Raw genomic sequence first — 72,089 nt, forward strand, 5'->3', positions numbered from 1 at the left:
TCTGTGAAATTCTGCTACGGAAAAAAATACTGGCGTCGGCCAATCAGAGAGCGTCTCCGCGAAATGCGGCTACAGATATTCTTGACGCTACTGGCTAGACCGCTTCAAATCGCGCCCAGATTCCAACATAATAGTCATATTTCAACGCACAACGCGTTATGCACTGATTGGCTGTGACGGATACAGCGATCAAACTGTGACGCGCACTCAGAGCGCTATCGCGTATAGCCCGGGCCGAGAAATACGAAAAAATAAAAAAAATAAAAAAAACGTGATGTCACTTCCTGCTCTGGAAAACGAGTGTTTTTTAATTGCGATAATAACGTTATATTGTGCATTGGAAATACAAACATACTTAAAATGAGTAAATATTATTCATTTTAAACATGTTTATATTATTTATAGGGCTATAAAACAAAAAACAAAAAGATACATATTCTTGTTCTACTCTCATATAACCAGGCAGGGCCTGAAGGGGGGGCGGCGCCCTAGCGCCCCCCAGTGGCGGCCGCCACTGACAGAGGGGATTTTGGATATCTCTTTTTATCACTCCATAAATCAGAAAATACTCCATTCAGTCCATTTTTATGGTAAAATTCCATATTTCGCCATGTTTTTAGGAATAAAATGTGATATAAATCAGGGTATGAATGCGATATCAACAAACCCTTCTGTAAATACCTTCAGAACATAGATATGAATAGAACTTTGTTTCGTTTCTTTAATAGTTGTCATACAGAAGTACAGAATACTTTCATACAAAATGCTTCTTACTGTTACGCTCCAGAGACTGTGCTAGACAAGATAGTATCAACTGGAACTGGAAGGTTTGGTGTATGTGAGTGCTACTGAAGTGGAGATTTCTGGCTCAGAGTATGAGGAAAAACTCGTAAAACTCATTTTTGGGAAAACGCCTTCAAAGTTCGGTATTGTAAAATGCCATACTTTTTTTTTTTAAACAGATATTTACAAACACAATACCTAATCAAACCATTAGTAATAGACAACCTAAACACATGCCTGATAACTGAATAATAATAATAATGATGTTATTGAACTGAACAGAACTACACACAGGCTACAAATAGTGTAGTACAGTGTAGTACCCCCTAATAGGCAAAACATATTTGAATAGATATCACTATGAAACTTTCCCAGTTTGTTATGTACATATAAACTAAGAAAAAATATATTGTAAGTTTTCTGAAATGTATGTTTATATATGCAAATGAGGCACTTCCCCATTTAATATGTGCACATTTATGGATGCAATAAGGCAAAATGAAGTAAAATAAACAACTAAATGTGTGTTATTGACGTTTTATTGTCACTAGTTTCATAGAAGACATGTTTAGGAAGCAAAATATAAAAAAATCTCAAAATCAACAAAAAAAGTATATTTGACTATTCACCTGCAGTGTCTCGCCTTAAAAATAATCTTAAATTGTTTTTAAATTGTGTTTAACACTGTAAAGTAATTTTTTGTTTTTGTTTTACACTAATGTAATTTTAGCTATATTAATTGTTACAGTAGGTTCATTATGCATTGTGTGTACTGACTTTTAATTATTTTGTTTTTTGCAATAGTGATTGTTTTTGTGTGTTTTTTTGTGTGTGGACCCCAGGAAGACTAGCTGGTTGCTATCGCACCAGCTAATGGGGATCCCTAATAAAATCAAATCAAATCAAAATCTATCGCCATGCAAGCTGGGAACGAGGTTATGCTCTAACTTGACAAACTCTAACCTTAACCAACTTCGAAAGAGTGCCTATGCTCTAACAGTCTAACTTGACAAACTCTAACCTTAACCAACTTCGAGCCTAAGCTTAACCAGTGTAGAAACAGGCGTCGGCCAATCAGAGAGCGTCTTGCCAGAAATGCGGCTACGGAAAGAAATAACGCATGTGAACCAATGATATTGCAGGAACGACTCATGGGACTGAGGGAGGGGACTCCAGATTCACAACATTTCATAATGCCCGCTTACTGGGTGAAGATATTAGATCCCCATCCCCTGAGAGACACGACACTGCGATGACCGAAGATCCCCTGAGACACGACACTGCGATGACCGAACACTGTACTGGCAACAATGTTGCGGAGCGAATTGGATACATCACAAGAGTTCAATGTTTCAGCGCGTGCCACCGACTGCACAGGTTCGATTTATTACTCGGCCAGTATTGCTAGCACTACTTCGATGTAATTAAGATTAAGTTGTAGTTCTGATACAAATAAATGTTGTCTGCAATTGGAATCACCGCCATTTAAGTAGACAGAATAAAAAGAGACGCGCGGAGGACCAATTCGGCGATATGTTCGATAAATAGCATGCCGTGTTTTCGGTCCGCTAGGCATATTGATGAAAGAAGAAAGAAGCCTGTTGCGTCGGCTCCCAGTGTCTCATGGGAGTTGTAGTTCATGATTGATTGATTGATTGAAAACTTTATTAACAGATTGCAAATGGGTACAATACAGTACAGCTCAATACACACAATTGTTAAGGGGGATGCAGACCAGAGAAAGACTTTCGTCTTGTTTACATCAGGGTCCCCCATTTTCAATTCATCATAACATATCGTGCCTTCGACACTGTCAATCACACCATTCTGATTGACAAGCTAAAAGCAATTGGTTTTGATAGTCTATCAGTGAGCTGGATGCAATCCTACCTGGAGGGGAGAGAGCAGATGGTGGAGGTAAACGGTACCCTATCCCCCCCCCCTCACAGTAAACTGTGGTGTTCCACAAGGAAGCATACTAGGTCCGCTACTGTTCCTAATTTATGCAAATGACATGTCGTCAGCTTGTGACTGCAACTTGTTCCTGTTTGCGGACGACTCAGCCCTGCTGGTCTCTGACAAGAACAAGTTACAGGTTGAAAAAACCCTCAGCTCAGAACTAAGCAAAATCTGCATATGCCTCGCTGATAACAAACTATCATTACACATGGGCAAAACAGAGTCCATTCTCTTCGGTTCAAATAACAAACTCAGCAAGACCGACGGCTTCTCAGTTACAGTGGGTGACAATATTGTCACAAGGAAAGAAGATATTACCTACCTGGGTTCCATCCTAGAGGCAAATCTTTCCTGTGACAAAATGGCATCCAATGTAATAAAAAAAGTCAACCAACGAACTCGTTTCTTGTACCGGATCTCCTCACTGGTAAACAAGAATACCCTGAAGACTCTAGCAGGAGCACTCATTCAAGGGTACTACGACTATGCTTGCACCTCATGGTACCAAAGCACCTCAAAGGCGCTAAAAACAAAATTACAAACATCTCAAAACAAACTGGTCAGACTACTGCTTGACCTTACTCCTAGAACCCACCTCACCCCTGCCCACTTTGACAACCTAGGATGGCTTAGAGTAGACGACAGAGTACAGCAACTTGCAATGGGCCTGGTCTACAAGATACACTACACGACCAAGGTACCCATGTACATGACTAAATACTTCCCAAAGGTCAGTGAATACCACGATCACAACACCAGAGGGAGCTCCACAAATCATGTTAAACCCAGATTCGGCTCAAACAAGGGACTAAACACGTTTCGCAATTATGCCACATCAATGTGGAACACCCTACCCAAAGCTGTAAAGGAATGTGAATCACTACCCACTTTCAAAAACACTCTCAAAAAACACCTAAGGGAGACTGCAACTCGAAACTGGCCCCTGTAAATGTCCGAACACAACCCCCTCCAATGTACAGTAAATTACCAAGTATGGTCTTGTCAATAATCCAATGTACAGTGTTGTTTGTACAGTTGTACAGTGTCCCCCACCCACCCCTCCTACCCAACCCCCCCCCCCCCCACTCCTACCCAACCCCCCCCCCACCCAACCACCTCCAATGTACAGCCCCCACCCACCCCTCCTACCCAGCCCCCCCCCCCACCCACCCCTCCTACCCAACCCCCCCCGCCCCCCCACTCCTACCCAACCCCCCCCCCCCCCACACTCCTACCCAACCCCCCCCCCCACCCCCCACCTCCAATGTACAGTCCCCACCTACCCAATCCAATGTACAGTTTCTACGCCTAATGTATATACTCTTTTCTTTCTGGACTCTTTTTGTATCACAAACAGTACTGTAATTGCAAATCTGGTATGTCATAAATGTAGAGATGTAGCAGTACTGTCTATCTGTATGTCATGTATGTCATATATGTTACGATGAATTGAAAATGGGGGACCCTGATGTAAACAAGACGAAAGTCTTTCTCTGGTCTGCATCCCCTTAACAATTGTATGTATTGAGCTGTACTGTACTGTACCCATTCTGCAATCTGTTAATAAAGTTTTCATTCATTCATTCATTCATTCATTCATTCATTCATTCATATGACATACACTACATTAGGGCTGCACGATTAATCGATTTTTTATCAAAATCGCGATTTGGAATGATGCAATTATCAAATCGCCAGGCCTGCAATTAAAAAAAGAAATTTAATTTATTTTCTTTTTACATTATTTAACCAGGAAGTCCCATTGAGATACAAGATCAGTTTGGGAGAGGGAGGTAAGGGGTTTTAGATTGTGTGTTGTGAAGTTTAGACTTCAGAGAGGGAGAGTAAAGTACAGAAAAAAAAGGTACCGTTGGGTACCGGTATCGATTCCCAGGTAAAAAGAAACATTTTCAGGCTCGGTGTCCTGAAAAGACCCACCGCGTAGGCCAGATGCAAGCCGCATTTTACAATAAACCTCTGTGGGGCTGCTTTTATTTTTATTTTTTTATAATCGCAAAATTAATCGCAATCGCAATATCTGTGAGAAAAATCGCAATTAGATTATTTCCCAAAATCGTGCAGCCCTACACTACATTGATTGAAAGCTTTATTAACAGATTGCAGAATGGGTACAGTACAGTACAGCTCAAAACATACAAGGGGATGCAGACCAGAGAAAGACTTTCGTCTTGTTTACATCAGGGTCCCCCATTTTCAATTCATCATAACATATATGACACATGACATACAGATAGACAGTACTGCTACATCTATACATTTATGACATACCAGATTTGCAAATACAGTACTGTTTGTGATACGAAAAGAGTCCAGAAAAGAGAGTATATACATTTGACGTAGAAACTGTACATTGGATGAGGTTGGGTAGGTGGGGTGGGGGGGACTGTACATTGGAGGTGGTTGGGTGGGGGGGGGGGGGGGGTTGGGTAGGAGGGGTGGGTGGGTGGGTGGGGGCGACTGTACAACTGTACATTGGAGGTGGTTGGGTGGGTGGGGGGGGGGGGTGGGTAGTAGGGGTGGGTGGGTAGTGGACACTGTACAACTGTACAATAGACATACAGATAGACAGTACTGCTACATCTATACATTTATGACATACCAGATTTACAAATACAGTACTGTTTGTGATACAAAAATAGTCTAAAAAAGAGAGTATATACATTTGACGTAGAAACTGTACATTGGAGGAGGTGGGGGAAACTGTACAACTGTACAAGCAAAACTGTACAGAGCGGGGGGAGACAATTAATTAATGTGGATGAGAGCCTTGCCATTAAGGGGGCTTTCTCACTCACCCATTCTAGTCCGTTCCGATCCGTTCTGGTCCGTGGTTGTAGCTACGGCTGTGGGGGTGCTGGAGACATTATCCAATATACTTGTATACGCCTGAGTCTCCTGAACATGGAGCGACCAATCCCAAGTAGATCGGCACTTTCTCGGCCGAGCTATAGTCACTTTTCCGCACCATTCCTTTTTGTAGGACTGTAAATGGTAGGCTAGGTTATTTAGTTATTTATTTGGTTGTAATAGTGTACAGTATACTGCCCATCAACAGTTCTCACTTGTCTCCTCTAGCAAACACTTGAGTGATGAGGAGAATAAAAGTGTGTTTGGAAAATGCAACAACCCCAATGGCCATGGACACAACTATAAAGGTTTGTCATCTTCTGTAATTTTTAGCTTTCAAATGTATTTTTTCCCCATATCAAATATATCCGTTTTTCTTTAGTAACGACTCATTTCGCAAAGCTCCACATATCAGTCACATCTGATCTGATCTGATCTGAATGCACTGTATGCACCGGGCTAAATTTGTTTGCACTGGTGCATCAATTGTATCTCCTGCCTGATGTTACACAGAATTGTTTGGCTTAGCCTACTTGTCCTTTACTATATCTATCTATATCTACATATCCTACTCATACTAGTTAACACTGCTGGCCAGTACGACTACTACCATACTGTCTTTAAACCTGTATCACTACATATTACTATTAAAACTATGATTTTGTTGACACCCAGTAGTACTAATTTATATATGTTATACCCAGTTTAATCAGCTGTACATTGTATATTGCTGTTGCACTTTACTGTTACATTTGCACACTGGTTGGATGCAAAACTTATTTTCGTTGTACTGTACTTGTTGCTGTATAATGACAATACATTTGAATCTAACATAATATGCTGGGCAACTGAACCGTACATGTACATATTCTATATTTTCACTGTACAAATAATTTTTGTATGTGTTGTGTAATAATGGTTTATGGTGCCTGTAAGTCTTGCTTGTCTTAACAAACTATTAACAAATATTGCAACAGGAAATACAAAGGGGCCTGTTTAGAATGTTTATGTTGTCAAGTTAGAAACGGTCTATAATGAACTATCTTGTATCATTATTATACACGTCTTCTCTGAATTTTACTCCATGCTCTTGTTTCTGTCTACAGTGGAGGTGACAGTTCGAGGAAAAGTATGTTTCCTGTCCAGTTCTCTCACATGCTTTGCAGCAACTTAGCAGAGCATGCATAAGAAGTCACATGATCACACACACACACACACACACACACACACACACACACACACACACACACACACACACACACACACACACACACACACACACACACACACACACACACACACACACACACCAGAGTTATATTTGTTATTGTTACAGGTAGAATCTGCAATGTTGTCAAACAGCAACCTCTAGGCAAAAGATGACAACATGGTACTGCACTTTGTTTACAGTTTTAGTTTTTGTCTGATAGTGTAGGTTGGATTGCAGTGGGTATAGGCGGAGGGGTTCCTACTGCTGACCACACGCAGTCTCTACCAAGAGAAGTCTGGAGAAATTCATTGAATAATAAGTTACTAAACTCCAACTCACACGTCAGACCAAAACTAAAAAGTAAACAATGCCAATAATACAGGGCTCTTTTGCCTAGAGGTCGCTGTTTGACGGCATTACAGATTATACCTTTAACATTGTATTGTAACATGTACCTTATATGTGACAAATAAAACAAAACTTGAACTTGTATTCTGTCTATCTCCAGATTGACCAGGTGACCGGCATGGTGATGAACCTTACAGACCTGAAAATGTGCATTGAGGTAAGTTCATCTCAGCTGAACTAGGAGACAAAGCATTTTTTGAAATGATGTCCACATCATACCTTTTGCCTTGAGCAACAACAAACAACAAAATAACTTGAAAATTATTACTATCAACTTCAACTTCTAGCACCCGGCGACCTTTGCCGAATGTCTTCCCCCATATCTCTCTCCCATCCTTCCTCTCTGCCGGACTTGTCCAATAAACAAATGAAAAATCTACCAAAACATATAAAAAAAAATTATGATTTTCAGTTTTTGAGAAATGGTCAAACTTATCCAAATGTGGTATTTTCATGGAAAACAGTGCAGCTGCAACAGATAGCACTTTAGTGATCATTTTCTTTAATCATATTAAAAAAAAAAATATATATATATATATATATATATATATATATATATATATATATATATATATATATATATATATATATATATATATTTTTTTTTTTGTGGAGAAATCTCAAGGCACCCCTGGCGGCTCTCTGAGGCACCACTGTTGAGAACCGACTAGTAGACACCAGAGGGAGCTCCACAAACCATGTTAAACCCAGATAGACAGTACTGCTACATCTATACATTTATGACATACCAGATTTACAAATACAGTACTGTTTTTGTAGGGTGATTATGGTTTATTTACATTGAGGTTCTGGGATCACGTGGAGTGTGTTATACGAAATAACCCCCCCCCATCCACCCCACCTACCAATCTCCTACCTACCAACCTCCTCCAATGTACAGTTTCTTCGTCAAATGTATATACTCTCTTTTTTAGACTCTTTTAGACTCTGTTATTAGCTTAGCGCCTTGTAACTCGCGTTCCAGGAAATACCCCAGAACATTCTGCTATAACGTTCATATTCACGACGCTATAAAATGGGAACGTATTGATGAAAAAAATATTTATTTAAAGGTGACATGTACTATAAATGTCATTTTTCAGTCTCTAGCATTGTATTATAGTAATAGGAGTTCGTATCAATGTGTTTTAGTGTCTAAATACCATATTGGCGGATTGCTTTGATTCAGCTCAGCCCCTTTCCTCCTCCAGTAAATCAGGCCATTTTGATTTGAACGGCTGATATACGTCATACGGCCACTGGGTGATGCGATTGGCTCTGTGGTTGGAGCTAATGCCCGCCCCCATTCTACCTAGACTAGACAGCGAGTGGAAGTAAGCCACTTCCTCAGCTGCGAGGCGGAGTGGGGCCCGTGCGCTCTGGAGGGAGAGAGGGAGAGAGAGATGGAGAGAGAGGGGGCACTTGGGGGGGGGGGGGGGGGACACACACACACACCTGCTGCGCGACACACACCTCTCCGGAGTGTGTCCACTGCAGAGGTGTCGGGTTTCGCTCTGGAAGAAGCTCTCTCTCTCTCTCTCCCACCCCCCCCCCCCTCTCTCTCTCTCTCTCCCTCCGACTCTCCGAGTGTGCGCACTGCAGAGGTGTCGGGTTTCGCTCTGGAAGAAGCTCTCTCTCTCTCTCTCTCTCTCTCTCTCTCTCTCTCCCACCCCCCTCTCTCTCTCTCTCTCTCTCTCTCTCCCACCCCCCCTATCTCTCTCTCTCTATCTCTCTCAGTCCAAGCATGGCTTTGTTAGTATTCCAATGTACCCAACCCCCCCCCACCTCCAATGTACAGCCCCACCCAACCCCACCCCACCTACCCAACCTCCTCCAATGTACAGTTTCTATGTCAAATGTATGTCAGTATTCCAAAGTACAGTGTGTGTCCCCCTACCCAACCCCCCCCCCATGTACAGCCCCACCCCACCTACCCAACCTCCTCCAATGCACAGTTTCTATGTCAAATGTATATACACTCTTTTTCTGGATTTTTTTAGTATCACAAACAGTACTGTATTTGAAAATCTGGTATGTCATAAATGTATAGATGTAGCAGTACTGTCTATCTGTATGTCGTGTGTGTCATATGATGAATTGAAAATGGGGGACCCTGATGGAAACAAGACAAAAGTCTTTCTCAGGTCTGCATCCTCTTAACAATTGTATGTATTGAGCTGTACTGTACTATACCCATTCTGCAATCTGTTAATAAACTTTTCAATCAATCAATCAATCTACCAGTAGCAGACTGTGTGGGCTGACTGTCACTCAAAGTGCTTATGGGCGGAGCCAGGCCATAACAGCCTGAAATCTTGAAGCTGGAAAATGATGGTTTTAAGTACTTGATTAGAAATATAAAACAATGCATTTTTTTGAAAAAAACCTTACAGATGTCTTCAATAGACTAACAGGAATTGTGTAAAGTTGCCCAAATAGTGCTAGGAATAGCAGTACATAGCCCCTTTAAGGCATATTGAAGGGACGGTTTATAGTGTCAATTGACAATGAGAATGGACAGATAGCAATAAGCAATAATATAAAGTATAGATTTAGCTCTACAAACAGCCTCACGCACAATGAACGTTTGTTTTGATATGCTGGCCGTATAGAGTGGGATTATACGGATCCCAATGGCCCCGAATGTGTTAACAATTGTGATTTGAGCCGTACTGTATTGTACCCATTCTGCAATCTGGTAATACAATTTTCAATCAATCAATCAATCAAATCTGACAACAACAAAAAAATTGCGATTTTCCTTTTGTTTCACAATGAGTCATGACAAATTTATTACATAATCCATGTGTATATTACAAACTAACATATTCCAGTTGACTGTATCTTTTTTGGAGGATTCGTTCAAAAGCTATTCATACTTCCATTTTTCTATCTATGGCGGATTGATTCAGAAAAGAAAAAAAAGTAAGTCTGTTGTGGGAGGGATCTGGGGTCACGAGGAGTGTGTTATATTAAATAACAACCGGCAACTTCACTGTTTCAGCCAATCAGAATCAAGAAATGTGCATGCCATTGTATAATATAGGAATATTAGCATAGTACAAAATATAAAGTTTAAATCATATTTTTTATTAATATGATAGATTTGTTCAGTTATTGATTGAAGAGGTGTGTTTATAGTCAACTGTGGACAATTGGGTGGATTTCAGCTCTCCTGACTGGTGGGAAGTTTGTTCCACCACCGTGGAACCAGGACAGAGAATAGTCTGCTTTGTTTCAATGACCCCACAGGGGCCCAGAGAGGAGTAGGTGTCAGGCGGCTGCAAGAGGCAGAGCGTAGGGGTCTTGAGGGTGTGTACAGTAGTTAAGAGACCATTGACAGGAGGTAGGAGGGAGCCGCAGGTCAAGGCTAGTTAGCTTAGCCTGTCCAGCAGCTAACATTATCCCATCGTTCGTGGTAATTATATTACATGTCATTGATCTACTGGTCGACCACGGCCGACTGGTTGGGCACCACTGGTCTAATAGAAATATGCATTCAAACAAGGAACTAATGTATAGAAAATAGCATGGCAAACAAAAATTGCCAGGCCTAATGCGAGCCAGGGAAGTGCTGTGCGTTTGTAACGTGGCTTCATGTTTCATCCACTTGTTTTTGGTTGAGGTCTGAACTCTCAAATTGCCCATAAATATCGTTTTTGAGGGTATTCTCCAGTTGTTGTTGTGTGGTGTTATCTGCCCAAAATTCAAGCAAGCATGACAGTAACGACGATTCCGAGACCACCTAATCCAACTGATCCCGTTCAGCGGGGGGTAAAACGAATCAGCGCCGTTTCGCACCCCAAAAGGGGTGAGTGAGAACACTCCCCCCCCCGTTCCCGGGAGCAGTGATTCGATCCCCAAACGTAAGTGAGAAAGGGCCCTAAGAGGATTCACGCGGCAATGGGAAGCCAGTGCAGCTCTCTGAGAAGTGGGGTGACATTTGCTGACTTTAGTAGGTTGGAAATCGGTGTAAGTGTTCTGTTTAAGTTGAAGTGCTTTGGTGGCACAAACCGGTAAACCAGCTAGCAGTACATCGCATTGAGCAATTGAGCTTGAAAGGGGGGGGGGGGGGCTGTCCCAGGAACATTTTACATTGTTTAATTTCACCATTTCTTAGAGCTTATAGGCCAATGAGAGAGACTATCTGATCATAGCTTCCATTTTCTCCAGTGGTATCGAAGCTGTAGAATAATCATATATAACAATAAAATCTATCTTATCAAATAGGGGGTCTGCAGCATAATGTGTAACGATTCGGGGGTTCTTGACACAAAGATGTTTGTCAGAACAGAAGTCAGAACTTGTAAGTCGCTTTGGATAAAAGCATCAGCTAAATCAGGGGTTCCAAAACTTTTCAGGCCGCGACCCCCAAATAACGGTGTCAGAGAGCCACGACGCCCACTATTATATTAGGTAAAATAATTATTGTTGTGAAGGATCAGATTAAACCGAATATGTATATTTATTTATATATATATATCTAATTGTATTTGTATATCGTTTGATATCCCCTGTATATTCCTTGTACAATATGCATTGAATATCCCCGTTTCTACTAAACAGCCCATAATAGTTTCATTCTACCATTGGACTAGAACCTGGCGCCAGGTTGCCATACCCCTAGGTTCAAGTTCAATCGTGCCGCCTAACATGTCGAGGCAGCCCCCGGTTCCGCGCAGTAATATGCCGGGCGAAATACGTGTGGTACTATTTGTTCATAGCGCATATATATATGACGCTCGTAAAGTAGAACTTTCTTTTAGTCCAGTTCTTTACCCTCCAACAGAGTGACAGACGCAAAAGCCTCCCCACGAAGCACGTGCGGTGTAGTAGGGCCTACTTGGCCCAGAATAGGCATTGAGACATCGTGTAGATTAATAGTTGAATGGTCATAGTTTGGCACCATACCGTCGAGTTGGACGTATTCTATTAAGCTAATAATAGTCTATTTATGTATGGTGCATCGTTCGGTTCGAGTTCTACAGTTATCAGTACCCCCATCGTTCCTGACGTTATCTGGACGCTTATCCAGGCTGGTCAGACCCCTAGTGGTGATTGCATCCGAGGAGCTCCGGGTCAAGAGCGACTGGACCTGTATATTGGATTACTCTACCCGACGACGGCGAGCCTTCCACGGCTCTTGGATTATGCTTTATGTGCTTTGATTATTCCATGGATAAAGGCCAACACTGTCGAGTGTTGGAATTACCCCCCGGAGAGGACTACAGGTGAGGCGGCGCTCTACACGTGAGGTCGCACCACGTCTCTCCGTTGTGGACCGGCAGATACCGTTCCACAGAGGGTCCAGCTGTGTTCGTCTACGGCCCGAAGTTCTGTGGGCACTGGGTCTAAGACTTTGGATTCTCCCAAGACACCGTCGGCCAGATGGGATACCGCCAGCGACTTCTCTAACCCCCCCCTCCTACTGTCTTACAACCAGCGGGACCCCCCCCCCCCCTTAGTGTATCCAGCTATAATTATTTAAGTACTATCGCTATCGTTTCCTAAATATTCCAGGTTGTATACTTACTCCCTGCGCAACCAGAGATTGGACATTCAATGTTGATTTACCTACGAATACTCATTTGCCATAAAAGTGCATACTTAACATTTCAAACCATAAATGTAATTAAGTGAATATTGTGTACACCCTTTGCTGTATTAAATATTCGATTTGGTCCATTTGTGTTGGTTCGTTTCATCAGGTGGGAAAGTGTTCATCATACTTATATCTTGTACTGGGTGGCCAGAAGTTAAAGTACATGAGGTAGTGGTATTAAATATCATATCTAACAATACAGTCAGGGAATTGTACCCCTCAGCTACAATTGGTCCTTCGAGCCGGATGGTAACTAGTGTAATATTAATATAGTGTTATTAATATCGAAATGGCCTATGATGAACACTCCACGAAACGATCCTCCTAACCTAGAACGCCCGCGGCGCAGACGACAGACACCTCAGTACTTAGAGGCTTACACTGTCAGTCAACTACCTAGCCTTCGACAAACGGTAAACGTAGTAAAAGTAGAAAGTAAAATTATGTCTGACCTTAACGACCAGGTTTCCCCGACCACAGAGGCCCTAGTAGGTCCTAATGTAACTGACCAAGCCCACGGTGGAGACCAGGAGGGAATTGACATGCCTTTACCCCCCGCCACTACTAAAGAAGTAGTCCCCGACACGCCCCGGGAGGAAGACAACCCTACAGAGAGAGAACTCTGCACGGAAGAAGAAGAGGAGAGCGCCGAGGAACTAGAGCTCCAGGACTCCCCAACGAGTACCCCCAGGAGCGGTTCACGCAAGAGCGGCTCACCTCCACTACCGCCTTCCCCCAGCGAAGCGGAGAGGATACTACAACAGGCGTTCCTTGTCAGCCTGACAGCCTCTACCGAACGCGATCGGCTCCAAGCACAGACGCTTAGCGAGCGCGAACGTCTCCAAGCCCAGGCGACCAGCGAGCGCGAACACCTCCAAGCACAGCAACGGAGCGAAGAACAGCGCACAAGTCTGGAGATGAGACGCTTCCAGATGGAAGAGAATATGGCAAGAGACCGCGCCGACGCCCAGCGCACCGCTGCCGGTGCCCAAAGAGACGCAGAGCGCGACAGACTACAAGCGCAACTAATAGAGCAGCTGATCAAAAGGACAACTCCCTCTCCCTCCGCCAGGGGCTCAAGGAACTCGTCGAGACAGCAGTCAAGAGCAGCGTCACCGCAACGAGCAAGCGACCCTGAACTTGACCAACAGACCGAGTCTAGACCCCCCGCAGACCCCCTTCCCATACCGGTCCAAGCGAGACCCAGCTACAAGGAAGGAGCGGCCTACACTGCGGAGAAGCTAAATAAACGATTACAAGATCTGGAAGATTTGATAGAAGAAGAAGAGGGAGAAGAGGAGAACCAAGCCCGACGACAGCACAGTACTCCACCGGACCAGGAGGTCCCATACAGGCTATACCCCCGCGGCGCTGCGCTACAGACCCCCGACTCTATTTACGGGTGAGCACGACGCACGACCAGCCCCGAGGAACAGTACCTGGACCAGCGGGCCATGGTACCCTGCCAGTACCGGCCCACAGCGAGGCGCAAGAGGGGACTCGCCCAGGAGGTCTCTCCCCCAACGCTCGCCGATGTATTCGCCATCCACGGCGTCATACAACGCCACGCCATCAATCCCAGACTTCGTCTATGAGAGTCGAGCACAGTACACGGAGCTCCGGATGTGCTTAGAGACAATGCTGGCGGATGTCATTGATGAACACCACAAGTATGCAATATTATTGAAGCACCTGAAAGTACAGCGAGCACACAATATAGCGCTAGCCCATGCTACCTCCTCGACCCCATACACAGCGGCCCTTGCAGCGCTGGATCAAAGATATGGACGTATATGGGATTACGTAATCCAGGAGATAAGGCATATTGACCGCCTACCCCCAGCCACAGACAATCGCTCACTAGATGACCTGTCAATCAAAGTGCAGTCCCTGGTGGGGATGCTGAGAGCTCAACGGGAGAAGGGCAGGCATGAGCTGTACGCCAACTCTAACGTTGAGAGGATTTTGGAGAAGCTGCCACCCGCAAGACAGGAGCGCTTTCGGCGGCAGAGGGACTACCGAGATCCCGACGGCCCCGAGCCATCCCTCCTTGATCTGGCCGACTTCCTGGCGAGAGAGGTCAGCAGCTTACGACTGGACACCTTCGGGCGGAGCACGCCAAGCTCCAGAGAGGGACCCAGGAGAATAAATGATGGAAGAAGATCGGTGACTGTCATGCACCAATCAGAGTCAGTACCGAGCAGTAAGAGTCACAGCACCCCCTCGAGGAAGGAGAAGTGGAAGATAGCGTGTCCCTACTGTGAGAAAGAACACTGGCTGTCACAATGTGACACATTCACAAAGATGAATGCAGAAGAAGTGAGCCAATGGATAAAGTCCAACCGGCGCTGTTATCGATGTGCGCGGCCCCACATGGCAGCCGAATGCCGCCTAAAGAAAATGTGCAGCCGGTGCGATGGAGCCCATCTAGATATACTACACGATAGTAACGGAAGACGGCCTACACCTGCACCACGGAGCGGCACCAAGGCAAGTGTCATGTACATTGACCCCGCCAGCAGCAACGGAGCTCAAGTGCTCTTAAAGGTAGTCCGTGTGACATTGAGCTACCAGGATAAAGTCATGGACACTTACGCCGTCCTTGATGACGGGTCAGAGAAGACCCTTCTGCTCGCCTCCGCTGCGACCCAACTGGGACTGCGGGGGAGCAAGAACGAAATGACGATTCGGACAATAAGAAGAGATTCAAAGACGATAAAGGGCGAGAATGTCTCCTTCACTATCGCAGCCAACGGGCAGCCAGAGCGACGGTACAAGATCACAAATGCTTTCACCAGCCAAGAAATAGGACTCTCGCAGTACACCTACCCTGTCACCAAGTTGATGGATAAATATGTGCACCTGCGCCAATTACCTATCCCGCTCATAAACGGCGCTACCCCGACCCTGTTGATAGGCTCCGACCATGCAGAACTCATAGTCCCGATTGACCGGGTCCATACAGGTCCCCGGGGCTGTCCTGCCGCAGTCGAGACCCGCCTAGGATGGACATTGCAAGGCCCCCTCGCTAAATCTCTCAACCGTACAGCAGCCACTAGCTGCTTCCACTCCAGAGTGACTGAAGGAGACACCACACTCCTGCAGCATGAGAAGAAAATAGACTGGCGACGCTGTGCGCTGCTCCGCGCCTCCCTGATCAAAGACGGCTTTGATCTCCGGCAGCAGGCCAGCAGCGACCCACCAGTATTATTTGCACTACAGAAACACGTCACAGAGGACCCAGCAGCAAATGAAGAGGTCCAACACAGTGTGAAGAACAGTTTCTACGTAGACAACTGTCTACAAAGCGTCTCGACTCAAGAAGAAGCCGAGGCTCTCCTAATCAAGTTACGCGCCTCCCTAATCAAAGGAGGCTTTGATCTCAGGCAGTGGGCCAGCAGTGACCCGCACGTATTGCGCAGCCTCTCCTCCGCAGACAAGGCTGCCAGCAGCGAGACCTGGATGGCGACAATCCCAGGAGAAGCCCAAGAAATGACACTAGGATTAGTCTGGCGCTTCAAAACAGACTCGCTCCACTATAGACACAAACCCTTGGCTCCAGAGCAAGGAAGGTCGGCGGCGATACCGACCACCAGACGGAGTGTGTACAGAACACTCGCCAGACAATATGACCCGCTGGGATGTATTCTACCTTACACCACCAGGGCAAAGATGATTGTACGAGCACTATGGGACAAGGACCAGGGCTGGGACGACCCAATACCCGCACACCTTGCCTCAACATGGAGAGAGTGGGAGACGGAACTCCGCTCACTCCCAGGTGTTAATATACGCCGCAGCTACTTCCCATCCACAGTGAGGCCAGAGACATGCGAGATTGAGCTACACGTCTTCAGCGATGCCTCCGAAGTAGCCTACGGATCGGTTGCTTATTTGCGTGCCCAAGAGATGGGAGGAGAGATACACACTGCTTTCATACTGGCCCGCTCAAGGATAGCCCCACGTAAGCAACAATCTATCCCACGTCTAGAGCTCTGCGCAGCCCTCGCAGGAGCGCATCTAGCCACGTTAATCCAACGTGAACTCACCATTCCGGTGCATAGAACAATCTTGTGGTCAGATTCCACGACAGTACTCACATGGATTAAGTCTGATTCATGCAGATACAAAGTCTTCGTGGGAGTCAGAGTCACCGAGATTCAGGAACTAACAGAAGAAGCAAGCTGGAGATATGTGGATACCAAACACAACCCAGCTGACGTCATCACCCGGGGAATGTCCCTGGATGACCTAACCCGTCACAACATCTACAGTGACGGACCAGCATTCCTCCAGCTCCCGGAAGGAGATTGGCCTACGCCCACCCCGAGGGAAGCAAGTAGAGAGGAGGCTGAGAACAAGAAGCCTATGTTCTGTGGACTGAGCACTGTCGCCTCCACAGACCCGAACATAGATGACTGCATTACCCTAGAGAGTGCGCAACAAAGGACATTCCTGCGGCACCACCCAGAGATTCAGTCCACCACTGACATGTCAGCAGCTGACTACGAAGAAGCAGAACTTCTTCTACTACAACGAGCCCAGAGAGACTCGTTCCCCGATGAGCTAGACTGTCTACAGGGAGGAAACCCCGTCCCATCAGACAGCAGACTGATTCACCTGGCACCAGAGAGTGACGCACATAATCTCATCAGAGTGGGTGGTCGCCTGCGGAGAGCCCCCGATCTACCAGATGACATTAAGCACCCGATCGTCTTGAACAGCCGACACAAGGTCACAGAGCTGATCATAAAGAAATACGACGAGGATGTGCACCACGCCGGAGCAGAGAGAGTCTTCGCGGAGATCAGACGTCGTTATTGGATATTACAAGGGAGAGAAGCGGTACGGCGCTTCCAGCGAACCTGTCTAGACTGCCGTAAGTGGCGCGCGCAGCCCAGCATACCACGGATGGCTGACCTACCCCCCTGTCGCCTCCGAATCGGCGACAAGCCATTCCACTCCACAGGCATGGACTGTTTTGGCCCGTTGTATATAAAAAGAGGAAGAGGCACCGAGAAGCGGTGGGGTATTGTATTCAAATGCATGACCACCAGAGCGATACATATCGAGCTCCTTCCGACCATGAGCACAGACTCATTCCTTATGGCCTTCCGGAGATTCATATCACGGAAAGGACAACCGTCTACATTGTTGTCTGATCACGGGACCAACTTCAAAGGCGGAGAAAGAGAGCCGAGAGAGAGCTTCCAAGCTATGGGCCCAGAACTTAAGACCCACCTCGCTCCAGCCCAGGTTGACTTCCAGTTTAATCCCCCGAACGCACCCCACTTCGGTGGAACCTGGGAACGAGAAGTACGTTCTATAAAGACAGCCCTGTATGCCGTACTCGGAGCCCAGACTGTGGCAGAGGAAGTCCTAATGACAGTCCTCACGGAGATCGAGGGAGTATTGAACTCCAAACCCCTCGGTTACGTCTCCAGTGATGTAGCAGATGTCGACCCAGTCACCCCCAACACACTCCTAATGGGGCGGCTGGACCCCGCGCTACCCCAGACAATGTACAGGCCCGAAGAAGCGAACGGCCGAAGAATGTGGAGGTACAGCCAAGTACTAGCTGACAAGTTTTGGAGCAGCTTCCTACTTCACTACCTACCGTCTCTACAGACCCGCCAGAAGTGGGTAAAAGAGAGAGACAATTTGACAGAAGGCACAGTCGTCATGATAGTTGACCAGTCACTCCCCAGAGCTATGTGGCTGGCTGGCCGCGTAAGCAAAGTGATCACCGGTGCCGATGGCAAGGTCCGAGCAGCTGAAGTACTCGTCCAAGGGCGCACCTACACACGGCCCGTGGCGAGGCTCATAGAACTGCCCCGACTCCCAGATACTATCGATGATGACCATGACCCTATGACTTTGTGAGTTGACTGACCTTACAGCGGACCTTGAGTGGAAGACAGTGCGGTTAATCTGTCTCTGCTTAGCTAATTAGGTGGGACTAATTAGGGGGCGGCTGTTGTGAAGGATCAGATTAAACCGAATATGTATATTTATTTATATATATATATCTAATTGTATTTGTATATCGTTTGATATCCCCTGTATATTCCTTGTACAATATGCATTGAATATCCCCGTTTCTACTAAACAGCCCATAATAGTTTCATTCTACCATTGGACTAGAACCTGGCGCCAGGTTGCCATACCCCTAGGTTCAAGTTCAATCGTGCCGCCTAACATGTCGAGGCAGCCCCCGGTTCCGCGCAGTAATATGCCGGGCGAAATACGTGTGGTACTATTTGTTCATAGCGCATATATATATGACGCTCGTAAAGTAGAACTTTCTTTTAGTCCAGTTCTTTACCCTCCAACAGAGTGACAGACGCAAAAGCCTCCCCACGAAGCACGTGCGGTGTAGTAGGGCCTACTTGGCCCAGAATAGGCATTGAGACATCGTGTAGATTAATAGTTGAATGGTCATAGTTTGGCACCATACCGTCGAGTTGGACGTATTCTATTAAGCTAATAATAGTCTATTTATGTATGGTGCATCGTTCGGTTCGAGTTCTACAGTTATCAGTACCCCCATCGTTCCTGACGTTATCTGGACGCTTATCCAGGCTGGTCAGACCCCTAGTGGTGATTGCATCCGAGGAGCTCCGGGTCAAGAGCGACTGGACCTGTATATTGGATTACTCTACCCGACGACGGCGAGCCTTCCACGGCTCTTGGATTATGCTTTATGTGCTTTGATTATTCCATGGATAAAGGCCAACACTGTCGAGTGTTGGAATTACCCCCCGGAGAGGACTACAGGTGAGGCGGCGCTCTACACGTGAGGTCGCACCACGTCTCTCCGTTGTGGACCGGCAGATACCGTTCCACAGAGGGTCCAGCTGTGTTCGTCTACGGCCCGAAGTTCTGTGGGCACTGGGTCTAAGACTTTGGATTCTCCCAAGACACCGTCGGCCAGATGGGATACCGCCAGCGACTTCTCTAACCCCCCCCTCCTACTGTCTTACAACCAGCGGGACCCCCCCCCCCCCCTTAGTGTATCCAGCTATAATTATTTAAGTACTATCGCTATCGTTTCCTAAATATTCCAGGTTTTATACTTACTCCCTGCGCAACCAGAGATTGGACATTCAATGTTGATTTACCTACGAATACTCATTTGCCATAAAAGTGCATACTTAACATTTCAAACCATAAATGTAATTAAGTGAATATTGTGTACACCCTTTGCTGTATTAAATATTCGATTTGGTCCATTTGTGTTGGTTCGTTTCATCAGGTGGGAAAGTGTTCATCATACTTATATCTTGTACTGGGTGGCCAGAAGTTAAAGTACATGAGGTAGTGGTATTAAATATCATATCTAACAATACAGTCAGGGAATTGTACCCCTCAGCTACAATTATTATAATATATATATATATTTTTTATAACTTCAACTTCAAATTACTTTATTTTCCTTTCGGAACTTCATTTGTGCAGTGGTTGAAAGACAAACATACAGTCACAATACATAGACACTCACCACTATATATATATTTTTTTAAACTACAATAAAAAGACCACTATATAAAAAAACACCAACTACATTAAAACTACAGTACTTAAAGCATGATATATTAAAAACCATGTGGAGCAGTTTTATATGTATATAAATAATAGTAGTACAGGTACATAGTATATGTCCATCAGGTGGAAGGGGGAGTCTATTTTAAGTAGTCCAAAGTCCTTGGGGGGGGGGGGGGGGGGGGGGGCAGTCCGGCCTCCCCCAGACCTAGGTGTTCAGCAGTCTGATGGAGGTTGGCACGAAGCTACCTAAGCCCCTTTTGTTCAATGATGAAGCTCTGTATCGACGGCCTGAGGGCATTAGTTTGTAATGGGTGTGAAGGGTGTGTGTGTTATCTTCAACTATTTGGGAGGCCTTTTTAACTGTCCGTTTCTTGTGGATGCTGCTGAGTGGCTCCTGGTCCTTCCCAATTATCTTGCCGCTGATCTTAACGACCCTGTCGAGAGGTTTCCGGTTGATGGCACGCATCACTCCAAACCATGATGTGATGTTAAAGGACATTATCGATTCCACAAAGGAGTTGTAGAAAGCCTGCAGGATTGATGGTCGCACCTGAAGCTTCCTCATCTTTCTGAGGAAGAACAGTCGCTGTTGGCACTTGGAGTGGATGTTATCTGTGTTGGTCTTGAAGGTGAGCTTATGGTCGATGGTGGTGCCAAGATATTTATACTCCTCAACGCGCTCTATTTTCTGGCCATTTATCTCCAGAGCTGGGGGAGTTGTGGGGTCATGCCTGAAGTCCACCAGCAGTTCCTTTGTTTTGCTGGGGTTTAGGTCCAGGAAATTGTTCTTACACCACTCTTCCGAACCTGTTCATTTCTCCAATGATGCGTCATTGGAGTTGGTGGTGTCAACGATGACTGTGTCATCAGAGTATTTGATGAAGAGCATCTCAGGGTCTGAGCTTCTGCAGTCGTCGGTGTACAGAGTGAACAGGACTGGTGAGATGACCGTTCCCTGGGGTGCCCCGGTGGATACCGTTCTGTTGGAGCTGTAGTTGCCATTGAATCTAACAGTCTGGTGTCTATTTGTGAGGAAGGAGAGAATGAGCAGTATGAGGTGGGGGTTGACATTCATCCGGAGGAGTTTCTGTCCCATCAGATGAGGTTACACAGTGTTGAATGCACTTGAGAAGTCCACGAATACATCCTGACAAAGGACTTGAGCTTCTCCAGCTGTGTGTAGGTGTGATGCAGCAGGGTTATCATTGCATCATCCACACCTCTCTGCTGCTTGTATGCAAACTGGAGTGGGTCTGTGTGCCCACTAACCTTCCTCTGTAGCTGAGGTAGAATGAGCCTTTCAAAGCTCTTCATCACCAGAGATGTTAAAGCTACAGGGCGGTAGTCATTATTGCAGGTGGGGTTAGTTTTCTTAGGGACTGGGCAAATTATGGAGGACTTCCATATGGTTGGTATGGAGTGTTCAGACAAGGATCGGTTAAAGAGGTTACAGAAGACCTCAGCCAGCTGCTCATGACAGACCTTCAGCAAGCGCCCACTGATGTTGTCAGGGCCTGGGGCCTTGTGAGGGTTTGTTCTCTTGAGCACCCTTTCCACCTCCCTAGGGTGAAACTCTAGGTTGGTGCTAGTTGCTGCTTTACACAGGAGATTGGTGGTCAGCTCCTCCCTCTCCTAAGTGAAGGTGTGTGTATCAAACCTGCAGTAGAAGCTGTTAAGGTTATCTGCAAACTCCACACATGCCTCTGTTCTTAAATGGGACGGGGGTCTGTTGTTTTGCAGGCCAGCAAGTGTCTTGACACCTTTCCAGGCATCTCTGGCTTTGCCCTCCTGGAAGAGCCTTTCCACCTTCTCCTTGTACTCCCTTTTGGCCTCTTTAATTTCCTTGTTTAACCTGGCCTGAATCAATTTAGCCTCAATCCTATTTCCGGAGGTGAATGCTATAAATGGAAATGTATGGTTGAAACATGCAAACGTTCAAACGCACACACACTAATAAACATTGGAGGCTTTTAACCAGGGCCGGACTGGGGAAATCATTCAGGCCAGGAAATATAGCCCCAGTCAGGCCACTTTTTAAGCAGGGGGTCTGGGGGTCCCCCACCAGGATTTCTTTTGTTACAAAGACTTCATTTCCAGCATTCTGGTGCAGGAATTCTTTTATTTGTACCCTTTAAATGCCAGTGTTTGTGATGGCATCACAAATTATTGTTAAAAAACAGGCTAGCATATGTATGATTAGCAACAACACTGATTTTGATGGATTTTCTGTTTTTTTGTAATGTCAGATTGAAATAAATACAATCTTTTATTCAACTTCAGCCCTGATCATAACACCACATAATTATAATTCTAACCCTTTAAATGCCAGTGTGTGTGATGGCTAGGCCTGTCACGATAACACATTTTGCTGGGCGATTAATTGTCCCAGAAAATATTGTGATAAGCGATATTATTGCGGTTTTGAGAGATTTTCTTTTGAGAAATGTATTTCCCAAAGGTTTTCAATTAACCTTTTTATTAAAGTTTTCAATTAGGGGGGGCAGGTGGCGCACGGAGATTACGTTCGTCACCAACACCGGGAGACACTAGGATTCGCCTGTTCGAATCCAGCTCCCGGCGTTGCTATCAGCTTGGCTGTCCTCTCACGCTGATACAATTGGCTGTATCAGGGGGTGGGAAGCTGAAGGGTGGGTCCTGGGCGTTGTGGACAGCGACCCCTACAGTTCGGTCGGGGCGCCTGCTCAGCGAGGGTTGGATCTGAGGAGAGATAGTGTGGCCTCCCACACGCTACACTCTCCCCGGTGAGAACCTGCGCGGCCAGGTTGGCCTGCCCCAGGCTGCACATGCGTCGGAGGAAAGCATGTGACAGTCTCCGGTCTCCCGGACCAACAGTAGGGGAAAGTACGCAACAACCAGGAAGGGTGGGATGGGAGAAAAATCGGGAAAAAGGAGGGGAAGAAAGATAATAAAAAAAAAAGTTTTCAATTAACCCTTTTATTTTTTTTACTAATATAATAATAGCATAATAATGCAAGGAAACCGTTTCAAAGTGCAATAAACCTTTATTTAACATTGGAAGACATTTTAAATATCCTAAATAAAAAAATGCTCAGTTTGATTGTTTATTATAAAACAAACTGAAACTGGAAACAAGCCCTCTGTCTGGCTTTTTGTGTCATCCTTTTAACATGTACATGTATTATTAATGTTCCTTGCGGTACCATGTACAAAATGTTAATAAAGTATGAGGAAAAAACTGTGGAAACGTAATAAATAAAAAGGCAGTGAATCAATAATCAAATAAACACCAAAATATATACTATATCTATTGGAATGGAGACTTCAGCACAGGATAAACTAGGGATGGGCAAAAATAATCCGGATCGATTGATCACATGATGTACTTGAGTACTTGTGGAGGAAAACGCTGTACAAAATAAATGTCTTTTCCGGTGTTTTAGACTTTTATTTTGAAACCCACCCACCGACCGGAGCGGAAGTATTGTTGTTATTATCCTAGCAGCACCTATGAGCGGCCAACTTGTCTCGTCCGGTTCTGTGTTTTTGAGCTAATGATAAAACAAATGTTGAGATTGTTGGTGAACAACTAACTTTAGGTTAGTTTTAACGTTAGCTACTACAGGCAATCAACGATGAGGAGGAAGCGTCAAATCCGTATATAATAGAATAGTAGCCCTGTGGTGCGTAGGCACAACTAGAAACTACCTGTTATAATAAATTAATTCATGTTTAACTTGTCCCCGTGTCCAGTCCTTTGACTAGCCCCACCCATTCATTGTAAACAATGATGCATGTAATTGTATTAATGTTATTCTGTGTTGTAGCTATGCTATACGTTGTATTTTGTTTGTTAGCTATTTAGCTAATGTTGATAGCATCAACGCTAGATCTTTAATCTTTATTTAGCAGTCCAGTTTCTCCGAGCAGTAGCGAGTAACTACTTGGGTCTAAAAATAGCTACACTACAAAGAACGCTACTTGGTTAAAAGGAGCAACACTATTGAGAAATGTAGTTAAGCTATGTGGCGTTGCTAGTGCCCCACGGAGCTCCCGTGCTGTACTCTGTAGTAAGGCCAGCGGCCCCCCACACGGAGAGTGACTGACAAGGGGTACTGGTTCCGCCTCATTAAAACAAATGCGCAAATAGCAATTAATCGTGCCCATCAAAATCATTGCATTCATTTTAATTATCGCGCCGATTAATCGATTTATTGCTTATCGCGGCAGGCCTAGTGATGGCATATATTTGCAATATATCAAATGCAAAGTCGATTTTTCTGGGGGGGGATTATTACAGGCTAGCATGTGTCAATGATTAGCAACAACAGTTTTTTGTAAGGGTCTCACCTCCACCAATCACACGCAGCTCCCTTTGTGTGTGTGTAAGCAAGAGAGAGAGAGAGATAGTTCTCCAACTTGTGTGAGTTGCAGTGATCTCCTGGTTGTTCCCCACCTAGGTTATCTAACTATTGCGCTGCTGCAACTAGAAACACTGGCCTGGCCTGCTTCTAAATTCAGTGGCCTGACTGCATAAAAAAAAAATATATATATATTTTTTTAGGATTCTTTCTTTTCTTTTTTACATCATCCTGGCGACCCCCACTTTGGGAACCCCTGAGCTAAATGACTAAATGTAAATGGTTGAGAACCACTGTTATAGGGCTACAGCAGACAGGTTCCTGGGCGTATCTGATACTGATGGATATCTCAACACTGCCCCCTATCGTCCTCCCTGAGATTTACTCCTTGAAGGTCAAGTGTCAAAGTGTTCCTTTATTAATCCCCTTGGGGAGATTCAGGTGTACTTGTACTCTTCCAAAAGTCTATCTGTGTTATCATGTTGTGTTTATATATCGTGATAGACAATTTTGTTAGGAGTTGATGTGAAAAAGCTTATATTACATCAGATTATTTCTGAAATATCTTTAGAATGTTACAGTTTCAGATCGATACTGTATCACACATCCCAGTATCGGTGATCCATTAGGTTATCTAACATGTGACTTCAGATTCTAAACATGCTGCAATATATGAAGATAATGAAAATAATTGTCTGAATATTGAAATATTAGTTTTATTCCATATTGCCGACTGCATATATATAAAATGGTAAATGGTGCATTTATATAGCGCTTTTATCCAAAGCGATTTACAATTTTGTTCCTCGCATTTGACCCATTCACTCACACATTCATACACCGATGGCGTAGGTAACCATGCAAGGTGCCAACCTGCACATCGGGAGCAATTAGGGGTTAAGTGTCTTGCTCAAGGACGCTTCGACACGCTGCCTGGGAGGAGCAGGAATCGAACCGGGAACCTTCCGACTACCAGATGACCGCTCTACCTCCTGAGCCACTGTCGCCCCATATAAAATGTCCACCGTATCAAATGCATTAATTAATTACTTAATTTGTATGTATCTATTCATTCACCCCTATAGGATGCTATCATGACTCCATTGGATCATAAAAACCTGGATAAAGATGTCCCATACTTCGCTGATGTGGTCAGGTGTGTATCCTCCTTAATTGTGTGTTCATGATGGTCTCAAAGGAAAATAAGTTACTTCAAATTAAGTATAAATGTTTTAATTCATTTTGTATTTTGTATTTTTTATATATATAGCACAACAGAGAACCTGGCTGTGTATATCTGGGACAACATGGCGAAGCACCTGCCACCAAATCTACTCTATGAGATTAAGATCCACGAGACGGACAAGAACATTGTGGTGTATAGGGGAGAATAGTCTCCTGTCTTCTTCTAGTAAGGTGCTTGAACAAACAACTCTATTAGCCTTGTACTTTAAAGTGCAATTTCTTATTGTCGTGTGCATTCACTGTTAGCTGACTGATAACAGGCTGTAGTTTAGGCTTTAGGGTTCGGGATCCCTCATATGAAAATAGCCATAATAATATTTGTTCGTTGTTTTGACCAAAACCTACCAGACAGCTTTATGCACAGAAGCCACTATAAATGCCATACCGCTTGCCTATAAAGAGACAGTGTTTTTGCACTCTATTAGAGCAGTGGTTCTCAACCTGGGGTCCTCAAGGGGTTCTTCGACTGGGGGTCGCAAATAGTATAATAAGATTATAAGTAGCCTCCAGTGTGAGAAAGACACAACGTTTTCATGTCATTTAAAGTCATAGTCAGAGGAATTGTCCAAACCTCGATTATGGGTTTATCTTTGAGAAGAGGTCAGGGACCTCTTAGTTTTAAGTGAAGTGCAGTTTTAAGTTGTTAATTGCAAAGACAGTGCTGGTCTATACTTATTAGTTAATTATGAGAGTTGAACTGAGAATGTATTGAATACTGGTATATGGCTATATATATATGTTAATCTTATTTTATTCAGTCATACTATTATGAAATATGTGTACACCCAAACATAATCTTTTACCATTATTGCTTACATAGCAGTCAAGTGTTCCATTTTAAATGTGAATCAGACTATGAGTGACATCTAGAGTAAAAACCTTTACATTGATTTACATCAACTCTTGTGATTTACATGACTTGCATCACATCTGTTGGTGTAGTCTAACTGACGTTATTTCACTGTGAAGCAGCAAAGAGATCATTCCATTAAAAGGAAAAAGATACGTTTGAAAAATGTAACGCTTCCTGATTTTGCATTGGGCAACAGTCAAAGAGAGGGTGTTGGCTAAAGCTAACCACTAGAGGGTAATGTTTGAGAGTCTTCTTGAAACCATGAGATTTGATTCATTCTTTACTTGGGAATCTTTGTACCAATATATCTGTTTGTGAAATAGGAACATAGGTTGCCATTTTAGGTTTGAGATGACAAATAGATTATATGGATTAATATCCAGTTGGCTGGATCCTGGATAGCACCAGGGCTGACACATCGGATACTTATAATACTTGATCAGATACATCTCTTTATGTTTTCCATTAAAAATGAAACGTTTCACAAGGACGTACTTCTGGCAACCCCCATGTTTTCCCCAGTCTCTTTACTCCATTAGTGGGCCAGATTCCAAGCACCATATAGCAGAAAGAAGCCTGTCTTAATTTATGGAGATATTTCTCATTGGCGCTGTTGCGTTAAAGGAGCACTCAGCTGACCTACGGGTGTATTCCATCTTCTAGACGTAGAATAACAAAGGCTAAGTGATGCATTGGCCCCCTTTTTGGACCCCATGGGCAGCAACAGCAGGCTCATAAATCTACAGTCTTTCTGTTGTGTGTTTTAACTGCTAAGAAAACTCCAATGACAAATCATAATGTAAACACGACTCATCACGGCTTGTAAAATTGCATTAAAATGTCCTCAAGGAGTGTTTCTGCTATTGCCGATACACACCGGCAGTCGTAAGGCTGTTTCTCAGAACCTGCCTTACAATAATATGAAATGCACAGTGCGAGAATACTACTAATTCCAGTGTTATTTTGCATAATCTTTGCCCCTCGTCTTCCGCTCACGCGTTGACTTTGTCCCCTCCCCCCCCCGAACTGTGATACTAACTGTAGATCTCCACTTTTAGGCTGAGAGACGCACGAGAGATATTCAAACCTCAACATCGTGTGGGAAATGGCATAGGATGTCATGGGATACCCATAGATGACTGATAAACCTGAAGGAGGAACAAGGGGGCCCTTCTTGCCAGGGTTGTAATCTTTGTGTCAGGAGTGAGCTGCCTTTTACTGTACGAGGCATAACGTTATGCCGGCACCCACCTTTTAATTAATCAAATTCCATAAACCTGCGTCATGCACAGGCAGACAACCCGCAATGATCGTGCCGGGGCAAGATGGAGCGCAAGAAAGACCCCCCCCCCCCCCCCCATGTAAGATCAGAATTACCTTTTTTAAGTTGTGATCCATTGGCTTTGGGGATGGTGGGCTGATTCCAGATCTCTCTTTTCCCCGAGGGCAGCGGCTACGTTGGAGCACAGACACCACACAGCGCACAGCTCCTCTGCCTCTATAATTACATTCTAATAGTAGGCAATGAGATTACAACAATTACCTAGTAAAAGCCCGTCTTTATGTCTCTGCATTGTGAAAAAGTATTTTTGATCGTTGCCCCACTAAGATACCGCTTGCTGTTTGTGTTTGTGCCGAATAAAACCGGCTTCATGGCCTTTCCTGCAAAACAGTGCACTGTTGTTATTATCATGTCTATATTTACAATAGTAGACTACCGGGGTTGGATTACATCCTCTAATCGTTTTGACACAAATTCAGTGTCTCTCGGAGAAGAACTTACATGTGTGTGTTTTTGTGTCCACAACTACAATGTTTACTTTTGTTTGTGTGTGGTTTTCGCGATGCTGTGGGTTTTGAAGTGTTTGTTCTCTGGACCAGCATGTATTTTCATTGTCCCTTCCCTAACACACACACAAATACACACACACACACACACACACACTGGTTAGCACTTATACTGTGCTTCTTGCCACAACAATAGGCACCATTCATTGAGAGGTGGCACAACGCCAAATACTAACGTAGCTAAGGATAAGCTACACAAGAGCCTCAAGGCGGAACATGACAATTCCTTCTAGCAACCAAGTGGCGCTCGTAGGAATAAGTTCTCCGCTGAAGGGTTCGGAGAGGGACAGCCTGATTGATATTAGCGCTTTCATTGGGACATGGGTCGACGTCATGGGGAACCTGGAGGGGTTGGCTTGGAAAAGGACAGCCTGGGAGACGGCCGCCAGAACAGTTTCCATGCCAATCTTTTGACTACTTTTTTCTTTTTTTTTCTGCACTTGTTTCAACACACACTCATAATGTTCAAATAGAGGGGTTGACTTATTTGTTTTGTCAGCGATCACAAGGTACATCTGTAAAAGCAACAATCCAACAGCCGCGTTAATTGACAGGGACGAAAGAAAGGCATTTGCATTAAATAAGCCCACTGACCCCCTACTGTGTTACATGAACACACCCTTACTGGACTATATATTTGTATATACACTCTTCATACTTGTTCATTCTTCACTGTTCATTCTTTTTGCACATTACTGCTTAATTGCACAGCCCTGTTAAATATCCCATCCCACTCTATTGTTATTTCTAATCTAATTACGGTAGTGTATACTCGACCACATTGTGCACAATTGTACAGCCCTGGCCTATTTTATTTTATAATTCTATTCTATTGTACTTCTATTTTTAATTTAGTTTATATTCCATTTGATCTCATTCTACCTTTTATTTTATTCTACCGTAATTGTCTTGTCTGTTAATGTCACGACCAAATCAAATTCCTTGTATGTGTAAAACCTTCTGATTTCTGATTTTCGGATTGAAATGATATATTTGTGAGTGCAGACCTATTCCTTTTATATTTTTGAGTTCTTGTATTAAATGCACTTGTGATTTGATATGAGTTGAATGTGTGTCACAGTGGCAGGGAAAGCCACTATTCAGGTGAAATGTAAATTGACTTTGACAGTCTACTTTTCACGAGTCTTAAGGTCAAATTCTTGAACTGTGCACACATCCGCTCACAACTCAGTGCTTTGGAAAAGAAAGTCTGAAATTGACTGCCACCTGATCCTCTTTGTCAGATAACGAAGGCCACAACAATCCTATTTTCCACTGCCACGTTGATTAAAAAGAAAAGTTAAATTGCCTCGTCCTCTCCGTGCCCCAAGAGGAAACAAGTGAATCATATGGCCTATCGTTTTTTTCCCCAACTGCAAAGGTAAACATATCATTTCATGCGTGATTTCCCCTCTCCCCGCAGCCAGCCTGTGCCAGATCTCATACTGTAGGAGCTTAGTCTAGAGATGACTGATTGACAGACAGACAGACAGACAGACAGACTGACTGATAGAAAATGGATATGAAATAGACACATGAACGTAGTATGCCAGAAGCGAGAGAAGCTTATTATCAGTTTGAATCTTGTGGGAATTTCCTTTTTTCCTTCTAAGATAATTGCTCAAATCATTCCACCTATATAATCTCCTTCTATTTTCTCCATAAAGCTGTACTTGAACCGTACCGTATCGCCGATTAGTTAGATTGGGTCTAATTCAGCAGATCTCGCAGAGTTAAAGGAAACACCGCCTCAGCATTTTTGTTTGGCCTGTATTATTCATAGTCATTCGGAGTCATAAAGTGTTTATGCGGCTCTATAGATTGTTGCTGACTCTGCTGTCATTACCTCTTGCTGAGTTACCGTTGGACCTGGGAATAACATTATCAATGAAGAGCGGAATAAACCTAAACATCTTGGATAGAAATTAATATTCTCCGTGAAATAGCCTGCTGAAATGCCTTCTTTCCAGGGGATTTTTGTATTTATTTATTTCACCTTTTTTATTGGGGGGGGGGGGGGGGGGGTGTAGTAGAGGCTGGCAATCTGTCTGCCTGTGTTGAGCAGCCGTCTGTGGGTGAAGCTTTAGACAAGGGGGAGCAGGAGAGTATGAGGGAGGGAGGTGTGTGTGTGTGCATGTGTGTGTCGGGGGAGACTGTTCAAGCTCGTTTGTGTTTTCTTTTTCCTCGTCAGTTCCCTCCTCCCCTCCCTGCCTCCCTCCTGTCCCTCCCTCCTTCCCTCTCTTCCTCCCTCCCTCCCTCCGTCTCTCACAGCTAGGCTCCTCTCAGGGTCAGGTAGCAGGAGTAACTAACACACTTTCATACACACATACACACACACATACACACAGACAGTTCCAGAGCCACAGAGAGCGCACAACACACGCACATGCACACGTACACACACACACACACACACACATACACGTACACACACACACCCAACACAGTCTTCACTTCCTCCCCAGAGGCCGGTGGGTGCAGACAGGATGGGCCGCTGCTCCCACAGTGAGCTGTGAGGATGGAGAAGAGAGTGTGTGTGATTCAGACTGACTTCCACCAGTACAGGTCCTCCATCGCCCTCAACGGCAGGTCCCTGGAACACGTAAGAAGAATATGCTGCCCCTCTCTGTCTCTCTCTCTCTCTCTCTCTCTCTCTCTCTCTCTCTCTCTCTCTCTCTCTCTCTCTGCCTCTCATCTGGCTCTCACACTGTCTCTGTTACACATTCTCTCTCTCTCTCTCTCTCTCTCTCTCTCTCTCTCTCTCTCTCTCTCTCTCTCTCTCTCTCTCTCTCTCTCTCTCTCTCTGCCTCTAGCTCTCACTCTGTCTCTGTTACACATTCTCTCTCGCTCTCTCTCTTTCTCTCTCTCTCTCTCTCTCTCTCTCTCCTTTATCTCCCTCCCTTTCTCTCACTATCCCTTTCATTATCTCTCTCACCTTTTCCCCCACACCTTAAATTTGTACTTCTACTCCTTTCCTCCTTCCTTCCCTCTCTCTCTCTCTCTCTCTCTCTCTCTCTCTCTCTCTCTCTCTCTCTCTCTCTCTCTCTCTCTCTCTCTCTCTCTCTCTCTCTCTCTCTCTCTCTCTCTCTCTCTCTCTCTCTCTCTCTCTCTCTGTTTCTCTGTCTGCCTAATTGTATCTCCTCTACACTATTTTTAATACTCTGTCTATCTTTGTGTGTATCGATCTGTGCTGGTACTCTAGTGTGGTGTTGTAACACTGATGCTCTAGCTTGGTGTTGTAACCAAGCAGAGCGACTGATGCTCTAGCATGGTAAAGGTATAGCGTTCTTTTCCAAAGTGCTTTACAATTTGTTCCTCACATTTGACCCATTCACTCACACATTCACACACCGACGGCGGAGGCGACCATGCAAGGTGCCAACCTGCTCATCGTGAGCAATTAGGGGTTAAGTGTCTTGCTCAAGGACACTTCGACAGGCTGCCCGGGAGGAGCGGGAATCGAACCGGGAACCTCTGGATTACCAGATGACTGCTCTACGTCCTGATCCACTGTCGCCCCCACGTGGTGTTGTAACACTGGTGCTCTAGTGTGGTGTTGTAACACTGGTGGTCTAGTGTGGTGTTGTAACACTGATGCTCTAGTGTGGTGTTGTAACACTGGTGCTCTAGTGTGGTGTTGTAACACTGGTGCTCTAGCGTGGTGTTGTAACACTGGTGCTCTAGCTTGGTGTTGTAACACTGGTGCTCTAGTGTGGTGTTGTAACACTGATGCTCTAGCTTGGTGTTGTAACACTGATGCTCTAGTGTGGTGTTGTAACACTGTGTTAGGGTTTGAAACCGACCTCAACAGCACGGCACAGACAGGTAGTTCAGAGTTAGCCAAACACTAGGGCGTATTTATTACAGAATCAAAAAGAGCCAAATAACAAATCTGAATCAACAAAAAAGGAGAGTGCCTTTGGCAGAGTTGTCTGCGGCTCTGCAGATCCTCCCGGTGTTATAGGTGGGGAATCGGCGTAGGCGCCGCTGCAGCTCTGCAGATACTCCCAGATCCAACTCGGAGTGGAAACAGAGAGAGAGAGAGAGATCAACAACAGTCCAACAGTACACAGAGGCAGTGCAGTTCAGTCCTCCCTTAGCTGAGTCCAGTATGAAATACAAGTGACTTGATCTTCGGTGTAAACTACACGCAAGTTAGCTGAGTCCAGTACAAAACAAAACAGTACTTCTTCAGTGTTATCCAAACACACAATTTAGCTGAGTCCAGTACAAAACAAAACGGTACTTCTTCAGTGTTATCCAAACACACAATTTAGCTGAGTCCAGTACAAAACAAAAACGGTATTTCTTCAGTGTTATCCAAACACACAAAAACAGATGATCCAAAAAGGTTTGTTTCCAAAACTCACCAAAGCGCAAACGCGTAAAGCGGGCAACGAGGCGCAGCTCCAAACGGATGATCAAGATATTCACCAGCGGCGATCCAAAGATGTCCTGGAAGGAAAGTAGACGAGGCACAACAACGGGGGGAAGACAGGCAGTAGCAGTAGTAATCAAAACGACCCGACAACGATTGAAAGAAGGTCCGAGTATATGAAGCCTCTGGAGCCCTAATCACAAACTACGACAGCTGCGTGATGGAATTGGTAATCGCTCCTGAAGCGTGTGGCGGGGAATGCACCAATCAACACAGTACCTTGAAGAAGCGTGTGGCGGGGAACGAGCCAATCCTCACAGTACCCCCCCCCCTCCACGGGAGCCACCCGGCGACCAGCCTGACCCGGCTCGTCCGGATGGGAACGATGGAAGTCTGTGATCAGGCCCGGGGTCCATGATGAGCCGGCGGGAGACCCAGCTCCGTTCCTCCGGGCCGTATCCCTCCCAGTCCACCAGGTACTGGAACCCCCGACCCCGCCGCCGGACACCCATCAGCTGGCGGACTTGCCACTGGGGGTGTCCGTCCACCATCTCGGGAGGAGGCGGGTCCGGAGCAGGAGGCATCAGGGGACTGAGAGAGACAGGCTTAACCCGGGACACATGGAAAACGGGGTGAATGCGCATGGACGCAGGAAGCTTAAGACTCACCGCCGCCGGACTGAGTACCTTCAGAACCTCAAAAGGACAGACGAACCGGGGGTTAAGCTTCTTGGCCGAGGACCGAAGCGGAAGGTCCTTTGCGGACAGCCACACCCTCTGCCCAGGGTGGTATGTCGGCGCAGGGACCCTGCGCCGGTCAGCCCCACGACTGGCGCGCTCCGATGATCGGAGCAGCGCAGTCCTGGTGATCTCCCAGACCCGACGGCACCGGTCGAGATGGTCCTGTACGGAGGGAACTGCCACCTCCGACTCCTGTGCAGGGAAAAGAGGGGGTTGGTAGCCGAGGGATATCTCAAAAGGTGAGAGGCCGGTGGCGGAACTGACCATGGAGTTGATGGAGTACTCGACCCAGGGAAGGAACCGGCTCCAAGAAGCGGGTTTCTCGGCAGCCACACACCGAAGAGCAGACTCCACGCTCTGGTTCATCCTCTCCGTTGTCTGTTAGTCTGGGGATGATAACCAGAGGAAAGACTGACCGTTGCCCCCAATCCCTTGCAAAAAGCCCGCCATACCTGGGAAGTGAACTGGAGCCCCCGGTCCGAGACGACGTCCTGGGGAAACCCATGGAGGCGGAACACGTGGCGTGTCAGGAGGTCCGCCGTCTCGGCCGCCGAGGGAAGCATGGGAAGGGCCACGAGGTGAATCCCCTTGCTGAACCGATCCACCACGGTCAGTAGGCACGTGTTCCCCTGGGAAGAAGGAAGACCCGTGACGAAGTCCAACGCCACATGGGACCAAGGGCGGCTCGGAATAGGAAGCGGCTGCAATAGCCCGGAGGGTGCCTGGTGGGAGGCCTTGCCTCCAAGGACTCAGAGATATATCTATCCATCACTGCCTTCTCAGGGACGGTCAGACTGTAGAGGCGGCTGCCGGGAAGGGGAGCCCCTGAGCGGAGGTCGATGGCACAGTTGTAAGGCCGGTAAGGCGGAAGGGCCTGAGCCCGGGACTTACTGAAAACCTCCTCGAGGTCGTGGTACTCGGGGGGTATAGTCGAGAGGTCCGGGGGCGGCTCACAAAGGGGGCTCCGGGGCGAGGGACAGGACGCCGCCTGAAGACACTGGGCATGACAGGCGGAGCTCCACCCCCTGATGGTACCGCAGGACCAGGCGATGTGGGGCTCATGCAGCCCGAGCCAGGGCCTGCCCAGGACTACTGGGACAAGAGGGGATCTGGTGATTAAAAACTGGAGTCTCTCAACGTGGTTACCAGCAATGGTGAGAAGGACTGGACAGGTGCGTTGAGTGATGTCAGCCAGGCGGTGCTGGTCCAACGCGAACACCTCCAAGGGTCTCACGAGGTCCTCTAGCGGAATGTTGGCCTAGGTAGCAAACTCGAAATCCAGGAAACTCTCGTCAGCACCCGAGTCAATGAGTGCCTCCACCGTCGCCCGTTGGTCCGCCCAGGCCAGGGTGACGCTCATCAGACGGCTAGGTGGTGCACGGTTCTGGGAACGAGAAAAACGGCTCACCAGGATCTCCCGGGGTCCCGGCGAGCCTGATCTTTTGGCCGGGTGGGGCAGTTGGAGATACGGTGCCCATCCCGGCTGCAGTAGAGGCAAAGGCCGGACCTGAACCTGGCCTCCTGTTCAGCCGGGCTAAGGTGTGAGCGTCCCAGCTGCATGGGTTCCTCCTCGGGCACCGAACGGGAGGGGAAGGAACCACCAGTTGTGGTGGGAGCAGGACGGACCGCAGTACCGTCACGAGTGCGGGGGGTCTGGGGAACTTCTGGGGGTCCCAGTCGGGGTCTCTCACGCCTTCTCTCCCGGAGGCGTCCGTCGATGAGAATGGCGAGGTTGAATAGGTCCTCGAGGGACTCAGGCTCCTCACGGGTCGCGAGCTGGTCCCTTACAGCGTCGTTGAGCCCCCTCATGAAGGTGAGATGAAGCGATTGATCGTTCCAACCGCTCTCCGTTGCGGCCATTCTGAACTCCAGCACGTAGTCGGTGACCCCGCCACTGCCCTGCCGGAAGGTGCCCAACCGAGCTCCTGGGTCCTGGCCACGGGCTGGGTGGTGGAAAACCCTGCGGAGTTCTGCCACGAAGTCTGGGTAGGAAAAACAAAAATCAGCCCTCATTGCCCAGGAGGCAGTAACCCACTGTGCTGCCCGGCCTGAGAGCAGGTTAGTCATGTAAGCCACTCGGGCTCCCTCTGAAGTGAATCGGCTGGGTTGATGAAGAAAAACCAACTCTCATTGCATGATGAATGTGGCACAATCCTCGAAGTTACCATTGAACAACCGTGGTTCGGAGAGACGGGGATCCCGAGGTGCGGGATCGGGAGACGCGGGGCCCGCCACGGCTGCGGGTGGTGCTCTGGCCGAGAATCCTGAAGCAGGTGGGGTTACAAGCAGGGCGTTAAATGCTTCACTCAGAGTTTGTAATTGGTGAAGAATATCAGCCTGCTGATTACCCTGGGCTATCTGCAGGGTAGCCAGAGAGCCAAGGGACTCCTGAATAGGCAGGACCTGGGCTCGGAGCTCCTGTACAGCAGCCGCAGCCGCACCTAACTGTAGTCTGTGGTCGTTGGTCAATTCAATCTGGACCGCCAACGCTGTTCTGACTCTGTCTGTGTCGGCTGAGGTCGTCATGGTCGGGTCGTAATGTTAGGGTTTGAAATCGACCTCAACAGCACGGCACAGACAGGTAGTTCAGAGTTAGCCAAACACTAGGGCGTATTTATTACAGAATCAAAAAGAGCCAAATAACAAATCTGAATCAACAAAAAAGGAGAATGCCTTTGGCAGAGTTGTCTGCGGCTCTGCAGATCCTCCCGGTGTTAGAGGTGGGGAATCGGCGTAGGCGTCACTGTGGCTCTGCAGATACTCCCAGATCCAACTCGGAGTGGAAACGGAGAGAGGGAGAGATCAACAACAGTCCAACAGTACACAGAGGCAGTGCAGTTCAGTCCTCCCTTAGCTGAGTCCAGTATGAAATACAAGTGACTTGATCTTCTGTGTAAACTACACACAAGTTAGCTGAGTCCAGTACAAAACAAAACGGTACTTCTTCAGTGTTATCCAAACACACAATTTAGCTGAGTCCAGTACAAAACAAAACGGTACTTCTTCAGTGTTATCCAAACACACAAAAACAGATAATCCAAAAAGGTTTGTTTCCAAAACGCACCAAAGCGCAAACGCGTAAAGCGGGCAACGAGGTGCAGCTCCAAACGGATGATCAAGATATTCACCAGCGGCGATCCAAAGACAACAACGGGGGGAAGACAGGCAGTAGCAGTAGTAATCAAAACGACCCGACAACGATTGAAAGAAGGTCTGAGTATATGAAGCCTCTGGAGCGCTAATCACAAACTACGACAGGTGCGTGATGGAATTGGTAATCGCTCCTGAAGAGTGTGGCGGGGAATGCACCAATCAACACAGTACCTTGAAGAAGCGTGTGGCGGGGAACGAGCCAATCCTCACACACTGGTGCTCTAGTGTGGTGTTGTAACACTGATGCTCTAGCTTGGTGTTGTAACACTGGTGCTCTAGTGTGGTGTTGTAACACTGATGCTCTAGCTTGGTGTTGTAACACTGGTGCTCTAGCTTGGTGTTGTAACACTGGTGCTCTAGTGTGGTGTTGTAACACTGATGCTCTAGTGTGGTGTTGTAACACTGGTGCTCTAGTGTGGTGGTGTAACACTGGTGCTCTAGTGTGGTGTTGTAGCACTGGGGCTCTAGCTTGGTGTTGTAACACTGGTGCTCTAGTGTGGTGTTGTAACACTGATGCTCTAGTGTGGTGTTGTAACACTGGTGCTCTAGTCTGGTGTTGTAACACTGGTGCTCTAGTGTGGTGTTGTAACACTGGTGCTCTAGTGTGGTGTTGTAACACTGATGCTCTAGTGTGGTGTTGTAACACTGGTGCTCTAGTGTTGTGTTGTAACACTGGTGCTCTAGTGTGGTGTTGTAACACTGATGCAGCTCTAGTGTGGTGTTGTAACACTGGTGCTCTAGTGTGGTGTTGTAACACTGGTGCTCTAGTGTGGTGTTGTAACACTGGTGCTCTAGCGTGGTGTTGTAACACTGATGCAGCTCTAGTGTGGTGTTGTAACACTGGTGCTCTAGTGTGGTGTTGTAACACTGATGCTCTAGCTTGGTGTTGTAACACTGGTGCTCTAGTGTGGTCTTGTAACACTGGTGCTCTAGCTTGGTGTTGTAACACTGGTGCTCTAGTCTGGTGTTGTAACACTGGTGCTCTAGTGTGGTGTTGTAACACTGGTGCTCTAGTGTGGTGTTGTAACACTGGTGCTCTAGTGTGGTGTTGTAACACTGGTGCTCTAGTGTGGTGTTGTAACACTGATGCTCTAGTGTGGTGTTGTAACACTGATGCAGCTCTAGTGTGGTGTTGTAACACTGGTGCTCTAGTGTGGTGTTGTAACACTGGTGCTCTAGTGTGGTGTTGTAACACTGGTGCTCTAGTGTGGTGTTGTAACACTGATGCGCTAGTGTGGTGTTGTAACACTGGTGCTGTAGTGTGGTGTTGTAACACTGGTGCTCTAGTGTGGTCTTGTAACACTGGTGCTCTAGTGTGGTGTTGTAACACTGGTGCTCTAGTGTGGTGCTGTAACACTGGTGCTCTAGTGTGGTGTTGTAACACTGGTGCTCTAGTGTGGTGCTGTAACACTGGTGCTCTAGTGTGGTGTTGTAACACTGGTGCTCTAGTGTGGTGTTGTAACACTGGTGCTCTAGTGTGGTGTTGTAACACTGGTGCTCTAGTGTGGTGTTGTAACACTGGTGCTCTAGTGTGGTGTTGTAACACTGGTGCTCTAGTGTGGTGTTGTAACACTGATGCAGCTCTAGTGTGGTGTTGTAACACTGGTGCTCTAGTGTGGTGTTGTAACACTGGTTCTCTAGTGTGGTGTTGTAACACTGGTGCTCTAGTGTGGTGTTGTAACACTGGTGCTCTAGTGTGGTGTTGTAACACTGATGCTCTAGTGTGGTGTTGTAACACTGGTGCTCTAGTGTGGTGTTGTAACACTGGTGCTCTAGTGTGGTCTTGTAACACTGGTGCTCTAGTGTGGTGTTGTAACACTGGTGCTCTAGTGTGGTGCTGTAACACTGGTGCTCTAGTGTGGTGTTGTAACACTGGTGCTCTAGTGTGGTGCTGTAACACTGGTGCTCTAGTGTGGTGTTGTAACACTGGTGCTCTAGTGTGGTGTTGTAACACTGGTGCTCTAGTGTGGTGTTGTAACACTGGTGCTCTAGTGTGGTGTTGTAACACTGGTGCTCTAGTGTGGTGTTGTAACACTGGTGCTCTAGTGTGGTGTTGTAACACTGATGCAGCTCTAGTGTGGTGTTGTAACACTGGTGCTCTAGTGTGGTGTTGTAACACTGGTTCTCTAGTGTGGTGTTGTAACACTGGTGCTCTAGTGTGGTGTTGTAACACTGGTGCTCTAGTGTGGTGTTGTAACACTGATGCTCTAGTGTGGTGTTGTAACACTGGTGCTCTAGTGTGGTGTTGTAACACTGGTGCTCTAGTGTGGTGTTGTAACACTGGTGCTCTAGTGTGGTGTTGTAACACTGATGCAGCTCTAGTGTGGTGTTGTAACACTAGTGCTCTAGTGTGGTGTTGTAACACTGGTTCTCTAGTGTGGTGTTGTAACACTGGTGCTCTAGTGTGGTGTTGTAACACTGGTGCTCTAGTGTGGTGTTGTAACACTGATGCTCTAGCTTGGTGTTGTAACACTGGTGCTCTAGTGTGGTGTTGTAACACTGATGCTCTAGTGTGGTGTTGTAACACTGGTGCTCTAGTGTGGTGTTGTAACACTGATGCTCTAGTGTGGTGTTGTAACACTGGTGCTCTAGTGTGGTGTTGTAACACTGGTGCTCTAGTGTGGTGTTGTAACACTGGTGCTCTAGTGTGGTGTTGTAACACTGATGCTCTAGCTTGGTGTTGTAACACTGATGCTCTAGTGTGGTGTTGTAACACTGGTGCTCTAGTGTGGTGTTGTAACACTGATGCTCTAGTGTGGTGTTGTAACACTGGTGCTCTAGTGTGGTGTTGTAACACTGGTGCTCTAGTGTGGTGTTGTAACACTGATGCTCTAGTGTGGTGTTGTAACACTGGTGCTCTAGTGTGGTGTTGTAACACTGGTTCTCTAGTGTGGTGTTGTAACACTGGTGCTCTAGTGTGGTGTTGTAACACTGGTGCTCTAGTGTGGTGTTGTAACACTGATGCTCTAGCTTGGTGTTGTAACACTGGTGCTCTAGTGTGGTGTTGTAACACTGATGCTCTTGTGTGGTGTTGTAACACTGGTGCTCTAGTGTGGTGTTGTAACACTGGTGCTCTAGTGTGGTGTTGTAACACTGGTGCTCTAGTGTGGTGTTGTAACACTGGTGATCTAGTGTGGTGTTGTAACACTGATGCTCTAGCTTGGTGTTGTAACACTGGTGCTCTAGTGTGGTGTTGTAACACTGATGCTCTAGTTTGGTGTTGTAACACTGGTGCCCTAGTGTGGTGTTGTAACACTGGTGCCCTAGTGTGGTGTTGTAACACTGGTGCTCTAGTGTTGTGTTGTAACACTGATGCTCTAGTGTGGTGTTGTAACACTGGTGCTCTAGTGTGGTGTTGTAACACTGGTGCTCTAGTGTGGTGTTGTAACACTGGTGCTCTAGTGTGGTGTTGTAACACTGGTGCTCTAGTGTGGTGTTGTAACACTGGTGCCCTAGTGTGGTGTTGTAACACTAGTGCTCTAGTGTGGTGTTGTAACACTGGTGCTCTAGTGTGGTGTTGTAACACTGATGCAGCTCTAGTGTGGTGTTGTAACATTGGTGCTCTAGTGTGGTGTTGTAACACTGGTGCTCTAGTGTGGTGTTCTAACACTGATGCAGCTCTAGTGTGGTGTTGTAACACTGGTGCTCTAGTGTGGTGTTGTAACACTGATGCTCTAGTGTGGTGTTGTAACACTGGTGCTCTAGCTTGGTGTTGTAACACTGGTGCTCTAGTGTGGTGTTGTAACACTGGTGCTCTAGTGTGGTGTTGTAACACTGATGCTCTAGTGTGGTGTTGTAACACTGGTGCTCTAGTGTGGTGTTGTAACACTGATGCTCTAGTGTGGTGTTGTAACACTGGTGCTCTAGTGTGGTGTTGTAACACTGGTGCTCTAGTGTGGTGTTGTAACACTGATGCTCTAGTGTGGTGTTGTAACACTGATGCAGCTCTAGTGTGGTGTTGTAACACTGGTGCTCTAGTGTGGTGTTGTAACACTGATGCAGCTCTAGTGTGGTGTTGTAACACTGGTTATCTAGTGTGGTGTTGTAACACTGATGCTCTAGTGTGGTGTTGTAACACTGGTGCTCTAGTGTGGTGTTGTAACACTGATGCTCTAGTGTGGTGTTGTAACACTGGTGCTCTAGTGTGGTCTTGTAACACTGATGCTCTAGCTTGGTGTTGTAACACTGGGGCTCTAGCTTGGTGTTGTAACACTGATGCTCTAGTGTGGTGTTGTAACACTGATGCTCTAGTGTGGTGTTGTAACACTGATGCTCTAGTGTGGTGTTGTAACACTGGTGCTCTAGTGTGGTGTTGTAACACTGGTGCTCTAGTGTGGTGTTGTAACACTGGGGCTCTAGTGTGGTGTTGTAACACTGATGCTCTAGTGTGGTGTTGTAACACTGATGCTCTAGTGTGGTGTTGTAACACTGGTGCTCTAGTGTGGTGTTGTAACATTGGTGCTCTAGTGTGGTGTTGTAACACTGGTGCTCTAGTGTGGTGTTGTAACACTGATGCTCTAGTGTGGTGTTGTAACACTGGTGCTCTAGTGTGGTCTTGTAACACTGGTGCTCTAGTGTGGTGTTGTAACACTGGTGCTCTAGTGTGGTGTTGTAACACTGGTGCCCTAGTGTGGTGTTGTAACACTGGTGCTCTAGTGTGGTGTTGTAACACTGGTGCTCTAGTGTGGTGTTGTAACACTGGTGCTCTAGTGTGGTCTTGTAACACTGGTGCTCTAGTGTGGTGTTGTAACACTGGTGCCCTAGTGTGGTGTTGTAACACTGGTGCTCTAGTGTGGTGTTGTAACACTGGTGCCTTAGTGTGGTGTTGTAACACTGGTGCTCTAGTGTGGTGTTGTAACACTGGTGCCCTAGTGTGGTGTTGTAACACTGGTGCTCTAGTGTGGTGTTGTAACACTGGTGCTCTAGTGTGGTGTTGTAACACTGGTGCTCTAGTGTGGTGTTGTAACACTGATGCTCTAGCTTGGTGTTGTAACACTGGTGCTCTAGTGTGGTGTTGTAACACTGATGCTCTAGTGTGGTGTTGTAACACTGGTGCTCTAGTGTGGTGTTGTAACACTGGTGCTCTAGTGTGGTGTTGTAACACTGGTGCTCTAGTGTGGTGTTGTAACACTGGTGCTCTAGTGTGGTGTTGTAACACTGGTGCTCTAGTGTGGTGTTGTAACACTGGTGCTCTAGTGTGGTGTTGTAACACTGATGCTCTAGTGTGGTGTTGTAACACTGGTGCTCTAGTGTGGTGTTGTAACACTGGTGCTCTAGTGTGGTGTTGTAACACTGGTGCTCTAGTGTGGTGTTGTAACACTGGTGCTCTAGTGTGGTGTTGTAACACTGGTGCTCTAGTGTGGTGTTGTAACACTGGTGCTCTAGTGTGGTGTTGTAACACTGATGCTCTAGTGTGGTGTTGTAACACTGGTGCTCTAGTGTGGTGTTGTAACACTGGTGCTCTAGTGTGGTGTTGTAACACTGGTGCTCTAGTGTGGTGTTGTAACACTGATGCTCTAGTGTGGTGTTGTAACACTGATGCAGCTCTAGTGTGGTGTTGTAACACTGGTGCTCTAGTGTGGTGTTGTAACACTGATGCTCTAGTGTGGTGTTGTAACACTGGTGCTCTAGTGTGGTGTTGTAACACTGATGCTCTAGTGTGGTGTTGTAACACTGATGCAGCTCTAGTGTGGTGTTGTAACACTGGTGCTCTAGTGTGGTGTTGTAACACTGGTGCTCTAGTGTGGTGTTGTAACACTGGTGCTCTAGTGTGGTGTTGTAACACTGGTGCTCTAGTGTGGTGTTGTAACACTGGTGCTCTAGTGTGGTCTTGTAACACTGGTGCTCTAGCTTGGTGTTGTAACACTGATGCAGCTCTAGTGTGGTGTTGTAACACTGGTGCTCTAGTGTGGTGTTGTAACACTGGTGCTCTAGTGTGGTGTTGTAACACTGGTGCTCTAGTGTGGTGTTGTAACACTGATGCTCTAGTGTGGTGTTGTAACACTGGTGCTCTAGTGTGGTGTTGTAACACTGGTGCTCTAGTGTGGTGTTGTAACACTGGTGCTCTAGTGTGGTGTTGTAACACTGGGGTTCTAGCTTGGTGTTGTAACACTGGTGCTCTAGCTTGGTGTTGTAACACTGGTGCTCTAGTGTGGTGTTGTAACACTGGTGCTCTAGTGTGGTGTTGTAACACTGGTGCTCTTGTGTGGTGTTGTAACACTGGTGCTCTAGCGTGGTGTTGTAACACTGGTGCTCTAGTGTGGTGTTGTAACACTGGTGCTCTAGTGTGGTGTTGTAACACTGGTGCTCTAGTGTGGTGTTGTAACACTGGTGCTCTAGCGTGGTGTTGTAACACTGGTGCTCTAGTGTGGATATTTATAAACAAAAGCATTCAGGGAGATTTCAAAGTGCTGTCTGTAAGATTGTCTATGGTTTGGAATGAGGACCATATCTCAACCTTTGGAGTAAGCACGCCATTTAATGCTTGAGTCTACCCGGTTCTCAATTTGATGGGCCGGCAATGACAACCTTGTAAAATCAACCAGTCTACACGGTCCTCATTCCAATCTTACAGACTACACAATAGATCCCTAATGCAGCCCTCCGTTAGTTCAAGACATGTTTTTTCAGCCACAGGTTGGGAGAAAGACGAGTGGTAGCTCTGTATGCTGTTTTGAAGTCTGGGTTGTTATCTCTTCATCGTTGACGTGTGTGCGTGTGTGCGTGTGTGTGTGTGTGTGTGTGTGTGTGTGTGTGTGTGTGTGTGTGTGTGTGTGTGTGTGTGTGTGTGTGTGTGTGTGTGTGTGTGTGTGTGTGTGTGTGTGTGTGTGTGTGTGTGTGTGTGTGTGTGTGTGTGTGTGTGTGTGTGTGTGTGTGTGTGTGTGTGTGTGTGTGTGTGTGTGTGTGTGTGTGTGTGTGTGTGTGTGTGTGTGCATGTGTGCATGTGTGTGTGTGTGTATGTGACATCAGCCTGCCTCTCTTCACTGCAGACCATGCTGGCACTTAGATAAATGAGGCTGATGTTTCTCTAAACACACTTTTGCACGCATACTAACATGTGCGAACACACACAGGCACACACACACACGTACGCACGTACGCACGCACACTTACACACACAGCCACAGTTCTACACACTTTCTCATTTACACACACACAGTCCTATGCACACATACAGTATATGTGTACACACACGTGCACATGCACACACACACACACACACACACACACACAGATCCTTCCTCTACAGGTGTGTCTAGCAACAAAGACATGAAAGACATGTGACTTCCCTCGGTTATGTGGGACAGTAGAGAGAACACCTCTCACCTTGCTGCTTGCATCTCATCTACCTGTTTCATGTTTTAATAAAACTGAATGGAACTAGAGTGAAAAATCCGAATGGTGTTGATTTGTAGTTCGAGATAATTATGTGTGGAACCATACAGAGAGGCTCTATACTGCACAAGCGTGGTTTAAAAGCATTAAAGTTCAATGCTTTAAAGATGCAATTCTGGATGTACTCGACTGTCGAAAATCTTTATTTTTTACTTGTAAATAGTAAAATAAGCATTTTGGAATTTCCCTAGTCCATCATTAGTCAAATATACAGTAATTTAAAACATTGCTAATGTAAATAAACCTTTTACAAACTCGAAATCAATGGAAAACCCTTTTCTCCTCCATGTTTATCAAAGGCTCAAAGTGATACATATTGGAGTGGAAAGAATGACTTGAACCTAGTAGATGACTGTATGTAAAGCCAGTGTTCGGATGACAGTGCTTTAATTCCAGGATATGGCATACTGCAATCACTGATTGTGCTTTAATTTTTGCACACTTTTTAGTATTCTTATGTGCTGTTGTTGACAACGTCTGCCTTTATCGAGGTTGTGAAACTATCGACGCAGGGAAATACTCTCATGAGCAGGAGATTATGTTAATGATGTGATCGGTCCCCCCCCCCCCCCCCCCGTCGCTGCTGATGAGCAACATAATTGACCGTAATTACATAACAACAATAGAGTCATTGATGTCATTTATAAGCCAGCGTTCTTGTACTGTATCTGACCCGCGTCCGTTGGCCTTCCACATCAGAGGAACCTAAAGTGAATTGTGAGGTGCTCCGTTGATCAAAGGCTGGCTGTGCGCTCCTCCGTGACCCGAACCCAGGGTTCACCCAGAGGCTGTGGACCGCTTCACCTCTCCAGTCCACTCACCTGGCAGCGTTCTGGTGTATCACCGGTATGTCTTTGTAGAGTCCGTCCTAGTGGCTAGCTACCATATCTGAGAACCGTTGCTTTTGATTGTGTTGTCGGTAGCAGACAACCAGCACCTGCTAACGGGTCTGACCCTTTAGCTCACCTGCTTAGTGCGGCCGCCTGTGGATCTTATGGTCCCAGGTTCAAATCCACTGGGTTACATTGGTGACAGGCAGCGGTGAGATCTCACGGCCCTGTGAATCTGTATCCAGGTTCATGTAGCAATGGGGGTGGGATCTCAGTGCCTTAACCCTGGGAAAGTGCGTGCATGGATGAAAGATCATGCAAGGACGCACTTCTTGGGGGGAGGGGGGGGGGGGTTACGATTGTAAACTACTAATGAGTCGCCAACCAGCACCTGCTAACGGATTTGATCATTTAGCTCAGCTGGTTAGTGTGGCCGCCTGTGATCCCAAGTTCAAATCCTCTCTTTTACTTTGGTGACTGCGGTAGGATCTCACTGCCCTGTAAATCTGTATCCAGGTTCACATAGAAATGGGGGTGGGATCACAGTGCCTTAACCCTGGGGAAGTGTGTGCATGGATGAAAGAACATGCAAGGACGCACTTCTCGGGGGGGGGGGGGGTTGTAAACTACTAACAAGTCGTCGCAGTCAACGAGCACCTGCTAACGGGTCTGACCCTTTAGTGCGGCTGCCTGTGGATCCTATGGTCCCAGGTTCAAATAGTTTACACTACCATATCCGAGAAGTGTTGCTTTTGATTGTGTTGTTTGAAGGTAGTTTGGCTGGGTGTTCGCGTTGGCGCTAAAGGCAGCAATGTTTATTTAGTTTAGTTTAGTTTATTCGGATCCCCATTAGCCATTGCCACAGGCATAGGCTACTATTACTGGGGTCCACACAAATCAATACAATACAATAAAATCAATACAATACAATTAATACAATACAATACAATAAAACAATACAATACACCTCAATAACACATAAAAATATTATATAATAAAATATCTAAGTTCACCAATCACACCCATCTACTCAATCATGTTTCAAGGCATATATGTTCACTTAAAGCACAACAATACATCTCAATACAATATACAAATATATTAAAAATCTAAGTTCAACAATCACCCACTATGTTTACTTAACTGACAGTACCACTCTTTCTTATATGATTTTAAGGTGTTTTTTAAATGTCTGTTTGTCTTCAACCCTAGTTAGTGCAGGTGGTAAGGAATTCCATGCAGTCATGGCTCTATACATCACAGTTCTTTTCATTGCATTTGTTCTTGGCATCTTTACAGTACATCTTTCCATTGACACATGCCTGGTGGAGTAACTGTGTCTGTTGATTGTGAATTGTATCTCATCATATAGACAAGCAGGTTTTTTGTTCTTATATATATTTCTAAAAAACATTATGATATTTACATTTAGTCTTTGTTCTACCATTAATCATGACAGTTTTTCATGCATGCTTACTATGTTTGACCTTTTCCTACAATGTTTATAATGTGGTAAAGAGCCCATGGCCTCATGTAGGTGATACCGGGTGGCGGAAGCCACAACCTCTACCAGGTGTCAATGGAGGTAGCTGCCTATGGCATACAGCTGTTTAAATAAGCTAGCGGAATGGCGACTCTGGGAGTAATATCACACTCGCCTCCTTTTTGGCCAGGAATGTCAAGAATGAGGGGGAGAAGTTTTTATTTGGTAAATTGCAACACACGCTGGAAAAGAGAAGAATGTGATATTTTGGATTCACGAGAGCCACCGGTATTTACAGTACTCCTCTAACGAGATGGAAAGTCTCTGGAAACTCTGGTTCCCTGGGAGGAAACTAGGAGCAAACAGTGTGTTAATCGCGGAGAGACAGCCCTGTGTGTCTGTTTTGACAGTCGACTGTTCACATTCGGTGTAGGACAAACACACCTCCTCTGCCTCAAGTCAAAACATGAACACTTTGCAATATACCGTAAGTGCCATTAGTCATGCAGAGAGAGGGATTGTACAGTCACAATGGAGAGAGGTTCATTTGGGTTATAGTTGGCAAACAACGCCGCTGGCTTACGAGGTTGAGCCATGCGATCAGGGTGATCCATTGACATGTTACGTGTCCAAAAGGTGCAGTTCACGTTATTGCATTTAGACAATTTCGACTTCCAAAATCTCAAAAACTAAAAACACTTGTGCCAGTGCTTTTTGAATAGATTGAGATGTCAAATCAGCTTTGAACTAAGTGAACTGTTCCTTTTTAAAGGGGAATGTCACCCATTTTAGAATGAATATATTATATTCCCAAATGAGGTCTAGCATTGCTAGAGGAATTAAAAACTAATTTTGGTGTAAGAGCCCACGCAAACATTTAGGCGCGACAGCGGCTCAGGAAGTAGAGCAGGCATCGGAAGCTTCTGGCTCCTTCCCGGCAGCGTGTCGAATAATAATAATAATAATAATAATAATAATAATAATAATAATAATAATAATAATAATAATAATAATAATAATAATAATAATAATAATAATAATAATAATAAATTGGATTTAAAGAGAGAAGCACCTTTTTCAGACTCAAGGACACATTACAAAGAGAGAGAAGCTATAAGCTAGAAGCTAGAAGCTAAAATATGAATATATATGTATAGTAACAACAGGAAAAACAAAACAAATAAGATAAAAAAGGAAGCAAGGTGCTGTCCAATTGGACGAAACGGTAACAAGAAAATGTACAAAAACAAAAACAACGGGATCTGTGGCTTAAAAGAAATGAGTCAGGGGGAAAGGGGGTCGAAGTGTCCTTGAGCAGGACACTTACCCCCTAGCTGCTCCCCGATGAGCAGGTTGGCACCTTGCATGGTCGCCTCCGCCGTCGGTGTGTGAATGTGTGAGTGAATGGTTGAATGTGAGGCATAAGTTGTAAAGCGATTTGGATAAAAGCGCGATATAAATGCAGTCCATGTGGCCACACAGTCAGAGCCCCATTGCCTATGGAGCAGACCCATATTTTAATTTACATCCATGTTACATCACCAATTGGAGGATTTTCTCTCTGGATTCTAGGTTCAGGAGAGAGCAGCGGTGCGTGTTCACAAATATTGATTGAAACTGTCCTGGGGTCAGATCATAATGTGAATTCTTAAAATGGGGGACATTCCCCTTTTGAGTGCAGCAATAAATCAACACTGACAGGTAAAATATTGTGTGTTTAGCCGACTGTAACCAAAGGAAGATCAGGTGAGTGCTCACGGTGGTTAAAACAAACTTAAATGAATTATATCTTAACAACACAGGTAGACACTTAAGAGGAGAGTTGTGATACTTTGCCACATTTCCACCTTCTAATTTCAACAGTTTTGACAGTCTTGAGGTAAACTCACTGTTAGGTTTGGATTGTTAAGCTAATGACAGCTTCTTTCCCCCCAATGGCACAGATACCGGCACTCAAGCAGCAGCAGGTTTTTCTCTTTTCGTGTGTGTGTGTGTGTGTGTGTGTGTGTGTGTGTGTGTGTGTGTGTGTGTGTGTGTGTGTGTGTGTGTGTGTGTGTGTGTGTGTGTGTGTGTGTGTGTGTGTGTGTGTGTGTGTGTGTGTGTGTGTGTGTGTGTGTGTGTGTGTGTGTGTGTGTGTGTGTGTGTGTGTGTGCAGTTGTGTATGTGTGTGTGCGTGTGTGTGTGTGCAGTTGTGTATGTGTGTGTGCGTGTGTGTGTGTGTGTGTGCAGTTGTGCATGTGTGTGTGCAGTTGTGCATGTGTGCGTTTGTGTGTAGTTTTGGGCGTTTGTATGTATGTGGTCGTGCATAATGTGTGTATGTATGTGTGTATGTGTGTGTGTGTGTGTGCGTGTGCGTGTGTGTGTGTGTAGGCTCTGCGTGTCCTCATACTGCTCTCTCTCCTCAAGCCATCTTCTTTAGAGCTCGCCATGGAAAATGAGTTCACATCTGTTTTTCCATGCGAGGAAAATGACAAAATTCATCGTTCGGTCGCCAAGCCAAAAATGACTTGTAGAATCTTGTTAGGTGCAGAGAGGAGAAGAAGATTGATTGACTCTGGCAGACTGGCATACACAGCATTAACGTGTACAGTAAGATGCCTGGCGTCTGTGGGACACATTAGCTGTGTTGGACAGAGCTTCCAGGTCAAGGCTGTGGACCAAATGAGCTTGGCTGCTATGTGAAATGCATCAGATCGGCATGTTTATGTCCCAGAACTCATTTGCAAGCAACGACACACAGAGGACCCATGTGGCCTTGCTGAGCTAGCAAGCGCTCGGAGAATGTAAACTCCATTAATGCCCGTGCAGTACTGTACATCTTAACCTCTTAAGCCCTAGCCATGTTTTCAGAAAATTCGCCTAAAAATACATACCTAAGTAAATGGAAGATTGCTCCACTTCTACAAGGTCCATTTGCATGTTTTTGGTATCTAGGGACATCTATGGATCTCAGGTTTCCCTGTGTCGTTGTAGTGCTGAGAATATACACTTTGACTGCTGTTTTGACAGGGATAGTGTCTTTACTCTTGGCTACATTTGAAAAAGAAATGCAACATTAATTAATACGTTCTGTATTAATCTATTTATGGCGTGATATCAATATTGTACCGGTACCGGACCGCTCGGGATTAAGGGGTTAAAATGCGATACCGGGGCACCCTCGTGGCGCACCGCATAGTGCATCGCACACCTACGCGGCCGTCCCGGGTTCGCCTCCTGCTCCCGGTGATATTTGTCGCATGTCTTCCCCACATCTCCTCCCGTTCGCCCTCTCCTCTGTCGGTCCTGCGTGACCAGAAAAGCTGTAAAAATGCAAAAAAGAAAATATATGCGATACCAAAACAAAGATATATGGCTGTTGCCAGGCAAGAAACATTGTATCTCCAACAGGGTTTTCAGGGGTTAGGAAAAACAATATAAGATATTCCTTTATTGAATATAATTTACTATGAATATAGGAATATGAACAAGTAAACAGTATAATAAAAGGTGCAGATGAGGGTTTGTATGCCCTATCAGTTATATTATATGTTACAATACATATGGTCATTGGTCCTCATGCACCAACGGACTTACAACAAAAGTTAAGAGCAAATTTCATCGTAGCTCCACTTACAACCTTTTCGGGGCGATTTTGGCATTCACGAACGGTTCCTTCTCGGGGATTCACTCGTAGCTAAGAGCAGGATTTACGAGCACGGAAGAGCAGTCGTAAGTCGGACAGACTGGTGTGCGCTGTGTTCTTAAGGGCTTTATTTGAAAGGAATCATGGTGATTGCGTTCACGTCGATTCTACAGACATCCTCGGAATTAAATAATTATAATAATAATAAATATGACAATCTTTGTCTCATAAAAAATTATGTTTTACATTTACAGTCATGACTCAACGTGGCATCGTGATGTCTGAAAATTTATAAAAACACTACACCAACACTGCAAATGACAGTGTTGTGATAAATAAATAAGAACTAAACCCAATCCCGTGGATATAGCTGCAGTGGAATAGATGGACACATCTACATTCTGCTCTCAGTATAGCCTTTTCATAGGCTATATATTTGCCATGTTCTCTGTTGTTATTATGTATTGTTGGTTTTATTCATATTTTTAGACATTGCTTATTGTATACATTGTAAGAGCCAGTGAAGAAACATTCCAACAAGCGCTTCCATCACCACCGCGGTCCTCTCCTGGCTGTTAGCGAACCACTCCAGGCTGTTGGCATCGCCTGGACCGTGTTGCCATGGGCACGGGAACGCGTGGCACCGCTGGTGGACGGGGGGCAGCGGTGTACTTGTGCTGTATGATGACAATACATTTTTAATCTAATCGAATTTGCTGCCCCCCGTCCACCAGCGCTGCCCCTCAGCCCCCCGTCCACCAGCGCTGCCCCTCAGCCCCCCCGTCCACCAGCGCTGCCCCTCAGCCCCCCGTCCACCAGCGGTGCCACGCGGGCCCGTGGCAACACGGTCCAGGTGATGCTGGACAGCCAGGAGAGGGTCGCCAAACAGCCTGGAGAGGTTCGCTAACAGCCCGCGGTGATTATGGAAGCACTTGCGGCCACCCTGGCCCAAATAAAATTTACAAATTAAAATACAATTACTCAGTAGTATTTATATATTTTATACCCAGTTTAATCACCTGTGCATTGTATATTACTATTGCACTTTACTGTTACATTTGCACTCTGGTTAGATGTCAAACTTATTTCCGTTGTATTGTACTAGTGCTGTATGATGACAATACATTTGAATCTAATCGTATTTTGATCAGTCGCAAATCGCTTCCGCGCTACCTGTTGGATACGGGGGTCAGCACAACCCAGATGCAATGCTCAGCCTCTCCCTTCCGTTTTGCACATGACCCTCACCTTATAAGGAGCTGGCGGGGAGTGTCTGTATGTAAATTCCGGTATACGAGAACACGCTTCCAGTTTATGAATGAGTGACGTACTTCATTCAAGAAGTTTGCAGCTACAATGATTTTGGCAACTTCAGAGAACCTCTCCACGCATTGATGAATCCGGGGGTGACTATCGTAGCTTTTCTCTTACAAACTTCCAATGAGGTTATTTAAGAGGAAACGTATGACAATGTTGCTGCTTAAGGTCCATTAACACTTAGAATCTGAATATATACTATGAGTAAGTAAAGTATTCAGTATACACAGGTGCAGTATACATAGGCATGATATACATCATACGGTATATATTGTAGTCCGTGCATTTTAGGTGATCAGTCATTCCTAGTAGTTCTTGAGTTCACAAACGACCTCATTTTCAAATTGACAACCATGTACCATTATCTTTGAACTTTTGACCTTTACACTGGGTTTTGAATGGTTTCCGTGGTTCCATTCCTTAGGGTCGTGAAACATGCTCATACAGAGATACAGACAACTGTGTCAACTTTCAACTCAAGTAACAAGGTGAAAATCAATCAACATTGGGGATAAGAGGTTTTTCCGCCTGACAGCAGCGGCATCTTATCCACTATGACTCGAAGACATTTACGGAGCATAGCGGGCGATGGCCTGTTTGACCGCAGACACAGAGCACTCCACACACTTCACTGTAGCTGCTTCACCTCCCAGGGACAAGGCATTTGAACAGAACCCTTCGAGGACTTAGCTACGTCTTAAATTCTTCTGTCGAAACCTGCACGACCATCGCTTGCTGCCGTTTCTTACTTTTTTTTACCCACTTTTTCTCCTCCTTTTCCTGTGATTTTTCTCCCATCCCAATTTTCCTCTCATGCCAATTCTCCCTCCCCTGTCCTGACCGTTGCTCGCATGTGCCCCCCACTGGCCGGTCGTAGGGAGGATATAAGCCCATCACATGTCCCCTCTGATACATGTGGAGGCAGCCAGTCACTTCTTTTCACCTGCCAGCGCGGACTCTCATTGGCGAGGTGTAACGTGTGGGACGCTCACACTGCCCCCGCCATTTCCTGTCTTTGCTGTGCAGGCGCCCTGACCGACCTGTAGGAGTCGCTGTTTACAACGACCAGACTACCACCCATCGACTCCCCTCCCGCTGACTTGAGTCAGTATGACGGCCGGCCCAAGCCGGAGGCAGCGCTGACAGCCGGATTCGATACCAGTGTCTCTTGCGTTGGTGACGAGCGCAATGTCCGCTGCGCCACCCAGCCGCCCTACTTGCTGCCATTTCTTTAATTCCTTGCACAATATTATCTTAGACAATATTACCTCACTAGACAAATAAACTGGATTAATATGAGCCTGTAATGAATCCGCTCCTGTCAATTATTTATCAAGGAGGAGAAGCCAGCGGCTCTCCCAGGTTCAGCTCCTCTGGTTTAGGTCCGTGCCACAGGGTGGTCGGGACTTTATCACCTGTTTACATGCGGTTGACAAGGATCTGTCCAGGGGGCTCAACTCTTGACAGAGTCCTGTTTAGAGGTCCGGTGAGCCTGGTCTGGCGTGGTGCGGGAGTCCCGGGGAGGTGATAGGGAGTGGGATGAAGACAAGATGTCTCTCCTATAACAACAACAACCTGCACGTACCATCAGACGGCCTGACATCTCTATCTGCTTTCACTGAGCTACCCGGCAGCTGGGTGACCTCCGACCTCTGGCCTTCTGCCTTTTTCGTGCCAGGTACTGATCTCCACTATACCTGGACCCGCCTGTGTTTCTCCTGGGAAAGATGCAACACGGCACGGTCTGGAACTGGTTGTTGGGCCGGGAGGGTCATATATTATGCCAGGGCTCTGACAAGGCCACAGCTGTTCTGTTTGATAAATTATATTTTTTTCTCTATAAACAGATGTCTTATCTGCTACGTGTTTACATTTGCAAACTGTCTTTCATAAAACACCTTTCTACCCTCACCTGCCTGTCGATATCTGAGACAGTAAATCACTTTCCATGAGACAGCAGAGAGAGAGAGAGAGAGAGAGAGAGAAAGAGAGGGGTATTTCTTTTTTGATCTCAGAGCCATCAGCAGTTCAGCAGGGGAGCAGTGGCACTGTACTGTATCAGGATAGGGAGGAAATCTTATATTGTTTTAGTGAAAGAAGGCCAGGAGGAGGCCCATCTGGAGAAAGGAGTGTGTGTGTGTGTGTGTGTGTGTGTGTGTGTGTGTGTGTGTGTGTGTGTGTGTGTGTGTGTGTGTGTGTGTGTGTGTGTGTGTGTGTGTGTGTGTGTGTGTGTGTGTGTGTGTGTGTGTGTGTGTGTGTGTGTGTGTGTGTGTGTGTGTGTGTGTGTGTGTGTGTGTAGGTGTGTGTGTGTGTGTGTGTGTGTGTGTGTGTGTGCGCGTGAGTAATACATACGCGTGTGCATTGTGCATGCACTTAAGTACGTTTGTGATATGGGGCAAAGCACAGAAGGGGTAGTAGAGGAGTGTGTGTGTGTGTGTGTGTGTGTGTGTGTGTGTGTGTGTGTGTGTGTGTGTGTGTGTGTGTGTGTGTGTGTGTGTGTGTGTGTGTGTGTGTGTGTGTGTGTGTAGGTGTGTGTGTGACGTGTGTGTCTGCGTTTGTGTGTGTGCCTTGGGGATGAAGTTGAGAGAGGAGGAGGAGGAGGGGGGGCAGTTCTGACTCCAGAAAGGAGTTTGAGCCAGCCAGCCAGCCAGGCTGAAATATTGGGCTGTGTGTGTCTGTGTGTGTGTTGCTCCAGGTTGCGCCTCTGTCGCTGCAGCAGCGCACAGCACAGACACAAGAGGCAGGGATGAGGGAGAGAGAGGAGCTGAGGAGAGCCTTGGAGCAGAGTGACCGTCTGTTGTCCAAGGTCCAAGAGCTGGAGGAGCACAACGCTCAGCTCGGCAAGGAAAAGATTGAGGTGGCCACTCAGTACCGAGCTGTAAGTCTGATGCTAACTAACGCGTGAACTTAGAACGCTGCTCTGTCTGTCTGTCTGTCTGTCTGTCTGTCTGTCTGTCTGTCTGTCTGTCTGTCTGTCTGTCTGTCTGTCTGTCTGTCTGTCTGTCTGTCTGTCTGTCTGTCTGTCTGTCTGTCTGAGCTTAACCCTGGTCTGTCTGTCTGTCTGTCTGAGCTTAACCCTGGTACGCCTGTCTGTATCTCTGTATCTTTGTTTCTGTCTCTCTGTCTACATAGGTCTGTCCGTCTGTCTGTATATCTGTATCCCTGTTTCTGTCTCTGTTTGTCTCTCTGTCTGCCAACTGTAGATCTGCCTGTCTGTGTCTGTATTTCTGTCTGTCTGTCTGCTCTCTCTCTCTCTCTCTCTCTCTCTCTCTCTCTCTCTCTCTCTCTCTCTCTCTCTCTCTCTCTCTCTCTCTCTCTCTCTCTCTCTCTCTCTCTCTCTCTCTCTCTCTCTCTCTCTCTCTCTCTCTCTCTCTCTCTCTCTCTCTCTCTCTCTCTCTCGCTAATCATTCTAAACCTCCAACAATCCATGTCCATATTCTTCCTATTACACTTGGTGAATATTTATGACAGGGTTGAATTTCTGCTTGATAGGTGATTCTGAAGCTTGGTCATCATCCCAACTCTGGGTGGATGACATTAAGTGGATAATGACACCCTGTGAGAGGAGCAGAGATGCAGCCACCATGACTGTCAGTTTCTTCAAGCTCGCTTTTTAATGCTACTTTATTTGCCGTAGGTTTTTTACTGCAGTGTCGATCGATTCCCAGCATATTACTTTATTGCGAAATAGGATTTAATATATTCTATTCCAGCAGTGAGGCCTGAGGCCGCTTGTGATGGATTGGTGTTACTGCAAAGAGAATGGTTTGGCACGCCTCTTTTTGTTGTTGTGGGGATCGGTTTGAGGTAGAAGTCAGAGGGATTGCATGCATTTGTTTAATGCTGACACAAACACAAACAAGCATTTCCCATAAGGATAAATGAACCACACAAATACTTGACCTTATGAACTTGTGCATACGCTGTTTAAAATACCGTCATAGTCTGCCATAGTTGTTCCTGAGTTGAGGAACTTTCAGGACAACTTTGGGACAACTTCAGGACAGAGGAGTTAAGGTGTGAGAGAGAGAGAGAGAGAGAGAGAGAGAGAGAGAGAGAGAGAGAGAGAGAGAGAGAGAGAGAGAGAGAGAGAGAGAGAGAGAGAGAGAGAGAGAGAGAGAGAGACAGAGAGACAGAGAGACACAGAGCGGTACTGCCAGTGTTTGTGGAAAGTGCTCCAGGGTTCCCCGGGGGAGTTGGTCATTACTGGTGCTGTTGAGTGCCTTAGCAGACCCTTCAGACGGCTTCTATGGAACACATCATAAACTGCCTTGACAGAGCTGGCCGGGCCACTCGCCTCACGCTCTCTGTGTTTTACTGCTGGTAAAATAGGGATAATATCCAGTCAGGATAGGCCTTTTGAATTTTGATCTCCTCTAGGTATGCATCTGCAGAATCGGTTTCTTCCTCGGTAGCAGACGTACTTTCTTTTGGTTTTCCATAAACTTCAATTCCGCAGGTTTTTAAATCAGTGTAGGTAAGTCGTCGAATTCTATAACTCTTCCTGACCATTTAATTTTTTACAACCCTTTTTTATGGACAAACGTTAATTATTTCAATCGAAATCACCAGCTGCAGCCTCATTTCTTCGCCACGTCTTAGATTAGCCCACTATAAATAATGAACTTAATCTGAGGCCGGAGGCGGATCAGCCAGCATAATTCGTACCTCGGAGTCTTTTTGATTCGACTCCACTGAGAAATGTGACCCCCTTGTCAAAAGCTATTTAGCTCCGCTGCCTGCAGGACGTCGTCCAGTTTTCCAGTGAGAGGGTTTGTCCCTCTCCTCATTAAGCCAGGAGAGTTCTCCAGGGGTCGGAGACGGCCGGAGCTGCAGGAAGGGCTCAGACGGACGTCTCGCACATCTGTCGCCGAGGCATGACGGATTCCTTCTTCTTAATCACCCGTAGTGCATCGCTGCCCTGCAAGGTCAACTGTGTGTGCGCGTGTGCATGTGTGTATTTATGTTTCTATATATTTGTGTCTGTGTCTGTGTCTGTGTCTGTGTCTGTGTGTGTGTGTGTGTGTGTGTGTGTGTGTGTGTGTGTGTGTGTGTGTGTGTGTGTGTGTGTGTGTGTGTGTGTGCGTGCATGTGTGCATGTGTGCATGTGTGCATGTGTGTGTGCGTGTGTAGACCTGCTTGCTTCTGTGCACATGCATGTGTGTTTTAGACGTCTCCTAACTTCATTAGTCTGTCTTAATGGGTCCAACATTTCCTTTTTCTTTTTGGGTCCATTTCTCTCAACAGAATCGTAGAGACCGTTTTATATTTAGCAATGAGGGGCAAAGGAACATGTTGCTTGTTGCTTCTAGCTTCTTCAGGACACATACATATAAACAAAGGAAAGTGGACTGGTTTACCCCTCAATTACTGCTTAATGGGAAAGAAATGCTCTCCTGTTCCAGACCAGCATGTGGAAAGACTTTCAGTCTGTGCTGTTGGTCCTAAAGGCTCTGAGTGGAGAGAGGTAGAGGAGGAGGGTAGAGGAGGAGGAAGGGAACTGAAAGATTGATTGAGTTGAAATATACATGAGGCATCCTGGTTGGTGGAGGTGGAAGTGTGTGTGTGTGTGGGGGGGGGGGGGGGGGAGGGGGGGGGGTTAAACTGACTACCCAGCACACCCAAGCTGGGGGGTGGCTCTCAGAACGTGTCTCACTGAGTCTGGACTTAGAATATCCTTAAAGGTTTTTACTAAAAGGTGTGTATACTATGAGTTGCGGCTGGCGAGGGTAGGGGGACCCAGAGATTTATCATACACACAGGTCCCAGAAATTCCTGCTACGCCCCTGATCCTGGTGGCTGCGAAGTCTCTCAGGTCCTCCAACCAGGGCCTCTTGGGGGTTCTTGTAGTTGAAGCTAAAGTCAAAAGCTAGGTGTGCTTTTGCAGTCCCTAAATATCAGATCAGTCCAGTCTCTTTTAAAACTATGAAGCTAGAGGACCCTGTGATCTGATCATCTGGTTGTAACGTCTGGGTTTGTTCCAACGACAATGAATGGGGAACACTGATTTGTGGGCCCCATAAAACGTGTGAGTTGAGCTCTTACACCCAACTGAGTTAACATTTTTGTTCATACCTGTTAGCATTGCTAGGATATAAACCTCATCTGGGTGTGAGATTTCATCGTAACATTTTATAGCTCCGCAAAATCACTGCCTGATTCATCGTTTATGGAGCAGCCCCAGATTTTACAACCAAGAAACATCACACAGCCACGGGAGCTCTCTTTGGTTTCTTGCTTTAGGAGAGAGTGATGATGCATGTTCACAAATATTGACTGAACTCTACTGGAGCATAGGAATTACACAAAAGAAGAAGAAGAAGAAGAAGAAGAAGAAGAAGAAGAAGAAGAAGAAGAAGAAGAAGAAGAAGAAGAAGAAGAAGAAGAAGAAGAAGAAGAAGAAGAAGAAGAAGAAGAAGAAGAAGAAGAAGAAGAAGAAGAAGAAGAAGAAGAAAATAAGATAACTTTAACTTTAAGATAACATTGTCAATGACACACAAAGCAATAGAAATCTTTTTGCATATCCCTCCTAGTTACACTCAGCCCCCCACATTTATGCATTTTATCAGAGAGGTCAGAGTGCAGGGTCACCTGCAATGTAGCGCAGCCCCTGGAGCAGTTTTGGTGTTCACTGCCTTGCTCAAGAGCAGTTACACCCTCCTGTCTGCGCCAGGGATCAAAGGTATCAAACCAGTGACCTTTCAGTTACTGGCCGGCCTCTCTACCTTTAGGCCATCCTACCATCCTACGTGCTTCAACTATGAGGTTTGAGGTTTTATCCTTTTTTTCATTTTTTTTTCAGATAAGTATGAGTTTATATATCCATTTTCCCATCGCAATTCCATTATACTTCTTTTTAATTACATAAAAACAACCCGAAGGCTGTCACTGAACCTTCAACCCCTTCTCCGTGCTGCTATTATTCTCTCATCTGGTCTTTGGAGTACCGCGAGGCAGCCCACAATTTAATGTCTTTTGGCTTTGGAGACCACCCGATAAATGCACTATAATTCACCTGATAAATGCACTATAATTTGATTCCTCAATAGGCTAGAATACAGGTTAGATGTGACCAGGGAGCGGGCGATCATACAGATGGATATGATCTGATGTGTTCGGGGACTAAACCATCTGTGCCTCCAAGTTTTTTTTTTAATCTTTCCTCTAATAATTCTTTAATCTAAGCACCTGCATCATCCCCCCATATTACTCAGTATAGTCAAGAATTCTCTAAGGTCCAAGATTAGGACTTAATCATTTCGCTTCATAATAGACACCAGAGAGCAATACTGTAAAATGCTGTACAAATCCAGGTCATGCAAAGGAATACACTGCACATACAATATACCTTCTATACTGATTGGGAAATATGTTTCAAGGGCTCGGAGCAAGAGGAGAAAAGCATTATTTATAATTTGTTTCCCAAATATCAACTTTTATATACAGTATCCGAATACACTTTTGATGTACAGTATATTGTACTGAAACCGCATTTCTGGAATTGTGACCAAAATGTACATAAAACATTAAAGATTTAAACTGGACTTCAGTATTTTTGACTATCCCTGTAGAATAAGTCAAAAGGTTCTATTTCTCCTCTTCTTGCTCCTAGCCTTTGATTTGATTGGACAGCGTTAGATAAAGATCTCCTATATTCATATTTGAAATCAGAACACTATCTGCATTTCTTTTGGCACGTCCTTCTGGTCAGATAGTATGAAAGTGTTAGTGTTGGACATGATTAGTGTCTGGAGAAGTGGGCCGTCTGGGCAAGCTGTGTATGTGTGTGTATGTGTGTCTCTGTCGTCTACTTGATGTGGGAGTATACTGGACGGCCATGAACAGACTCCACTGTGCTGCCTCGTCCACACAAGAATTCTGACCACATTGTCAAAATAAAACCATTCCGAGTCCTCAGAAAACGTTTGTTTTAACGTTTGTCCTCGTGGTCGGGTGTCATGGTCCGGGAGGCATTGGCAGAATGCTTATCCGCTCCCTCGCATAACTGTATGTAGTTGTGGTCAATTTCAGATTCAGTACTGTTTTAGTCCGTTAGCATTATCGGGTAAAGGTCACGGAGGCCCCATTGCTATGGCTCATTGTGGATCCGTTGGTTCATACAGTAAATGAAAATAGTATGTCCGATGTGAATGCACAGCAGTTCCTACGTTGGTATACGTTGACTCCGAATAGATTTAATCACGATAGAACGACTTCAGGTGCACCTGCATATAGTTTTGTTTTGTGTAACCCCTAATACGCATCTTATCGTTGCTGTATGATGTTTCTCCTAGATATGAAATGCTTAGTCTAGCCTCTGCTGCTTTAGTCTGGGCCCCCTTCATTCAAGAAAATCAGCTGCACTTTAAAAGCACAATATGCCCCGTTGTTCTTGGCGAGGCTGAATGCCATGGCATTGTGGGGACATTGTGGGCGTGGGCACACTAGACCTTTTTTACTGTCAATTATAACGTAGACAAAGAGAAGGAGAAAAAACTCATTTTTTTTGCCTCTGGAATACTGCCCTTGTCTTCCTTGTCATTGTGCGCCGCTGGCCGAGGGCTTTTTGACGGCGCAGATCAGGGTCGTGTTACCGTGGAGGAACGACACCGCGCTGGAGGCTTTTCTCATGCCCTGACATCCTACACCGACCACCGTCCCTCGGGGAGACTGTTGGATCCCCGGCTACTGGGCGAGAGACACCTGCTTCAGGAGGAGGAGATTCTTTTAGAGGGAGAGGAGAGAGGTTGTTGTGATAGAGTTGGGGCTGAGACTGGACCGAGCTGTGGGCAGCAGTGTAGGGTTTCTCTCTGTGTGTGTGTGTGTGTGTGTGTGTGTAGGGCCACGGTAGGCAGCGGAGGGCTTGGGACGGAGGGAGAGAAGGGTGAAGGATAATAGGGAGGAATGTTTGGATTTAAGTAGCACATACCAGCACACCCCAAAATGAAAACGGAGCAAAATGGTTGATTGAGAGAAGAGAAAGAGAGAAAGAGAGAGAGAGAAGAGGGGGAAAAAGGAGGTTTGAGAGCGAGGAATGTGAGAGACGGAGAGGTTGACAGATTAAGGAGTCGGTCCTGTGATAGACAAAGGGGAAAGGTGTTCAGAGCTTTAAATGTGCTGCGAGAGAGAGGGAGATACTGTAGAGAGAAGACTCTGACTGGAGTAACCGCGGGATACTGTACCTCAACGACTGAATTACTACTATTCTCCATTCTGAAACACACCTGGGACTTCCAGACCAGCTGTTACCCAATCAAAGGAAGAGGCTCGGAAGTCATCTCTCCAGGGGACTGGAATCGCAGTGCAGTCTGCTGCTGTATCCCTGCCCTGACGACGTGAATCCTGGTGCAGTACACGCAGGTAGACTGAGGTGTTAGATTACCGTGTCGTGCACAAACCAGAGCCGTCTGCAGATCAGAGGGCGTCCCGATGGAGGCGATGCCTGTGAGGCGCCGGCCGCGTTGCCACTCCCTCTCTGATGACTCTGAGGAGCCCAACGGCAACCAGGTGGAGCCTGGGACGGAACCAGAACCAGAGGAACTGGACTGGGACAGTTTTAGCACTGCACTGGAGCATAGACTAGCCGCTGTGGGTAACTCTGTCAGAAGTGTGTGTGCGTGTTTGTATGCGTGCGTGTGTGCATGCATGTTTGCGTTCATGTGTGTGTGTACGTTGGGGTGTTTGGTGTTAAAGGTGTGTGTTTGATGCAGAGGTGTTGAGAGAACCTGTCATACCTGCATACCTGTTTACACCTGTTCTTTGGTTGAAAGGTGAAAGTGTTAAAAGAAAAAAAACAGTTCAACAGAATGAGGAGCAAGAGAATCACATGAAGATATATTTAAAAAATGTATAATCTTTTTTATTTATTTGTATGACGAAAGAGCATAAGTCAAGCACATTCATGGTGGGGTGATAAAAACAGATGGAGATGTGGTCATCTGATAGTTTTGCAAATGCCAACATATTCTGGTATGTTATTAGTTGTTCCAGATGCCATTGCCAGTGATGACTGGTGCATAAGAAAATAAGGGTAATCAGAGAGCACGCTCCTGGAGTCCTGTTATGGACGGCTGTTGACAAAATGATTTGTGGTGGCGCAGTAAGAACTTGCTTATCAAGTCCACGCTATGTGTCATGGAGTAGCTTTTTTTCCCCTGTTTTTTTTGGTTGTTGTTAAACTGTGTATTAAAAAAAGACGAGGGAAGTGTTTCTTGTGTTCTCAACTTGTGGCAGGATACGTTGCAGCCTGTGATACCGCCGGCGGTGAGATCTCTGTGTAGAAGCCCTCGTTACTCTCTGGCCTCTGGATAACTCTTTCCTCCTCTGTTTAACCTCATCCCATACGAAAACATACTATAGTGAAGCTATAGTATTCCTTTGTTGTTGTGTTTTCCGGCACGCAGAAATTGTGTACTGTACTGAATACTTTTTGTGGTAAATCTCTATAGTGTGTATGATTCAGATTCAGATTTCTTTGATGAGCCATATGTGTAAACACATTGGTAATTGTTACGGCAATTACAGTATATGCATTTTTACATAGATCTTTTTTCCACATAACAAACAGCAACAACAGACACAGGACAAAGACAGTGCAGTGAAGGATTAATAATTTGAATAAATATATATATATATAAAGTGTATACAGTGTAAGGTAAAGTGCAGAGTTCCAGGTCAGTCCCAGTGCAGTATTTTTGTCAGAGTCATTGTTATTATGAAAGAAACACTACAGGTTTTCCTATAGTTTATCTTCCTATGGGAACCTTTATCCCTTAACCTTTTGCTCATTTCCTCAATCTCTCCCTCCCTCCCTCCCTGCCTCCCTCCCCTCACCACCTCCCTCGATCCTCTGCAGCTCCTCTATCATTCTCTCTCGTTTCTCTTCTTCTCACTCTATAGCCTCTAACCATTTGACTTAGCCTGTCGTCTCTGTTCTCTGTGTCCTCCAGGAGCAGGAGAGTGCCCAGGCGTCCGAGCAGCGCTGCGCCCAGCTGGAGAAGGCCCGGCGTGGGCTCGAGCTGCAGGTGTCGGGCCTGTCTGATCGCCTGGACGAGGAGGAGGCGTGCTCGGCCCAGTTGGCCCTCCAGAGGGAGAGGCTGGAGGCGGAGTGCAGCAGCCTCAGACGGGACCTGGATGAGCTGGAGAGCGCCCTGACCGTCACAGAGAGGGAGAAACAGGTAGGACACTTGGCACCACTTAAAGGTGCAATCCGTGAGATCTACGATTGCTTGGATTGAGGACATGTGTAGACTCAGCCACGGACAATTACTGTATGTGGAATAAGCACGTCATTTAACGATTGAGTCATACACGCTGACGGGCCGTCAATCAACAGCTGTGTGTAGACTCAACCGTTAAATGTCATGCTTACCGCTTACATGCTTACAGGTTGCTTATAGAATGCAACTATAAACTTATGTTGATGCTTTAAACGTATACCTTTTACTGGAAGACAGTCATTCAGAGACGAAGAAGAAGAAGGGACAACACTGAAGACCATGACTGCTTTTCTATCCTTGTTGTCCACATGGACACTCTATTTTGAAGAACAGATCTTCTCCAAAGCTCTGAAGACCATACTGTAAGTCACCATGGAATAGTTCAGGGGCTTCTTTGGCCTATATGTCTGCGTTGAGTTTCAGGTCATAGTTTTAATGTCCTTCTTCCCGTTGATTTGCATCCGAAAGTCTCTGTGGAGACGTATCATTTGTATCCCAACACCATTAAGTACTGTCGTCTCCTACCCGTTAGACGCTGGCGGGCTGCGTTGACAGAATCTTCAGCAGCTTCGTCTCTTTAATTGAGATGTAATTAAAGGATTTAGATGCTGTCTTTGTTTGGGAATGTTAAAGGAATGTCCCATATTCACACGTCACTTGTCTGTGCCAAAGGAAACAAGGAAAACGAAGCGCAGATATTCAATTGTGATGGACTGTGTCAGTTTAATCTCTGCAGAATTCATAATCTTTTATAAGGGATTTTAACGGGATTTCTGGTTTATTAGATGATAGAGTGACAGGAAACGGATGACACGCATCAGATTCGAACCCAGGACGTCACGTATAATATGGTGCACGGTGTAGCTTAATGAGTGACCAGGATGCTCTTAATTTTACTCCATATTGTGGCAACCACTGCATTTTGTCTAACCCCCCCCCCCCCCCGGTAATTTCCATAATTTGTTGGTTAACATGTGGGTTTCCTTTCATGTGGTGCCGGTGGTGATGTCGTAGAGGAAGATGGCCGTAAGGGGCTGGTGCAGCAGTTGCAACAGGACCAGACCTGTTTGGAGTGGTTGGCACGCAGCTTTTATGTTGAAAGTTTGCGATATGTGTCATAATATTTATTATAAATTCCACAACACCGTCAAATAATATATTTGAACTCCGTCAGATGGAGAACCGTGGTGGGTCCGTTTCAAAAGGTTTTGGACAGAGCCTATTATGCAGTTGAAAAGTCAGTCCAAATCACTTCACTTGGGCGTGTGAATGCGATTACATTACCAGAAGAGAACACAACCTCGTCTGTCTTCAACTAAGAATGTAAACAATACCCCGACCTGCCACCTTTAGTTAAGAAGAAGAAGAAACGTTGTTGTTCTGAACTCATACCAGACTCACGCGGCTCTGCATCTTCAAGGATTCACTTGGCGAAGAATTCCCTCTCATTCGTGGCCAGGAGAACAGCGGCGCATTACGGAGCTGTGCTCTGCTGAGATGAGACCACCACCGCTGTTGGAATCTTTCCTCCTGTCTTCTGTCTCCGTTGACCATGTTCGCTCATGTGTCGTGCTCAGGTTAGGATGCCTTTTCCACACCACTGTGCACACGTCTGCAGTCCTAAATTCCTGACAGCCTCCAATCTCTCATGCTCCCATTAGGTGCCGGTGGCTAGGATGCGGACCAGGAGGATGCCACATGCGTGTGTAGCGAAAGCTTTGATGACAATGAAAGAAAGTGTCAGAATAATGACTGCTTAGTCATGAAAGAGATAATGGTTTTATGGTGTGGCCGCAAAGCCGCTTAGATCGGAAACGAATCCTTCGTGGCTGTTTCTCTGAGAGGGAAACACTTGACTTAAAAGAGGGGACTTGGTATGGCAAGCTAAATGGCTTGCCATAGCTGTGAGCTTTTTAACCCCACCCCCTCCTAATCCCTCGTCTTCTGCTGTGATCGATTGGCCATCGCAGCGCGGGGAGGGGTAGCGTTACTAAAAGTTGACTTGAGTTCACGGAGTGCTGCTCTGTTTTCTTTTTGGGCAACCCCATGCAGTAAGAACTGCAGGAACCCAATGCACCTACCCCCGTTCAGAAGAATGGGAAATGCGTTTTGTTTCCTGAATTGTCTGATTAGATGTGAATGAGCCCTTAGCACAGCTAGTGTAAGTAGGTCCAGCTGATATGGGGGGTGGGGGTGTACTGGACTAGTAACTGAATTGTGGAAACATTTTAACTAAAATGTGCTCTTGTTTTGACTTAATTTGGACAATAGTAATGTAATTTAGGTGTTGTTATGCATGTACTAACTGTGATTGAACACAAGTACTTCAATCATGAGATGTGTCAGTCAAGAAACAATCTCTCTCTCTCTCTTGTTCTCTCTCGTTCTCTCTCTTTCTCTCTCTCTGCTCCTCTTCTTTCCTGTCTGTTGTTCTTTCTTTCTTTCTTTCTTTCTTTCTTTCTTTCTTTCTTTCTTTCTTTCTTTCTTTCTTTCTTTCTTTCTTTCTTTCTTTCTTTCTTTCTTTCTTTCTTTCTTTCTTTTTTTCTTTCTGCCTGTCTCTCTCTCTCTGTCTTGTCTGTCTCTCCAGTCCTCAGACAGTGCAGCGAGGAGGCTCTCAGAGGAACTGTCCCAGAAGGACGAGGTGGTTCAGAAGCTTCAGAAGGAGAGGGAGCACCTGGTGGAGCTCAGCCAGGTCAGGTCACATTCACCCCCACCCTCCAGGGTGTCCGGTCAAAGGTCAAAGGGCATGGGACTAGGCACATCCATGGGGATAGGGGTATACTATGGGCTTTTAAGGACCAGGGCATGGGGCCAGTCAGTTGACTTTCAACTAATTTGATTAAATATGTAAATAAGCTGTAATTGGCTGTTGATAGAGCATACATTAGGACAATCTGCTCATGCCAAAGTTTTTCAATATCTGAATTTTGAAGAGGATTCACTTACTTAATAGACTATATTGAAAGTGACTCCAAAATCTGTTAGGGACCCTGCTAGACGGTTCAATATTAGAATAGATGGTGCTATTATGTGCACTTTTTGGGTTTTGAGTTTAGTTCCAGATAGAACATTGATATAATTCATATCTTTGTCCCATGTGTTATTGCATGTGGGGATGTCTTATTTGCTGCTTGTAAGAGAATGAAACATAACTTGAGGGAAATGGAACCATATGGGCCTGCCAAAACTGGCATTTATGATAAATGTACTCCCTACCTCAACACACACACACACACACACGCACACACACACACACACACACACGCACACACACACACACACACACACACACACACACACACACACACACACACACACACACACACACACACACACACACACACACACACACACACACACGCACACACACACACACACACACACACACGCACACACACGCACACACACACACACACACACACACACACACATACATACACACACTCAAATACATGCACACCTACTGTGCATTAGGTTCAAAAACTAAAAACTCCAACCCCCTTCAGCCCCATCTTACTCTATGGCAGCTATAAGAGGCCCTGCTCAGTAATGTTTGCCAGATGCTTTGACCAACAGTAGCTGTTTGATTCTCAGTGTAATCTGTGGCAGTAATTTAGAATCTGGGCCATTATCTTGCTACTGTTAATCAAACACGTTGCAGGTTATCGATCTGAATCTGGGATGAAGGCAGAGAAATGGTTAAATAAAAGGAAGGATCCAGGCTCCTGAGATGTGACTGGGCTAAACAGAAATGCTGACATCGGTTTTAGTTGGTTTGGTTTCAGCAAGTCGTCATTTTAGCTTTGAACCAGATGTCCGAAATTCTTCTGTTTCCATCGACGTAGGAAGAGTGAGAAACAACACACTGCAGCACCCACTCTCCACACTTTAGATCACACAAACACACTTTATATTTATTGATAAATGTCCCTTGACTAAAACGGGGAGGACGTGACCCTCTTTGCGCTGCCCCTGTGCCTCAAATAGATTCGCTATCAGCTCTATCTTTAATCTTTCAAAATGTTCAGTTGCTATCGCTATTAGCTCTATCTTTAATTTTTCAAAATGTACAGTTGCTATTGCATGCACTCATCTGTGTTCCACTACACACATGAGTGCATGCTTACCAACTGTCCGTCTGCAACACTACTATCACCAACATCTAAGAAGGGAGATCCCCCCTTGAATGGCCCTTCTAAGGTTTCTCTCCTCCACACTGCCTGTGGAGCTTTTTTCCCTATTGTTAGGTTTTAGTGAGTTTTTCCTTACCTTCGCGTGGGGCATGTCTGGGAGTGCTTGCATTCTTTCATTTATTTGCATTCATCTAAAAATGTTTGGACCTTATGGTGTTCTTGTTCTGTTCTTGACTTATTGTTATGTTTTCTTCTTGACTTGTTTAAAGAAGATCTGTACGGCCCATGGGGACATTAACGTGTGTTGTCGGGCCCTATAAATAAATTTGATTTGATTTGATTTGATTTGATAAAGGATTTGCACTACAACTCGTACACCTACTGTAAATTGTACCTAAATTGCACCTCATCCCATTTCTGCCTTGCACTATATAGTATTGTATATTAGTACACTGCATAGTATTGTATATTATATGGTAACTCAGTTACGTCTATTCTGCATCGAACATTGTACATATGTCTATACTGAACACTGTGACCTAATTTTTTTACTTCTAATTCACATGCTATACTATGTTATTTTATTTCATACTTATCTTGTCTTGCACAGTCTCTGGAGCGTAACAGTAAGAAGCATTTTGTATAAAAGTATTCTGTACTTCTGTATGACAACTATTAAAGAAACTTGAAAGTCTTAGATCAGTTTGGATCAAACTGATGATGACTTTCGGCGATCTCTCTACAACCAAACAAATTAACTTCAGATCCTGGCTGACAGCTGCATGCGAGGCATCTGTGCTCCAGGCTCAGCCTCCTTCTTTTTTTTTACCCAACAGCAGGCCATTGAGGACCTGCAGAGTGAAGAGGAGAAGGTGAATCTACTGACCAAGGAGAGGGCCAAGCTACATATCCAAGCTGAAGATGTGAGTCTCTCTGTTTGATGCTTACTGTACAGTATGTGTAATCTCATACGTGTTTGCTTTCAACCATACTTTATGAAATTGTAATTTTTCTTCTACTACTTCTACTATTTCTTCTTCTTCTTCTTCTTCTTCTTCTTCTTCTTCTTCTTCTTCTTCTTCTTCTTCTTCTTCTTCTTCTTCTTCTTCTTCTTCTCTTCTTCTTCTTCTTCTTCTTCTTCTTCTTCTCCCCCCCCCCCCCCCACACACAGCTGGAGTATCAGCTGGATCAGGAGCGTCGTCAGCGTGGGGAGCTGGAGAAAAGTAGGAGGAAGCTAGAAGGAGATAGCAGGTCCACCCTGGAGAGCCTGGGAGAGATGGAGAGGATGAGGAGCAGCCTGGAGGAGCTCATCAAAAAGTCAGTGAGAGACACACATTACTATGGAGTTATCTAAAAGTCTACCAGACACACATTACTATGGAGTCATCTAAAAGTCAACCAGACACACATTACTATGGAGTCATCTAAAAGTCAACCAGACACACATTACTATAGAGTCATCTAAAAGTCAACCAGACACACATTACTATGGAGTCATCTAAAAGTCAACCAGACACACATTACTATGGAGTCATCTAAAAGTCAACCAGACACACATTACTATAGAGTCATCTAAAAGTCAACCAGACACACATTATTATAGTCATCTAAAAGTCAGAGACACATTACTATGGAGTCATCTAAAAGTCAGAGACACATTATTACTGAATATCTGTATGTCATGTATGTCATATATGTCCTGATGAATTGAAAATGGGGGACCCTGATGTAAACAAGACGAAAGTCTTTCTCTGGTCTGCATCCCCTTAACAATTGTGTGTATTGAGCTGTACTGTATTGTATCCATTCTGCAATCTGTTAATAAAGTTTTTAATCAATCAATCAATCAATCAATCAATTCAATCACTATAGAGTAGGGTTGTAATGGTACGTGTATTCGTCCCGCGACTTCACGGTACGGACGTCACGGTTCGGTACATCCAGCCATATGACGAATACGTCTCATACATCTCATACGACACTAGGTGAAACTAGGTTTGTACATTTGCACATCAATGGGCCTCATTCACCAATACTCTCTTATTAGTTTTCTTATATTGTTTCTTAACCGTCTGTTAAGAGAACAAATAAGAATAGCCACCGCCGCATTCATCAACCCATTCTTTTTTTTTAATCAAAGGACAGCCGAATCCCATCCAATCTTTCGCCGTCGACTAAAGACTCACTTCTTCAACCATTATCTGAAATGATTAAAAAAAAGAAGAAAAAGAAATCTAACCCTGACTAACCTTACTGTCATGCACTTGTCCTAATAAACTAACCTACACTGTAACACGCAACACTTGATGAACATTGTTACTCAGCTGATAGAGTTGTACCCTTCTTGCTGTCTTGTCGTACAGAACTTGTAAGTCGCTTTGGATAAAAGCGTCAGCTAAATGACTAAATGTAAATGTAAAATGTATATATATACAGATCCAGCTCTTAAAAATCAAATCTCTACTGCAAGGGCACAGCATCGTTAACGCCTTGTTAACAGCACTGCCAGGTTAATGGTGCATGATTACTGCACTAGCAGAGCAGAGCAGAGCTCAGAGTCCTGAGAGCATCTATATATATTTGTTTAAACAACAACAAACAACAACACAATATCAACATCAACAGTAACAACAACAATAATAATAATAATAATAATAATAATAATAATAATAATAATAATAATAATAATAATAATAATAATAATAATAATAATAATAATAATAATAATAATAATAATAATAATAATAATAATAATAATAATAATAATAATAATACTAATAAGAGAGATAATTGACAATATCAAAACATGCTAGGGCTGTACCGAATAGTTCGAAGCTTCGTTCATAATGTTGACATTTTTATTTTTTTTTACCTTTTTTATTTGCCAAGGTATGGCGAGTGCCATACCTTGCCATACCAAATGGACGCCCCTGGGCCTGTCCCACCCCAACCACCCGAGCTGTTGATATCTCCAAATAAATAACGTCTAGCAATGTCAGGGACCAGTGGACCAGTGAATTACCGTGAGATTCTCAGGTTCTTTCCATCTCAAGTTTTTTGGCTGCTGTAACGCCTGCCAGAATAATTATTTTCTGTTGTATGGATGTTGGTAGTGAAGATATATCGTTTAGAAATAATGTTGCTGCCGTGAGTGGAATCGATATGTTACAGATGCCCGAGAGTCTAGCTGCTATACAGTAGATTTCCAGAAATGGGCAACTGGTGGGAAATCTCAGACAATATGTGTAACTGAGGGGTACAATTCCCTGACTGTATTGATAAGTATGGTATCATTAAACCACTACCGCTTTATGTACTTTAATTACTGGCCATACAGTACACGATATCTAAGTATGATGAACACTTTCCCACATATGAAATCAGGTCCACACAAAGGTAATAGTCAAATATTTAATATATAGCAAAGGGTACATATAATAGTTACTGATTACATTTATGATTTGAATGCACTTGTAAGGCAAATGAGTATTCGTAGGCAAATCAACACTGAATGTCCAATCTCTGGTTACACAGGAAGCAAGTATACAACCTGGCTCTTAGGGAATTATAACGATGGTCACTTAATGATTATAGCTGGATAATATACTGAAGGGGTCCCGCCGGTTGTAAGCCAGTAGGGGGGGTAGGAGAGCCGTCGGCTGTATCCCGTCTGGTCAACGATTTCTAGGGAGAATTCAGGTACAGAACACAGTGCCCGTAGAATCTTGATCCGCAGATTAATACACTTGGGCTCTCTTGTAGACGATAGCTGTAGCTGTAGCTTTAGGTCCACAACGAAGAAGAAGCGAGGCGACCTCAGTCTGGTCTGAGAGCCGTCTCACCTTGGCTCCTCTCGGGGTAGATCCAACACTCACCGGTGTTGGCGATTATCCGCTCCACAAATCAAAGCACCAAAGCAAATGGATATTCCATGCCGTATAGGGCTCAGCGGTCGTCGGGGTAGGTAATCCAATGTGCAGGTCCACTCGTCCTCGCCTAGAACTCCTCGGATGAAAGCACCACGTGTGGTCTGCCCAACCTGGTTAAGACTCTAGATAACGCGAGGAAGCGATGGGGGTGCTGCTCACTTTAGAATTCTAACCGTACGATGCACCATACATAATAGACTATTATTACTTAATAGAAATACGGTGCCAAACTCTGGCAATTCAGCTATTAATTCGCACGAGGTCTCAATGCTATTCTAAGGCCAAACAGGCCGTACTACACCGCACGCGGTATCGTGGGGTGAGGCTTCACGTCTTGTTACTTAGTTGGGTAGAAGGGTAAAGGACTAAGAGGAATTCTACATTTCTTGCGCCATATTTATATGCACGGTGGACAAGTAGTGCCGCTCTGCTTTCGGTAGCCGTATTCCTGCGCGGAGCTGGGGCTAGTAAGGGCATGTCTCGTCGGTACCTTTGAACTTGAACGCCAGGGGCTTGTCCCTGGCGCCTGGTCCTTTTGTCCAATAAGAGAATGAACTATTATGGGCTGTAGTAGAATAAAGGGATATTCCGTGTATATGTACAAGGAATATACAAGGGATATCAAACGATATACAAATACTATTCAATATATATCCATAAATAAATATATATATTCGGTTTAATCTGATCCTTCACAACAATATGCATATATGTGACGGTGGCTCTTAGTGCACCGGGAAATTCGGGAGTCCGCTACCAGTCCCATAGCAAACAGTTTCCTAGGTGTGAGATATGTCCTATGAATATCATTTAAATAAATTTGTTGGTGATTAGGGTTGCGGGAGGCTAATATAGCATTTGTCCAAACGTTGTCCCAGTCAAACTCAGGGTCTAACTCTGGGATGTCCCCTCGCCAGACTGTATCTAATGTAAATTTTTTATATGTGGATTTGATTAAACGTATATAAAAATCTGAGACAAACCCTCTTGTGGTTGTCCTGTCGCCGATAAGCCCGACAAAGGGGTGTGGGTGCAACGCCTGAACCCACGGTACACCGTGGGCCCTGAACGCCGACCTTATCCAACCGGATCTATCCCATCACGCATTGAAGTCACCACCAACTATGAAAGCATATCCATTCAATTCTAACATAATTTTGGTGATTGTTTTATAGAACGCTGCATCAAATGTATTTGGAGCATATAATGCAATTAGTGCAATTTTT

The 72,089-nt window shown here is 45.4% G+C and overlaps 2 protein-coding genes across 2 annotated transcripts in view; both read left to right on the forward strand.

Annotated features, from left to right (window-relative positions):
* The first annotated feature begins 1,954 nt into the window (after positions 1–1,954).
* On the forward strand, positions 1,955–28,470 carry pts (6-pyruvoyltetrahydropterin synthase). The gene is made up of 6 exons (XM_084323961.1): positions 1,955–2,160; positions 5,839–5,918; positions 6,717–6,739; positions 7,329–7,385; positions 25,801–25,871; positions 25,986–28,470. The coding sequence occupies exons 1-6, from the start codon at positions 2,036–2,038 to the stop codon at positions 26,107–26,109; spliced, it is 480 nt and encodes a 159-aa protein (XP_084180087.1). The 5' UTR covers positions 1,955–2,035; the 3' UTR covers positions 26,110–28,470.
* Positions 28,471–30,972: 2,502 nt separating this feature from the next.
* The window catches only part of LOC311235570 (uncharacterized protein), a gene marked incomplete at its 3' end in the record, with an annotated part of 50,208 nt that continues 9,091 nt past the window's right edge, over positions 30,973–72,089 (forward strand). Inside the window, exons 1-6 of the mRNA XM_084323037.1 lie at positions 30,973–31,263; positions 54,278–54,460; positions 62,532–62,759; positions 65,389–65,493; positions 67,771–67,857; positions 68,106–68,251. Of these exons, the coding sequence (XP_084179163.1) occupies positions 31,180–31,263; positions 54,278–54,460; positions 62,532–62,759; positions 65,389–65,493; positions 67,771–67,857; positions 68,106–68,251 (833 nt within the window). The 5' untranslated portion in view covers positions 30,973–31,179. The remainder of the gene's footprint in view (positions 31,264–54,277; positions 54,461–62,531; positions 62,760–65,388; positions 65,494–67,770; positions 67,858–68,105; positions 68,252–72,089) is intronic.

Source organism: Notolepis coatsorum (genome assembly GCF_963971535.1).
Source record: "Notolepis coatsorum genome assembly, chromosome: 10".
Lineage (NCBI taxonomy): Eukaryota > Metazoa > Chordata > Actinopteri > Aulopiformes > Paralepididae > Notolepis > Notolepis coatsorum.

Excerpts from the sequence above, each read along its gene's own strand:
- pts (XM_084323961.1), top strand. The coding sequence starts at position 2,036 with ATGACCGAAGATCCCCTGAGACACGACACTGCGATGACCGAACACTGT. Across the intron at positions 5,919-6,716 it reads CCATGGACACAACTATAAAG|TGGAGGTGACAGTTCGAGGA; the intron begins GTTTGTCATCTT and ends TTCTGTCTACAG. Across the intron at positions 7,386-25,800 it reads ACCTGAAAATGTGCATTGAG|GATGCTATCATGACTCCATT; the intron begins GTAAGTTCATCT and ends TCACCCCTATAG.